Here is a 71,731-nt window from a genome sequence, read left to right as displayed (position 1 = left end):
ACTGTATGTCTGACAGATCGGCTCTTTCCTGATTGTCAGTTATGTTTTATTAATTTGCCTTCGGTATTTCACCATGTAGTGCTGCTCTTATTTAATGTGATCAAGCTGATTATGAAATGTTACTCTGCTGTTTTAATGGTTGTTTCCTGCGTGTAACTGACCCAGTGCTGCCTGATAGAGTCACTGGTTTTATAGACTTATTTATAAAGTGCAAACTAAAAGTCTTCAGAAGTGAAGGTTTTAATGACACATCTAAAGCAACGTCTGAAACTGAAGCGAGCCTGTGAACACTGATCGTGCACGCCACAACCTTTGATCACATGTATAACACGAGCACGCGCATGTGTGTTTAGCATAGTACATGGACAAACATGTTTGAACCTGTGCACATACACACAAACACACACAGACCTCAAACTTTAATAATAATCATTGTTAACTCAGGTCTTATGGTGGTCTCTTTGACTCAGTCTTTGCTCGTACTTTACTGCAGATGTTGTGTTGCATTGTTGTATTGAATCACTCCACGCTCAGACATCTTACACTTCCTGTTTTACTTCAAAACACCTAACCATGGACAGGGGGTTGGAAATTAGCCATGGCTAGAGACCTTGCATGCATTGCATCTACTTTGTATTTTACATATGACGCAATGTGTCATGCATCTGTCCCTGTCAAATAAATGAGTAAAATACCGTCGTATTAATGACACGTGCACACCGGCTGGTTTTGTTCTCACCAGCTATCTGTGCTATCTGCCGTCAGCACACTGCCACGCCCACATTTCTCCGTATAAGGAAATACGTTTGCCTCGACGTGCGTCATGGAGAAAGTGGTGAAGGTGTTTTTATGCACATATTAGTGAAAGTCTTTGCAGTCAGAAACAGCTGATCAGCCTTTGTCACTCTCTTCAAACGTGTCATGTCGGTCTCTGAAGATGAGCTCTCTCCTGAGGGATCCAGCTGCAGGGCTGTGTATCTCAACAGCTGCTCTGAGGTCAGTCACAATCTCTGTAGACCCTGCGTGTCTGTTAAAAGGCTTCCAATTAACACTGACTATATGTTCACAGTTTTATGGCGTTAGAAACCAGAGGGAGTCGCTGATCGTTACACACCAGGTCAATAAAAACGATGAAAACTAAAGCTGTGATATTTCAATACCAACATTCTCATATTGTCCACTGACAGCTGGACTGGGACACTCAGGTTTAAGGCTGAATGTTTGATTGTGACAAGATGAGGATGAAATGAATCAAATAAAGTGCATTTTTAAATATTGTTGTCTATTAAAGTCTTTCTGCATTTAGTTAAAAAGTGCGTTTATATTTTCCTCAGACAGCTGGGCCTTCCTCGTGTGTGTACGTAAGATCTGAGGCAGTTCTACATCTGTTCACAGAGTATGAAAAAATTCAGCTCAAAAAATATTGATCAGTCTCAGATTTGTGCGTAAAACGTTCGTACACAGGGTTTAAGCACAGATTTGTGTGTCTGAACTGTTCAGTCTGATTATGCAACAAATCTACAATGGTTTGCATGATATTCTATGAATTTGTGCCCCGTGAGTGTTGTTACGTCCTCAACATAAAGTTACATAATCAGTGCATAAAGTTAAAGAGGTTACGTTTAGGCAAGTGAAGTTACTGAGGTTAGGTTTAGGAAATGTTCGTGTGCACCCAAAGTCATAAATATTCCATGTATTTTGAAAGGCTGGCATCACATGACCAATGACCCAACACTAGTGAGTGCTTGTAAGGAGGCAGATTGGGGTGGTGGAAGGGTCACAAATACCGCACTTTCACTCGGGACTTTCCCCTGAAGTCACGTGTTCGGATCTGTCTGAACTGTGAGTGAACTTTTCCTAAACCTAACCTCAGTAACTTTACATCAATTACGTAGCTCATCATTCATGAGGTGCTAATTCAGAGGATATCATATGAACAGTTGTATAAGAATACGTCTCCTGGGGAAAGTCCTGTGTTTTGTCACCCATCCTGCCTCCTTAAGGCACCGCCTCCTCCTTTACTCCCGTCAGTATCCGTCACATGATCGCAGCCTTCCAAAATACATATGTTTTACATGATTTACTGGTTCATTATTACATGGGATATGTACGAATTTTGGTGCATCTTGGTTTGTATAAAAACGTACGAGCAGTGCATGAGAACAGGCTGGATTACGACACAGGCACAGTATCAAATAAATTAAGGGCCATTAAAATATATTTTCTATACATGCTTCCTCCTATAAAAGACGAAGTTCTCCACAAACACAACATGACCTTCTAAAGTCACAACCACATCTGTTAACTCTGATTTTTTTCTCCACACTCTTCTGGCTGGATGAAAGCAGATGAGAAAAGGTGAGGTATCTTAGTTTACATGCACCAATCAGAATGTCACAATATCACAGTCACAGTGTGATGATTTTTATCAGGCTGTTTGTTGCAGAGGAAACCTCACAGTTCCTCAAATCTGAGCAAACCCCCACAGTGGAGATGAAACAGATTTATGAAATGTTAATGTTTTATTAATTAATAACTGACAAATGCGTTCTTTAACTTTAATTTTGTTGCTTATTTAATCACTTCTAGTTCATGTGACAGAAAAGTACTAAAACTGTGTTTTGCTTTTTGTTCCTTCTTTCAGACGTTTGATTTTCTTCTGCTGTCTGTTCTCACCTGCACTAAAATCTGTGTTTAGCATGTGTGAATGCTCTGGAGGGATTTTCTAACATCACAACAAAAGCTAATCGAACTCTCATATGAGACTTACACAGGTGTGGTGTAGAAACATGAAGCCTCGATCACACACACACTGAGAACAGTTGTTTCAGTGAAGTAACAAACATCTTCTGTTCTGCATTGAAACTTTTAAAATAAAAAAAACTTGCATATTCATATTTTGTGGATTTTTTCAATGAGGGAGACTCATGCTTTTGTTCATTTTGTTCATCTCAAATCATTTCGTCCTGTCCTGTTTCTCTCCTGTGTGATTACCTGCCCCGCCCTAATGTGTTTCACCTGCGTCTGATTGTCACACCTGTGTCTTGTTATCTTACCCTCCCCAGTGTATATAAGCTGGGTCTCTGGAGCCAGTTCATCTTTGTCTGACGGTCCAGCAGGATTTTCCTCATGTTAGCTTTCTGGTGCCTGTTACTCTCAGACTGTGTTTCGTCTCTGCCTTTGCCTCGCTGTGTCTCTTTATTTTATTTCTTCCCCTCGCTGACTGACGTCTTTCTGATTAAAGACCTGATTACCTCTCACCTGATCTGCCTCTGAGTCGTGAACATGGGTCTGTTCCCTGTGAGCCTGAGAAAGACAAAAGTTTGGGGGAAAACTACGTCAGAGACAAATTATTATTTGATGCAGAGTGTTTTTACATGTCCTACACACGTCTGGAGAATCTTTAAGTTTTCTGGTGCTTTCATTTAAAACAGCCACAAGGTTGTAAAATAAGGAAATATCTCTGCTAAGATGGTTCGGGTCTATCAGCTTGTGTTTCTTCACTTTCAGTGTCCAACTTGGGCTGACATTGATGGGGGAGAACCGACGCCATTGTTGTCTTAGTTACAGCTGTGTTTTGGCTGCTCACGTGACCTCGGGCGGTGAAATCCTGAGGTGCTGCAGCAGTGGGCACTAACAGGAAAATAATGTCCCTGAACATTAAAGCACCTAAATCTATTCTAGTACACTACAATATTACAAATATGACCCAGAAAATGAGCATAACAGGACCTCTGTAATATCACGAGAACATTTATTGACACCCCTGCAGAGTATTGATACTGACTCACAGGAGAGCACATCATGACATATCATATTATTGATTAATTGTCACACCCCTTCAGTGATTAGGGTTAAAGACACTAAGTGAAAATTGAACAAACTGAATATGCTCATTCATTTTTTGGCTTTTTCCCCCTAATTGTTCCCAAAAACAGCTCCTAAAGCAGGAAACTGAAGACATGAATGTGACGTCTGTTCAGAGTATTGTTTGTCGTAGAGACAGTGGCAGGAACAGTTGACTTATTGATAAGTTGTGTCTCAGTCTGGTGTCAGGCTGGTTTACCTCACAGTCTCTCACATGTGATGAGGAAACAAACAATGATGCACAAAGACGTTTACAGTCCCTGAGTTTAGTTCCTGGGACTCTTTGGTCAAACAGGTCATTACGTTATGACTCCAGCTCAGACACACTCCTTTCCCACCAAACACACAGGTTTTTTAATCAACCAGCTAAAAATAGGCAACAGACGGAGACCACTAGGGGGCGTCTGACGGAGCAGACAGTTTTCACACAGGGTCGTAACTATCCTGCAATTTGACCTTTAACATATTTGACCTAGTTTATGATTTAAGATTGTTTATGTCTGCAGGTGGATTATACTGGTCATCATACCACTGAAGCCGAGCAAAGCAACTGTTAACTAGGGCTGACCTTCGAATCCATTTATGGACATTCGAAGCTTCGGAGCTCAGAACGAATTTAATTCGAAGCATTTGACGACGGGGGGGGCGGCGGCGGGGGGGAGGGGGCGGCGGACCGGTGGAACTGGAAAATGCATATTTTACATCAATAAAATCTATTTTATCATTATTTTGAGTCACATTGTTGAAAGAATTTAGTCATCTGTGTTCAAGCAGGATAATAGCAGGTCTCCACTGTGTCCATGTCTGCCAGCTCTGAGTGCGCTCGTTGTCAGTATTGGACTGGTGGGGGTTAGTGTTGCGTTTAAGGCCTCCCTAAAAAAAACGAAAAAAAAAAAGCGCCAAAGCTTCAAATTTTTTTTTTCACAATCAAATCCCGTGCCATCGAATGAAGCTTCGAAGCTTCAAATTTTTTGGGTCAGCCCTTCTGCTAATGTTAGCTTAGCCAGTGACACAGACGAAGTTAAAGCCTAACGCATCACACTGGAAGACACTCTGAAAGTTGTAAGAGAAGTGATTCAAGGTGAGGTTTCCTGCCTGCTGCACTCAGCTGGCTAAAGACGGCGCTAAACTACAAATGAAAACAGACGATCTGGAGAGCAGAGGGTGAAGATCTGACCTACATATTGTTGGAAAGACTTTATTCTCATTGCCAGTAGGACAGAGCTGTGTGCACGGCTCTGCAGCAGACGAGTACGCCTTTCAGTTGTTTTTCAGTAGTGCGTCACATGGCCAACTTGAAAACAGGTTAGTAAACCGCAGAAAGCCGCATGGAGGTCAGTGAAAATGTTAGTTACTTCTTTTTATATTTTTTTTACTTATTCAGTCTGTCTTTGAAACTTGGTTCAGACTAATTTGGATCAATGTTTGAGCTCTACCAGGGCGGAGACAGACGATATTTTATGATAGCGTGTCATCAAATACAAATACAAATTAACTCTGCACAAATGATGTTACGTCCTCAACATAGTTACCTAATGGCCTATGGCTAAGCCCCGCCCTCAAACGTGATGAGCCAATCACAGTGCGTATAGCCATTCCCATACACTGGGACATTCTCTGCCTGGACGTCCATTGAAATGCATTACAGAAAGTCAGTTTGTTCAGTTTTATGAGCTTTTTCTGAGATTTGAAGTTTAAAAATGGTCAAACGGTGTGCATGGGGTACATGCAACTCTGACACAAGGTATCCTGAGAGGCTGGGCGACCAGGTGTATTTTTACACTTTAAACCACATCTCAAGCGAGAAAAGTGTCTCCTTTGGATAAAGTTGTGTGGTAACGTTAGACCACAACATCAACTCAACGTGAATAAGATTAACAATGATGTCTACATCTGTTCTAAGGTAAGTCAACATTGTGTTTGAGGCAACATATTGTCACTTTGCTGGAAAGAAATATAAAGTTATCTTTAACATCTCTAGCTAACGTTAGCTAAAGTTAGCCTAACGTTAGCTCCTAGCTGCGTTGTTCATCATGTCACCTTGTTTGCTGGGAGTTCATTAGCCTATTTTGTTCTAGTTTTGTACTTTGGTGATCGTACATCATTGTTAGCTGTTGTCCAAAGGGCTCTAGTTAAGCTAACGTTAACTTCTGGAGCTTAGCTTCATTAACTTATCTGTAATGGCAGAGATAACAAAGGTTGGCAAACATTATGCTGAATGATTCAGTGTAAATACTGTAGCACCAAACTAACGGAGAGACACTCTTGGTAAAGATGGTAAAAAGGCCGTTATCCTTTTCTCATATTCTGAGCCAAAAACCTTAACTTCAGTGGCACTTTGATGCACCAAAATTTGATTGTTATGTCCCCAAAAATCATCAGTTGCCTCCTGTGAAATGTCGTGTACTGTGACACCTGCCATAGCGCCGCTCACTGAATGATGATATTTTGTCCGAGTGAGTGGAGGGGGGCGTGGCTTAGCCATAGGTCAATTATTATCAAGTCACTGTGGTGAGGTTTAGGAACAGAAACAGGGTGAGGACGTACCTTAAACTGACCCAAAGTTCACTCGGTTCCAAACATGTGTCTCCAGGGGAAAGTCCATATTTTTGTGGCCCATCCACCTCCTCACAAGTCGGCTCCATGGATGTATTAACAGACCTGGTTACTGTGTTGGCAGCAGGGCCTTGTTCATTCCTATGAAAGTTTCTCAGTGGCACATGAATCAAAAAAGCTCTATTTTCATGGATGATCAGCTCTCTTTGGCATCATTTGGCCCATTGAGCAGCCGCAGTAGAGACTTATGGCCGCCGAACACAGCCGAGCGCAGCCAACTTCCACCGGCCGAGCCACGGACTTCCACTTAAGCGCTCTGCTAACTTGAATGGAGATAAAATAATTTCATCTTGAGGATCTTTCAGACTTAACAAATGTTATCGGACCGAATGGATTCAATTGTGATAGTGGAATGAATAATTTCACGAGGGTTGTGACGCTCAAAAAATGAATCCACTGATTCACAGACGTCTCTCTCTCGATGTAGGTCAATGGGTAAAAGTCTTCTGCGGTAACGCTCTTTGGCCACGACAAAAACTGGCCTCAGAGCTCTGTGTACTTCCTGTGGGCCTGGATCGTTTGGGACTGCTTCCTTGTTTACTCCCATCAACAGTTTATGAGACCAGCCTGAGAGGGCAGATGTTAGCAGGTGTTAGCAGGTTCTTGTGTCGTAAAAAGGGGCTAAAGAAACAAAGAAAGTGAAACTGATGAAATGACTTGATGTCTGTCAGAGCCTTCGGTGTACTAACAGCATAAGAACACTCTCCCCACATTTCAGCGCTCATCCTCCTCCTCCTCCCACAAATGACTTCATGAATACTTAACCGCTAATTCACTTGCTTTAGTGTTAAAAGCCTAAAATTTAAAATTCATGCCTGCAGCTCTGGCAGTGTTGACCGTAATCATTTCTTTGTCCATTTTCTGTGTTTTTCAGAAACTACAGTAAATTCACCCATTTACAACGATCAATACAGGAAAAAAAACCCTCCCCTGCAGACGCCTGAACAGCTGCAGCTGGAGGTTAAGTGTTTCCGAGCACACATCGAGGTATGTGTGCTAAAAAAGTGTAAAGCACAGGAGTGATCTATGTCCTTAAGCACCTCAGTGTGCTTTGCTGGCACTCCTGATGAGTTGTCGCTATGATTGGGTGGAAAAACAAGTCTAAGTGATGTGGCCCCGCAGTCACCTGACCGTCACGTCTGCCACTGTTGGCCCCTAGCTGGACCGAGCCTGCGTGGCGTGGCGACGTATTGCGCAGGTATACGGCAGTCAGTAGTTATTCATCATCCATAATGTTAACGATTACAGCATGTCGATAACAAACCCAGGAGTTAAATGAGTTTGTGCACTCAGCTACGCCTGCGCCTTGGCGGTTCAAGGTCACTCCCTGCCGTCCCTGACAGGAGGGATGATTCCCGGGCCGGGCTGCTCGCACACACATCTTGACTCAAGGTCAAGTGTGCCACTATTTAGAACAAATAGATACATAAAACACTCAATCTTGTGGGTTGGTTAAGTATGGGCCAGGACCTTGGGCTGGGATAAAGTTGGCCAGCAGCTCGTATATTTCGTTCTGTACTTGTATTTCAGCTTGACACTCTGTCCCCCCCCCCCCGCTTTAACGTGTTGAGGTCCCTCTTATGTGACTGAACGCAAAAAGTTAGCATTGATTTTTGTCATGTAAGAGCTCACCGGAGTGCAATGTGGACGGATCTGGAGCGTCTCGGGATGACAAACTGTGTTTATCATTCAGCCCGGTGGCCAGCTGAATTTCGACTCTGCAGCCTCCTTTAAGCTGCTCTGTCAAACATACCATGACCAAAGCTGCTATTCACCTATGGATGGGTGAAAAAATAAAAACACAGAGGCCCTTTGTGTTTGAGCAAGAGCAGGACAAGGCTCGGGCGCGTGGCGAGAGGATACACTTGATTTGGAGTCAGTTAGCAGCTCATGCCTATCGTAATAGACAATGGGGCGAGGGCAAGTGTCTCCCTCCCCTCAGCTTTCCTCTCTCCCTCTCCCTGTCTCTTGGCGTGCTTCCCCCAGGAGACACGAGCCGGGGGCTGGGCGCTCTGATGGCCAAGCGTGACATTTAAACCCCTGCCCTCCGGTAGCTTTAGGGGGGCTTTGTGGAGGAGGTGGGGGGGGGCGCAGTGAGGTCCATCTGAGCACAGAGAAAGAAAGAAGGGGGTACGGACAGAGGCTCACCCTATAAACCCCCTAACCCTCTATGCACACGCACCCCCCCCCCCCCCCCCCCCCGCAGAAATCCTCAGTATGTCAGTGCGGTGGGGGCCCCATTGTGCGCGGGCCTGCCGCTGAAGAAAAGGGCCCTTTGGTGGTAAACAATTCAGCTGTCCACTCTGATCACAATGGGGGCACATCCCATTGCTTTGAGCATCTGTTTCGAGTAGGTATTGGTCCCCTCGCCGCTCGGCAGCGCTGACCATACATACCCGGTGAGCGACTAAATCCCTGAATCTGCTGGGCCGCCACCACCTGCTCTCAGCCTCCCCTCCTTTTATCATTCCTCACTCGGATCAATACTGTTGACTCCACTGCAGTGTCTCTCAAAAGACAAGTTGAATAGGCTGGTGTTGGCTGTTTAGGAGGATCGCATGCTTTTTAAATAGTGTGCGGCGCCGAGGCCGACTGTACGAGCTGATTAAGGCATGCATGAGACACAAGATGCTCTTCTGTCATGACACAAGGCAGCGGCAGCAGCAGCGGCAGCAGCGGCAGCAGCAGCAGCAGCAGCTGCTATCTGTGGAGGCCTCATTCCTGCAGCTCCTTCTGTGGCCACTTATCGCCCCCTTGTGGTTGTTCACCATATTTCACCCACTGCTGCAACATACAGGTTCTTGTTGTCTTATTCATACACCAGAGGAAAGTATGGAGATCCTGAAGGTAAAAATATCTCAGTGTGAAGACCTGCTCAAACTCTCACGATTCAAACTGAAATCTGAAACCATTCATTTATATTTTCAGGGTTCCTACAGCCGTTAGATTTAAGCAGGTTCCCACGTTTTCATGTCAAAACTTTCTTCATGACTTTGCAACGGCCCATAATAATAAAAATAAATAAACCCACTTGCTGGACGTTTTTCTATCATATCACATTCAGACTCTATTCAAACATAATTCCTGCTCACTGGCATACGTGAAGAGAGAGAAGGAACATGAGGGGAAAATAAAGAAACGTACGTGATGGTGAACAAATGTCACGTCAACGTAGAACGTTTAGTCGACAGCTACAGGAAATAAATTTGCTGTTATGTGACATCACAGGGGAGATTATCCACCATAAGATGACTGAAACAATTTCTTTATGCACAACACAATTCCATGACTTTTCCAAAAGTTTAAAATATTCTTTTCTAATTCAATGACTTATCCAGGCCTTGGAAATGTGATTGTGAAATTCCATGACGTTTCCAGGTTTTCCATGACCATCTGAACCCTGTTTGAGGCTTTTTGGGACTTTTTAATGCCACTCTGGATGGAATCTAAGACCAGTTTCACAACTGAACAACTAACTGAATAAAACCAACATGAGCCGGTATCAGTTACTCAGTTCTGGGACAAATTTGCTGGAAAGTTCACTCGAACATAAAACTTTTTGTCTCATGACGGAGACAAAGGAGAACAGAACTGGAAATCCCTGCGTAGTGTAAATAGATTCATTTTGTCTACTCAAATTAGATTCAGTGTAGAAAGGTTTCTTTTTCTTTTCTATTTTTTCCCCGAAACATGTCAAGGTAAACTACATCTCCTTAAAAACTCATTGTCTGAAAAAAAAGAAACCTTTCTACACTGGAAATCCCTGCGTTTACTGGTCAGTTATTGGGGCAGTTTTGTATTTCCCAATCTGTATGTGAGATTCCACTGCCTCCAATCTCACTGTGCAGAGTCTGAAAAACTTTTTGCATAAAATAAGCTGAGCCTTGTATGTGTTGAGGCATTTTCAGCCATGCTGCAAAATCTCAGTTAAACAGTCAATATTTGATGAAGTTAAACTTCCCCATGTCGTTCAGAGAACAGTGACAGCTGGCGGACGGTGGATCATCTGCTCTGAGAAACTAAGTAAGAGTTATTGGTTCCACTGTCCTGATCTGTGTGATGTTAATGTGAACTGCATTCAGTAAATTATTTTACAAAATAGAGGTTAGCAGGTATATTGAGATTTCACAATGCAGCATCAGTAAATTAAAACTATATATATATATATATATATATATATATATATATATATATATATATATATATATATATATATATATATATATATATATATAATGTGTGTGTGTGTGTATGTATGTATATATATATATATATATATATATATATATATATATATATATATATATATAATGTGTGTGTGTGTGTGTGTGTGTGTGTATGTATATATATATATATATATATATATATACATACACACACACACACACACACACACATTATATATATATATATATATATATATATATATATATATATATATATACGGGGTTCCCACTGTGATAAAATTCCTGGAAAAGTTATGAAATTAGAAAGACTGTTTTCCAGGCCTCGAATAGTTTGGAATGAACAGAATGTTTCGGATAAGTTTTGAATTTGGTTTAAAATATGTTCATAAAAATTCCCAAATCCCAAAACATCACATTCCTCATGTTACTAATGTAAAATCTAGTGCTGCGTTGTGTAACCGCTGAAACGTCACTAGGATCACATGATACACAGAGCGGAGCTGGCGACACGTCACTGCCAAGGCCCCGCCCCCTTTTTGGGGGAAACAAACGTGCTGTCACAGGAGAGAAACAGGAAAATGCAGACAAACTGATGTGCAGCAGGTTAAACTGAGACGTTCACACTGAGACCTGAGGCTCATAAAATATTGACAGTCCGTGAGGTGAATCAGAGTCCTGCTCCGGGTCGAGTTACCTGTCAGGACCCTGACCTGGTGCAGGACTCTGAGGTGAACGTCTGAATGATACTGATGACAGTTTGCTGCTGAGCGATGGAGATGAGTCAGTTTGAGCAGGAAACAGTCTTTTTTTAAAGAAGAAATAAACACATATAAACCTTTCACCCTCACACGTCAAACTGCGCTGACACCCACAGGACCTTCAGTTTCTATATCCCCCCGCCCCCCCCCCCAAAAAAAAGGGGGCGTGGCCTCTGTGTTTTTTGACGCTCCTATATGTGTCGGTCTGGTATATACGCAGTTAGCTGGCAGCTGTGATGTCTGACGTGTGAGGAAAGTTTGCAGGTGCAGCAGTTTGCTCACACACACATCACAGGTATGTGTGTGTTCGTTATACAGGCCGACCCATTTTAAACTACTTCAACTAAGTTGCAGAAATATGATGAAATATTATGAACATTTTTGAAAATTCGTTGGTAGAATTGTGTTGGAACTAAAATTTAACATTTGATGTCTTGGCATTTTTAAGACTTCTGAAAAACTGATTTGAGACTTTAAACCAGTTGAGGCCTCATTTTCAGATTAATGAGTTCACTGTATTTTCACCCTGTGTTTTTATTCTGCTTTTTGTTTCACTCAAGTTTGCTTATTATTTTCTTCTACTATTATTTTATTTGCATCCTATTTATGTCTTTTTCTTTCTGCTTCTTTTCCATCTTGTTTTGATGCCTTACGTGCAGCACTCTGTGTTGACTTGTTGACAGGTGATGAACAAAGTCTTAACTATCAGCAGAATGTCCGTCAGTAACATCAGTTGTCTTTATTCTATTGATGAATATACTGTAGTGAACATTATAGCATAATATATGTTTTATATTTCTGAATGTAACGCACTAGTTTATACAGTGGGATGTAGCACAGAGCACATACTGTATATTTATATACACTGACAGACTCAGTGCAGTGAAGATATATTTTTATTCCTAATATTTTAAGTACTAGTGTTAAAGTTTGTAGCATAATAAACATTTTCATTTCTATTTTATTACTTTATATTTACATGCTCTTATCCTCACTTCTTATAATTCTCTATTCTTTACATCAGAGCGACTGTAACGAATCACAGTTTCCTCTCAGGGATCGATTGAGTATTTCTGATTCTGATCAAAAGTCAATGTGGTCAATATGCAGAATTATTATATGTCATATTATTTGATCTATTATTGGATCTGCATCATATTTCATGAGCTGATAATATATTTTGTTTGTCACAGTCTGATCTGCAAACCAGCTGCAGCTGCCAAATAAATGAAATGAAATGAAATGAAATGAAATAAAATAAAATGTTCAACATTTCCCTCTGAGCTGCAGAGAAGTATTTAACAGAATAAAAGGGATAAAACTGAGATTAAATACAAAACATAAATATTTATTGTCATACATACATACAGTGTGTTGCTGTGTGTAGGATTAGTTCTCTTGTGCATTTATTTAAAATCTGATCTCACTGAATTCTCTTTTTTAAATCGCCTGAATTTTTTTCCTGTAAAATATTTGAATGACATATTTTCTGGATTTCCTCCAACGCCTCTGCCCTCAGTCTGATTCCAAAGGGTTAACAGTGAGCGGAGAACTCTGCTGGGGAAGCGCTAATCAGCTCGGAAACATTTGCTGCCCTTCTGGCAAGGTCAAAGGGGTCACGGTCCCTGGGCTAGATGTCCACTCCATCCCTCGCTCCTCCCCCTCCTGCTGTAAAGCCCAGCCCCCCCTTGGGGCCTATAGGCCCTGCAGGCACAATCACCGCAGCGCGACTATAGGCTCACACAAGCTGGCTTTAATCTATATGGAGCCCTGGGATGGACTGCGGCTGTCTGTCCATCAGTCTGTCAGTGTGTCTTGCCTTGACCGTACCCAGGCGGCCCTGGACCTGCGCTATCGACTCAGACAGGCCGAACCCAGATTTGTGATTGGTCTGCAGAGGCGTCCGGCGGGCCCCTCCTGCTGTTTGGCCAACTGATTGATCTGTTAACACTGGCCGCTGGACGTGTGTCCCTGAATTTAATTTCAGAATTCATTTCTGGGAGACGTGTGTGTACAGAAATGATGTAGAGTCCCAGGATCCGAGTGAAGGATTGAGGGTGGAGGCGAAATAAAATTGCAATTTAGATTCCTTTGCCTCTCCGACGTCAGATATTTGGAACGTGCTCGATGGGAACGTTGGTCCAACCTTAAAACACGCTCTAATATTTTTTCATTCTCAACAAAGATATGACTCAAAGTGTCCCATATTCAAGTCTTTGTGCCTCCAACTTTCCGCTGTGCGAGGGTTTCACTCCTGTGGGTGCCAGATGAGAGCATTTCTCAGTCGGTGTATTTTCCACTGTACGTTTCTTTCTATTTTCCATGCCATTGGATACATTTTGCCTGTTGGCTGCTATTTATCGCTTCATTTCTGTGATGTAGTGTTGTTGTAATGTCCACAGCACAGACACTGCTTATCTACAATACATGAGCAGACCTGCAGAGGTGCCTTTACCCTCATTGCATTTCATCACTTATCGATACCCAGAGAACCCCCGCTGTCAAAATAATAAAAAGTGTTGAGAAATGCCACAGGAGTGGGGCTGTGAGGTTAGCTAACCCTGATTCATTTCACAGCTCATAAAGCGTGTCAATGCGGCGCTGTGTGGGTTTTGTCCACTGTGGATTTCCCTGTCCATTCTGCTCCACGCCTCTCTGTTATCAGAAATACCCATAAAAAGCACACGGACAATGAAATAAATGTGGTGGCCAAGACAATGCCCGCGTTAGGAAGTGAGGTCTGATTTGATGGAGTCTCTCCCCCTCCGCACCTCCTCACCACCCCCCGGCCTGCTGCAGACACAGCGAGGTGGGGGCTGTTTGGATATGCATCACAAAGGCTTCCTGCAGTATTGATCCGCAGTGGGTTAAGGCAGTCTATCAGCAAATGTCCCTCTCTCTGGGAAAAACAATAGGAGATTAAAAACACACAGCTTGGCGGGCGGGAGGCTGCTGATGGGCCCTTATCTGGGCCCAAAGGTCACCGTGTACAGATATAATCCACTTTCACTTAACAGCTTCATTTAAGGCACCTCACATGCAAATGGTGGCATTTCTGGCTCCGCTCAAAGATGGAGGTTTGTTTTTCAAGAGCCAGGTCGAGTTGAATTCTCTGTCCCCGAGGTTTTCACTGGCAGGAAGCTGTTCAATCTTTAAACTGTGAGAGACGACTGTATTTCCTTTCTCCAAACCGAGGAGCGAGCGCCAGAGTCTGACAGCGTCTTAATGCTGATGGAAGCAGCTGCTGAGCGTTACGACTGTACAGCATCCAGAGCTGCATCTCTGCACTGACCAATCAATTCACTCTATTCCAACACACACACTGTACACAGCAGCACACACATATATCAACACCATCACAGTGAAATGATGGCATGTAAAAACTCATCATCATCACTGACTTTTAAAGGTCCAGTGTGATGAATTCAGGAGGAAACATCTGCAGAAACTGAATATAATATAATCAGTGTGTTTCTTCAGTGTGTAATCAGCTGATATTAAGAATTGTTCTGGTTCCCTCAGAATGAGCAAACTCAAGCCCTGTTTACACAGAGGTGGCCCTATAGTGACGAGGACCAACCAATCACAGCTGACAGATATCTTTCTTTCTTCAGTAAATATCAGTGTGTGAAAAATATGAAGGAGAAGTTGATCATGTTAGTGCAGAGCGTCACATCTGTTCCACAGACAACAGGAAGAAGATCTGCACTCAGGATTTCAGGTAAATAGGCTGTGATACAGTGCCGGTATGGTCGCTTAGCAACCTCAGACGCAACCTGCCGCCACGCTGTTGAAAGCTGGCAAAGAAAAGGCGCAAGAGTAGCGCCCAAGTTTTCACGTTTTCTCATGTTTTCCAGGCGGCTGAAGAAAATCAAAAGAGGCGTGACATGTAACACAACAGCGTCAGCCTCTAGTGTGACATATAACATACGTGTCGGCAGCTCTTTATAAACAATAACAGTGACATCACATGCTAATAACAGTCATTTAGCATCCCTGTCATATGGCGGCTGATCTCGTCCTCTGCTCAGAGGGTAAGGAGCTCCTGGACCTCATTGATGAGTTAGCTGCTAACTACTAACAGCTGCTGCTCTTCTTCTTTTAGTTAGCTGCTGACTGCTAACAGCTGCTGCTCTTCTTCCTTGAGTTAGCTGCTAACTACTAACAGCTGCTGCTCTTCTTTGAGTTAGCCGCTGACTGCTAACAGCTGCTGCTCTTCTTCTTCGAGTTAGCCGCTGACTGCTAACAGCTGCTGTTCTTCTTCCTTGAGTTAGCTGCTACTAACAGCTGCTGCTCTTCTTCTTTGAGTTAGCTGCTAACTACTAACAGCTGCTGTTCTTCTTCTTTGAGTTAGCTGCTGACTGCTAACAGCCGCTGCTCTTCTTCTTTGAGTTAGCTGCTGACTGCTAACAGCTGCTGCTCTTCTTCTTTGAGTTAGATGCTAACTACTAACAGCTGCTGCGCTTCTTCTTTGAGTTAGCTGCTGACTGCTAACAGCCGCTGCTCTTCTTCTTTGAGTCAGCTGCTGACTGCTAACAGCCGCTGCTCTTCTTCGAGTTAGCTGCTGACTGCTAACAGCCGCTGCTCTTCTTCTTTGGGTCAGCTGCTGACTGCTAACAGCCGCTGCTCTTCTTCTTTGAGTTAGCTGCTGACTGCTAACAGCAACTTTTTTTAAATCTCTGGGTCACACACAAAACACGTTGTCAAAATGTCACAGCTGTCTTGCCAACTGTCCTGTTAATACAGTCACTGCTATGTCCCGCAGCGGCTAAAGGCGAGACAACTCTGTCCCTCAATTCTGCAATGGTACCTCAAATACAGCAGAGGGAGGAGGCATAACGACGTGATATTCCCGCCTTGAGAAGACAGTGTAAAAGGGGCTACTGGCTCTACACAGGGCCATTCGTGTTTTTGGATCAGCCACTGTAGTTAGACGTCCCTCTGCAACAAGCAGCGTCGGAAAAACACAGATTTTTAAATGTGAAAGTGTTTTATCAGTGTTTTCACCAGTTTAAATCAGCTGGTGTGTTTGTGTCTGGGAGGAAGAGACTCTGTGGATACTTCAGCTCCTCAACAATGAACACTGAAGGAATTCTGACCAGGAGAAGTTTCAGCTGGTTGTAATCTGTAATCCTCACCACTAGACGCCACTAAATCCTCCTAAATCTTCCACACTGCTGCTTTAAGATGTTATCCTGCAGCAGCGTTGTCAGCGTTCAGCGTTCTCTTGAGTACATTTACACAGGGTTCCTCATCACTGCCAGCTTACAGCTAATAAAATATGACTCACATAAAATGCTGGCACGCATCACAGCGTCCTCATGGCATGACTGCAGTCTCTGCACACGGCTCTTTTTATACCTCCGCCCCTGCTTAGGTGTGTGTACAGTGAGACTCTGACACACACACCATCACACATGTAAAATGTTCTTAAACATACGCTGCTGAGCATCTGTTTGACTCTATCCTCCATGACGTCATCACAAACACATCTGACCTCAGTGCTCACTGACCTGTTATGACAAGGGCGTCATTTAGGGAGCAGGCTGGCAGAAAAATCTATAACCAAATCCTCTGCATTCATTTAACACCAACACCATCCAAGTATAAGGTAATCCTTTCCTTCTGACCTACTCCATCACTGACCATTATTGCCTTTGGTTTTTTGATCAAACACATGCTGAGTTGAGCTGATTTGACTTTATAACCAATAATTGGTGACATCACATGACATTAGATGTATTTTTTTTTTTTGTATTTTATTCAGTAGAACAACAGTAAAATAAAGTCACCTGAAACACTGTTAATTAAAACATTTATTCATCAGTACTCCTGAAAATCCTGTTCACATTTTAAATCTGTGCTGCGTTCAAACAAACTGTGACATCACAACCCCAAACTGGATGCTAAAGAACTCCCTCAGAAAACAGCTGCAGAACTTGTTGTGATCAGAACTGAAATCCAAACCCATCAGTGTGAATCACTGTGTCAGCAGTGAGGTCAGAAGCGTTCTTTGGGCTCGCTGAATTTGGGTCTTTTCTTGGGTGCGGAGGTGGTCGGCGTCTCCTGGCTGTTGGGGATGTCGTACTGAGAGACCTGCACACAGCAGAGGACGCACCCGGCTGGTAAAAAAAAGAGTCGAGCAGAGAATCTACTGACAGACAACATCCCACTCTGAGACCAGAGCGATCAGCGCTGACTCATCTGTGAAACAAACAGGGCTCCTACGCTTTTTCCATTTCAACATCCACCCTGTGTCTTCTGTGGAAATGTTTTTTAAATCTAAAATCATCTTTATCTAACAAACGCTGCGTATTCAGTGATCTGATGTGAAACTGGAGCTCTGAAACACCATGAAGACTGAAGAGCTCCTTATCAAACAGCAGCTGCTTCACCGTTTGATGTTTCTATTGAATAACTTAATTAGGATCAAATCAGAGTTTATAAAAACTGTTTTCTCACCGCTTTGTCCTTCATAGCCGTCGGCTTGTTGTCGGTCAGGTCTGTCTTCTGTTAACACACACACAAAACAGAGACAGTCATAAGAGACGGTCATCTTCCATCTTCTCTATCGTTAGTCATTTCGTTGATGATTTCATCTTTTTAAAAAGCATTTTGTTTTAGTTTACAGGCCACATACAGTCTGATTTCATCACAGGTGGGTCGCACCAGGAAAACCATTGCATAACTAGAGCACTCGGAGAGCGCAGACCTCCGCCAAGCAGCTCTGATTTCCCGCCATTTTATTATTTTATCTACTTTGCTTTATCATCTGCTCCTTGTCCCATTATCAGCCTTTCTTGAAAATTTCATTAATCTGTTCAGAACTTTTAGAGTTATTTTGCAGACAAACAGACCAACGCTGGCGAAAACATAACCTCCTCGGCGGAGGTAATAACCTTAAAATAACAAACACCCCAAATTTCTCCCTTTTTTTGTTTAAAGAAATACATTTTAAAAACACTAATCCACTTATGAAACAGGTGACAAACTGGTGTCTTCAGAAGAATAAATGCAGTTTCATCAACAGTAGTTCTCAGTTGTTCCACATTCACTCAGTCGACTACTCGCTGTAGTTACGTGTGACCTTTTCTACACATCTCTCCTCCTGTGTAATAATCCTAACATCACCACACCAAACTAAAGTGAAAGAAAGAGCTGTGTTCTGGTCGGGGTGGAGAAGCCTCTGAAGCTACTCAATGTTTAACTTGCTCCTGAAAGCTGGCACCTCTTAGCCTTCACAAGTGCGTCACTATCAGGTGTGCAAAGTCATCCAGTGGACCGGATTGGATCCTTTGGCAGGCCAGTTCTGGCCCTCGGGCCGTAGTTTGACACCCCTGATATAAAATAACAGGAGTGAGCTCATATTTAATCATGGAAAACTGAGTTTAGATGCTCAAAAGAGCATTATGGGCACAATTTGGCTGATCTACGCTCAGAGACAGAGATCAGTCAGTGGGCCACGGGCCATTTGGCCCGCAATTTATCCAAGAATGCCCCCAAAAGCCATGTTGCGGGGGCCAAAATTGCCCCCAAGTTTTCAAAACAACTATATGTATTTATATTTTTAACAGTATTACAATCTGACATTAAAGTATAATTTTATTTTCATTAAATTAATTTACCGTCACGTCTACAACTCATTTTCCAGACATAACCAACGAGATTGCACTGATTACGTGAGAGTAATCTGACAGAGAAGGGGATGGGGCTTTGCTGTACCATAAGTATAAATTAACCATTCCTTGGGTGATCTGTGTCGACACAATGACAAATTAATGAAAAATTAAGGTAGAATGAATGTTAAATTTTAAATTAACTTATTTCCAGGATTGCATCTAAGGAATTTATAGTAATTTGGCCTTTTTAACAGTAAAAGTAACTGTAATGTGGTGAAACATTAGTACTGCAATCAGTAGATTAATGGTTAAATCATCCCATTTAAACTGGTTGAATTATAGGAAATCTGAGTGATATTTTGCAACCATAACTTTATGTAACCCATTATGTTTCATTTATAGTGGTTTCTACTGAAGAGTGAAGACACTATCTTAGTTGGTTTTGCTTTTCATGTGCTTATTGTTAGAAAATAATTACAATTTTTTGATGGCCCCCAAACATTTTGAAAATGCCCCCATTTTTTAGACCATGGGGGCCAAAATTGCCCCCAAAATATTTTGTTAATTTCATACCCTGACATCAGTTCTTCTGATGGTTCATTAAAGTCCAGTTCAGACCAGAGATTCACAATGAGATGAAACCATTTCAGAACGTTGCAGAAAGGAGTGTTGACAGTAGGTGTTTGTTTCATCTCGTCTCGTCATGAATCTTCATGTGAACTGGACTTTAAGAAAACACAGAGACCCATCACAGAGAGGAACTAGAATTATCGCCTTGTGGCTGCACACCAACCAGTCGAACTGCAGTTTAATATGACATGTGTGTGAGTGAGGACTTTATTTTAATAAAAAGGTTTAAGTGTATATTTTCCTGTATGAGGAACCTGCTGTCGTCACTTCCAGACTGTTTACACAGATGATGAGTTTTGAGTGGCTGACTGACCGTAGAGGACCTGAGGACCCGCCCACTCCTGGTCCTCTTCAGTCCCACTTCAATGTCGGAGGTCTTCTCCACCAGAGTGTCCATCTGAGAGGGGACAGATGGGCCGTAACACATCCGACCATTAAGTGCACTTGAAGTGGCCTTTGCTTGGTGTTTACATGGAGCTTCAGAAACCCTGAACATCTGGAGTTTCCTTGTAAAGTAACCACAGAGGCTTCGTGTTGACTGTGTCTCTACTTCGATAGATAAAGCACAACTCAGACGTCTCTGCTCCGACTAGATGTTACAAAAAACAACCCTGAATGCAAATCATCGTTTCACACGTTCTTCAAAATGCTCTTGAAAAGAAGGAATGAATCCCTTGAACACAGACACGACTGTTTCCTTTATACTTTCCACTTTGTCTCAACGTGGCTCATTTACTTCTTTGTTTTGATTCTTCACCATCTGACAATAAAGAATCCAACTCATATGAACAAGGTATTTTCAGGTATACATTTTGTAAGTTGAGGTCAGTGAAGGTTAACGTACCTCTGTAGCTTCCTCACAGCTCTCGATCTTCTCGTCGCAGATCATCTGGATCTCTTCAGGTCATGAAAAAATAAAAAGACAGTCGTGTTCATATAATTTCAGAGTCTGTGGGGACTGACTCGCTCTTAAGGCCCTGACACACCAAGCTGACGGTTGGCCGTCGACCAAAGTCGGGTCGTCAGTGAGCATCTGTCGGCCTAGTTTTTGCGGTGTGTCCTGCACTGCTGGCACTTTGGCGTCGGCGGCTTTTCGGCTGATTGAGCATGTTGAATCGGCGGCGGAGCTTGTCGGTGAGAGAGATCACTCTGATTGGCTGTTCAGGTTTTATTTCCTCGCCCCTGTAGCGAGTGAATCTGCCTGTAGTGAAACCGGGGCTAACCGGTGCTTCCTCCTCAGGCTCCACTTCACTCAGCTGCCCCACAGACCCGCTGCTTCTTCACACTTTAACCTGAATAACAAACCGGAGCTAGCTGGGAGCGGCTAGCGGAGCGTTAGCCGCAGCATGACCGGAGGGAAGCACAGCCAGTTAGCCTCCGCTAGTCTCTGAGCTAGCCCCGGCTCTCCGTTTGGATCCAACCGGAGCACCGAGCCCTGGTTTGTTATTCAGGTTAAAGTGGGAAGAAGCAGCGGGTTTATCGGGCAGCTGAGTGAAGTGGAGCCTGCGGAGGAAACACCGGGACCATCTGGATGTAATAGTCCGTGGAGGTGCTGCGGTGCTCGGCTGCACAGATAGGAAACCCCTCGGCTGACAGGATGTACCACTCTCTCACTCCGCTCTCTCTCACGCAGGCGCAGAACGTACGTGCTACTTGGCCGTCGGATGTAGTCCGTGTAGTGTGTTCAAATGCAACTGACACAGGGTGACGTGAGGCGACGTAGACGACACAACAGTTGGGTTTCGTCGCCGCTAGTTCTTTGATGTCAGTTTGGTGTGTTCGCATCTTTAAAGCCAGCCTCTAGTGGACATTAGAGGAACTGCAGTCTGTGGCTTCATGTTTCAGCCTCGAAGGTTATCTGCTTGGATACAACACAAACTACAAAGAACTGTAATAATAAAGCTGACATTTAATTGCATGGTATCTTAATTATTCCAAATATAAAATGGCGACCATGTTTTCAGTTTGGCCTGGCTGTCAGCCTGGCGACCTGTTATTTAAAGTTCATGTTGACCCCTGCAGAGTGAAACACTTAGTTTTGTTTTAATCTCTTAACTAGCCGCTGTTATTTCCTGTAGTTTGGAGACATGACAGAACACAAACACAACATACACAGCTGAGGTGAAATGGAGGATTTACCAGTGTTGTCCAGGTCTGAGTTCTCGTCAGGCCTCGACACGTCGTCAGTCACATGAGTCTAAAGATTAAAACACATCAGGATGACAACAACAAACTGTTTCTGATAACACACACACCGACTCACACATCTGACCTGCAGCCTCCTCTGAATTTGCAGCATTTCGGCATTTCCCAATTCATGTGTCAGTCAAGACGTTGCTCAAACTCTCGCACACTGACGTTATTCTCACGTTATTACATCTTTTACTAAACAAAGTGATGCCCACCATAAAAATGTAAATGCAGAGCACATTTCGTCAAAGTAAAAATGACCTGGTGGAAAAATGGAGGTGAATCTGAAGCTGAATGCACACAATGTCTTATTGGAGAGTTATCACATCTTCATCTGAGTCATCATTGATTGGTCTGTTGTTTGTGTGCTGACCTCTGACATGACGTTCTCCTCCTCAATGTTCACAAGCCACTTCTCAGTCACATGAGAACTCTCCTCCACCTGCAGACATTTAGCAACATACAAAGCTGTCAATCCAAAATCTGCTGACAGCAGTGAACCATGTTCATCAGGGGACAAAGGCCAAAACGCTGTCCATGACAGACAAGCTTTAACAACACCTCACTGCTGTCTTCATTAAGTTTAACATGTGATTTCTGTCGTCTGTCTCGTGCTTCCTTTCATTCACCTGCTCCAGTCGGTGTCTCTCTGTGCCCATGTCCAGCTTCAGACTGTGGAAGGGAGTGAGCACCTCGCCCATGGTGAGCTTGACTGGCTCCCTCTCAAACTCCAGGATGTCGCCATCGGCCTCCTTAAAGCCTGACGGCTGGTAGTCCTGAGGAGTGACTGGAAGACAAACGGACAGACAAAGTGCAAAGCTTTAAATTCATGCTGCACTCACGTAGAGATCCTGATGACTGTGTGTGTTCGTGAGTTACCGTTGTCATAGTAAGCCAGCTTCATGTTGAGGCACACGTTGTCAGGCAGAGGACCCAGGTTCTGCATTAGAGTGTAGAGCTTCCTCACCAGCAGGATGCTCGCCTTCTTTGTGTTGCCACATGACATGGTCGACATGTTGTTGTTGTTGTTGGTGCTGAGGAGGAAAAGAGGCAGGATGAGACATGAAGACACTTTGCCAGGCAACAGGGAGAGAAACTGGGTGGTTATATGAAGGTTTCTGGGATGTTCTGAGGTTAATCAACCACTGTGGATGCTGGATTAAAAAGTGCAGTCACACATTACAGGTGGTCAGGTGGGAGGAGCCTGTTCATGACTGGAGAGACTCAAACTACTCTGCCACCCAGCAGTGCTGCAGCTATAAGTCACTGAATTCAATATCTTCCATGTTCAGGTGTGTAAAGTCCAGTTCAGACAAAATACTCACGACAAGAGGAGTTGAAACAGACACCTACTGTCAACGCTCTGCTCTGTAACATGGTAAAAAGCTACAGGTTCACAGGAAGTGACCACCATGAGACGTGTATCATCTCTAGACGTATCTGGTAAAACATATTGTGATCTGTGATTTTCTCCTCATTGCACAGCTCCAGTATCAAAGTGTTTCACTCATATCTGGATCTGATGTAGTGACAGAAACAGTTGAGTGCTCTCCTACAGTGTGAAAACATTTTTCCAACTACAAAGACGTGTGAATTGAAGCAATTAAAGGCGTTAAGGTGTTTAATTCATGCACTGACTGAGTCAAGACAGAAAATCAAGTTATTTCCTGGTTTGTAAATGTGATGCCAATTTAGAGAAGATTCATAGTTGTACTTTGCTTTTGTTTGTTCTCTGAACTGTTCTGAGGTTTATTCACTGTCTTACCAACTTCTCATAACTGTCAATAAAATAAAACTCACCTTTCAAAGTCCATCTTGGCCCCTTTTGGTGTGTATTTGATCTTGAACTGGTAAAACTCGGTCACTTTCTGAAAGACGAGTCAGGACAGGTGTCATATAATGAGATACGTGATGATCATAAAAACAGTTCGTTATCTGTGCAGCAGCATTGTTAATGAGAGGAAGACGACCTGTATGTTACCTGCGGGTTCTCTGGGTCAGTGTAGAGCTGAAAAAGGGCCAAACAGAAAAAGAAAACATCAGCAGCTCAAATCTCTCAGGCCTTACAGAGAAGACGTCATGGTGCACAACATCAGCTCACACAGTGTGTAAAGTTACAGTTCCTGGTATCCTTATGGTATCCGTGTTCATCACAATAAAACATTCAACATTCACACACAGAAGAAGTCAGAGATTACTCACAGACATGATGACTGCTCGCAGCTGGAGGGGAAAAACAATAATGACTTTGATCACATAAGTTAATTTTAGACACGCGGAATAAATGTGCATTAGGACCTATTCTGCAGGTTTATGTTTGTTTAGGGGCTGTACACATGCCGTGTTTTATGTAGCCTCAAATTCACAGTTTTCAATGTAGACGCTCAGCAGGCACACTCGAACGCCGTCGCAGCTTGCACGCATTCCCAAACACCTATTTTTCAGGGTGCGACCGCTGCGGCCTGAGATAAACAGAGTTCAGCTTCTGGAATACAGAAACGCACACCACATCAGGTGGCGAGGAACAACCAAGCTGACAGATATTTTTCCTTTCTTCCGTAAGTATCAGTCTGTGATGAATATGGAGAAGTTGATCATTTCAGTGCAGAGCTATCAGAGCGTCACATCTGTCCCATGGACAACATTTTTGGCCTTATACACACTTAAAAAACAAGAATATCAGCTCTGCACTCAGGATTTTAGGTCAACAGGCTATGATACGGTGCTGCTTATGGTCACTTAGCAACCTCAGACGCAACCTGCCTCCATGCCCCTGAAAGTCGGCACAGAATAGGCACGAGAGTCGCGCCCAGCAACCGACCTTGTGTTTTCCTACACACAGCATGTGTATGGCCCTTCATACTGTCTAATTTATACTGACGCGATCAGATGTTCATATCAAATCTTCTGACTTGTGGAGAAAGTTGAAAATAACTTACATATTTTTTCTCAATGGCCTCGAAGCATCCCTGCATCCTGGAAGAATTTGAAAAACACACATCCAACTATCTGTGACACACATGCTCCAACATGTCTCCACCTACAGTGGATACTGTTTTCCTGAGAAACACTAATCATTTACGGTGGTCAGCAAGGGTCAAGCTGTTGTTATTTACCACTGAACAATCTGATTGGCCCCAGGACAGCTGCGCTCCTCTTTAAGGATCATCACTTTCTGATCTGTGGGAAGGAAAAAAGGGGAAGTAAAAATCCTCTTTGTAAAAATAGACTCTGACAGCAGTGTGATGTGCAGACAAATAAATGTCCACGTGTGATCTAACCTTCAACATATTTGCTCCCGAAGGCTTTCTCTGGGAAGAGGCCCCGCAGGTAGGTGATGCCAGACACTGCGATGGCCAGAAGCTTCTTTATAACAACCAAGGACTGCTGCTCTGATAGGACCTGATTAGGCAACAGCTGAGTGTCCTGCATGAGGGAAACAGATTAATCACATACTGAGTGCTGCTGACTCATCACACTTAACACAAACACCAGAAAGCAGCCAACAGCTGCATCTGAACCTGTGAGCCCACAACATATTTCACAACATAAAAATACTCATTTCCAATTTCAACGACTGGTGATGTCACATTATCTCTCTGAAGTCTTAGAAAAATAAAACATACACACACAATATTAATATGACAAATGTTACATCAAAGGATTCTTGTCATGTTCATACACCTGAATATTGGTTTGCTTTACAAAATCTGTGTTGTGAGGGATTTTTTTAGAGGTTTTATTGGAATTAGTATTTTGCAAAAGTGAAAATATGTCAGTCCTGTGGTCTCATTTATAAACACTGCGTACACATAAAATGAGGCCTGAAAGAGGCGTATGCCACACATAAAAACAGACTTGACTGGAGAAACTTTGACCCATGCTTGTGAAAATTTTGGAGACGGGAAATCGGCGACGCAGTTGGTGAAGTCTGATTGTAGAGATTGTCGAATATTTTTTTGGCGCACAACATTTTTGTCTTTTGTCCGTATGTAATTTTTAGTTATGGATCCCACACACTATTATAAATGAGACCCCTGATGTTAGGAATCACATCTTACCCCAGGATGCAATCAGAGGACGATAATTACCAGTGAAACATGCTACACAAGCCCATCTGTACACTAGCTGAAGATGAATATTATATTTAGTATATAAAATCTGCAGAATAATAAATTCAAACATTCAAATTAATCGAGCAAAGTCACCTGTGTAGGTTTACATATGGACAGTCTCTACCAAAATTTTAGCAAACTTGTTTGCATTATTTTCATTCTGACAGTTCTGTGCACAAAGTTGGGGATATTGATTCAGTAAGGGACAGTGCATTTTATCTTTAAATATGGAACAATCCCTTATCATGCCTGATCCTTACGGTATTCCTCCTCCAATGAAGAGCAGTGCAAAGCTGCTAAAACTTTACCTCCATCAGAGAGACCTTAACAGGGTTCTGTGTCTGTCAGACGGAATGAAGGGGAAACAGCAAAGTAATAACTAACGCACAGCCGACTAGAGGGCACCTAGACTTTTTTCTTGTCTCATCATGACTTTATTCTCATTAAATTACCAGTTAATTTTCATAATTCTACAATTTTTTCCTCAAAATATTAAAATTTTATTCTGGACTTGTCAGAGGACTCAGATATGTGGGATATGTTGTTGGAGGTTTTGGAACATGGGCAGAAATGTTGCTGAAACACATATGACCTGTTAAAATGTATGCATTAATTAAAATAAATTAATTTATCATTGCTGTGAATAGATGGCACATTTAAAGAGGCTACTTGCCCAAACAAAAGACATTAAAGAGGATTGCAGAGCTCTGCTTACACCTGTGCTGACTCACCTGAGATAACGTTACCTGAGAAAAGTTGATCTACAGGAGAAACACATTTGAAAGCAACACAGAACGCCTGTGAGCCTGACTTATTTATATTCCATTGTATTTCCAACTATCACCTGCTACCTGAATTTTGGTTTCCTTTACATTAAAATTAAGACAATCCCACCATAACCTGGTGCATAAAACTTCACCTGAATGCAAGAAATAAAATGTGACACTCAGTATTTCCTGTGAGAACCTCCAGACCTCCTGCTTAATGTGTCTCCACCAACCTCTTCAGTAAAGCACAGGTATAAAGTAGCATAAAATGTAAATGTAATCATAATGTGCATAATATACTTACAAAAACAAATCTTACTGTTAAAAACAGGGAGAGAATGTGACACAGCACAAACAGACTAAAACTGTATTGTACTTGCCCTGTGGCTAACCAACAAGCTAACTAGCATCACAAAACACTGAATCTACATTATGTTAGTGAGTCAGTGTGAAGAAACTTTACCTGTGAAGTTCTAACTTGTTGCACACAGGCCATCTCAGCGGTGAGAAACACAGAGGCTGTGAAGAACAAAGACGAGATGCTTTAACAAGTTCAGCTAGCTCCTTTAGCATCGTGACATTACTGAACACCGCAGCTAGCTAATTAGCCTGTTAGCTCGGCAGCTAGCAGCTAAAACACTTTGTGCTACTCTCAGGTGAAGCTGACTCTTTGTATTGTCACTACACTGACCTGTCGACAAGGAGCTCGTACTCACGTGGCAACAATAAAACTATATTTCACTGAACAAAAAACAACAATACAGCAGAATCACTTATTTTGAAGATGTGGAGGTTAGCTAGCTAACTGTGTGTTAGCATACAATACACGTTCCCGCTGAGTGTCCTATTAACGGCCAACAGCCAATCAGAGAGCAGAGAGCTCTTCCAATGTGTACTGCTGAAATATAATATAATAATAATAAAGGACTGTTCTTTATTTATCAGAGGAGGAGGAGGGGTGTAACTTATATTTATATAAAGTCAAACTGACCTCGTACATTTGTACTCTGATTGCACAGAGATCTGAGATCAAAGATGTGACTGTAGCTCAGTCTGGGATCTTAAGATTTAGTTTTGTTGTGTTCAGACTGAGCTGGGACACAAAGCTTTAATGAGCTCTGCTCCGCTCTCTTAAAATAATATTTAAAAAGAGTTGAACTACATGAACTGGTCTCTGCCTGATTTTAAAGCTCTCATAAGAACAAGATTGAATGAATCTTGTCATTGTGTGTATGTGTCCTAATATGTCAACATGTCACTGTAGATCTTAAAGATTTTTATTGTGTGTTGTTGTTTGGCTGAAACTTCTTTGTATTCTGTTGTCTCTATTGAGAAAGAGATTGTCAGTCTCGACGGGACTAACCTGGTTAAAATGGGTTAAATAAAAATAAATATCAACCCTCTCCAAAGCCTCAAATATTTTTCCTTGACCCTCCCTAAATGACTGTGGGAAAACGTGACCCTCCTGTCACCATGAATTGGCTATTAGATTTTTTTTTTTTTTTAAACTTTACCCTAAAACTTTTAACCCGTAATGTTTTTGAGTCAAACCTTAGAGTCGTAAAAAGCTCTTGACTCTTGTCATGCAAATGCTTAGTTCATGCAAACAGACACATTTTGGCCAAATTTTAAATGAAAGGTAAAATAAAGTGGTTTTGATGAAATACCACTATTTTAAGCTCAAAATAATAATAATAATGATAATAATGCCAATCCTCATTGTAACAACACAGAGTGCATTAAATTCAAAAACCAGCATGTTGCATTGATAAAATATAAAAAAATGATTTCATATTTATATATTTGCTTACTTTATCATTTCTTTATTGTTCATTTACAGAAATGCAAATTGGTAAATCAGAACAAAAAATAATGACACATTTACATCATATAAAGCCAGAGTTGGGTTTTTTTCATTGAATAACTTAAAGGTCTTCACAGCTTTTTCTGTCCTTAACATTTGATAACATGATGCTGAAGTGTTAAAGTATATTAATAAAGTGCAGGAGAGTTGGTTTAGTTTCTGACCAATTTTTCTTATGAATATTTTCCAGAAATGACGATAAAAAGTTGTGGGGTGTAAAACATGTTATTTCCAGTCTTATCTTGACTCAAATGCAGCATTGTATCCAACATATTTATATCAACATTTATTTCTTTTTTATAAAGTTGTCAACATCAGTCCAGAACACTATGTTGTGTCTACAGCGACAAAATAAGTGAGAGATAGTCACTAGAGATCTCACAGGTCAAACATATTCAGCCTGTTTGTCCAACAGAAGATTAACTGGATAAATTCTGTGTAATATTTTGAGAAACTCTGTTTATATCGATAATTTATCTTTTGTGTTGTGAGGTGCTTTGTGTTGATGCAGTGCGGCCCCCGCATCGCCCCCAGTCTCATTCTGTAACCCTATTGGCTGACGAGCTGTCAATCACAGAGACGACACTGTTGATCGCATCACATTGGCTCTACGCGACCCAAAGCTGCTCGCCTATTGGTTACTGTATATGTCAGTCACAAGTAGGAACCCCCGCCCCCCTCCCTCATTGGTGATGTCACATCTCGTTACGCCATTTTTGTTGGGGAGCAGTCGTGTCCAGAAAAGGAGGATTAGATCCAGCACAGGTACATCTCACGGTACCTCGTACATTCATCTCCTCGAGCTGTCTGACAGACGGGGCACGCGCCTGTCCACCACACTCACACCATGTCAACAGAGAACCTGGACCCGGACACTCAGGTGGACTGCGAGGACGAAAAACAGGTGGGTCAGTGACTGCTGTCTTCATGTTGTTGGCTAACCACCGAGCATGCTAGCTGGAGTGGCTAACCTCAGCTAGCAGGAGTGAAGTGTGTGTGTGTGTGTGTGTGTGTGTGTGTGTGTGTGTTGAGGGGGGACTCGTGAGGAGACCTGTGGAGCTCTGAGGAGCTGCTCGCGCACTGTCGCAGTTGTCCCTCCACACACAGCTCCGTCACCGTGTGTCACTTTGTTTTGTCCCTTGTCGTGTGTCATTGGCTGGCGGGTCCCCAGCAGCTCGGGCCTCATTGGTCTGTCCTGCAGGGTCTCACACTGTGACACCGAGGGCCAAATAAAGACCAAACATGGTGACCTCACTCGGTACACTGTGAACTGGTGACCGTACATGCTCTGTAAACTCTGTCCTGGTCCTTGATGAGCTCCTCCTGACAGTGACAACACCTGCAGTGTGTCAGTGCTTCCGCATCTCAGTCCGGTACCACAACAACGGCCCGGCAGGTAGATCTGCAGCTGGAGCAGCCACGTGACCCGCCCACCACACCTACACGTCAGTCAACAACTAGCCCCCTTTGCCCAGATGCTAATGTAGCCAATAGCTAGCTATACAGTATCATGTTAAAGGAGAGGTGGTTAAGGTCAGGAGGCAGGGGTTAATGGGAAGGCTACATCTAGTTACTTATGCTAATGCTAAGTTAGCAGTTAGCTTACATTAGCTTGGAAGTATTACATTGAAAGAGAAGTGGTTAAGGTAACAGGAAGGCTACATGTCACAGATGTGCTATAACTGCAGCATGGGCAGCCACACGACCCGCCCACTAGCATCTTTACCCGGCCACCATACCGACACGTCAATCAACAATCAGCCCCCTTTGCCCAGATGCTAATGTAGCCAATAGCTAGCTATGAAGTATCATGTTAAAGGAGAGGTGGTTAAGGTCAGGAGGCAGGGGTTAATGGGAAGGCTACATCTAGTTACTTATGCTAATGCTAAGTTAGCATTTAGCTTACATTAGCTTGGAAGTATTACGTTGAAAGAGAGGTGGTTAAGGTCAGGATAGTGTAATGGGGAGGCATCATGTCGTTACTTATAAAGTGAATCATGTCTTTGTGTATTATGAATTAAAGTGGATTTTTGCCACATGTGGTCTCATTTATTCTAGAGATGTACCGATACCACTTTTTCCTTCCAGATACTGATTCTGATCCCTGAACCTTTGGTATCTGCCCATAATAAGTACCGATCTGATAGCAGCGCATAAATAAAAATGGATGGGATATGAATTGTTGTATGTCTCAACTCCTAAAACTGTGTAAAATATTAAGAAATAAATACATAATAGTAGAATGAATGCCATAAAACTTTTTATTATTATTATTATTATTATTATTATTAATATTATTATTATCCAGTGTTGACACAGATCAAGACACAGGTTAAAGTGCAGCCACACAGTTTGGTAAAAAAGACATTTTAAAGGCTACAGTAGAATGCTTTTTAAACTCCGCTCCATTTCCGTTTTGTTTGCCTGTAGCGTACGTATGCGTAATGACGTGAGGCGTTACGTAGTATCCGATTGGTCATAGAGTTCAGATGAGCGTGGCGCTGGTGGGATTGTCTTGTACTAGTGGGGGGGCGAATGTGTCTGCAGCTTTACATGTCTCTCAACAACAGTGATGTGCTCCTTTTTATGTTTTATTTGTTTTGCTAAAGACAGTGTCACATACAGTTCACATACAACACACATACAACACACGAAATACACCTCCAGCAGCACAGAGCCGAGGGGTGCAGGCAGAGGAGGAGGGAAATGAACAAGGTTAACAAGAACTCACAGCACCAACTTCAGTCAAATGATGCCCCAACATCAGTCCTGGGAGGTCACAAAGGTCACATAATAGCACAGTCCTCGTAGCTTTAGAGGTCTTTGAATATTTAATGGCATCCATAAATTCACAGAGTTCCTTTTTTTAAAAAGGGAAGAATGGTTTTAAACCATTGCAATTGTGGATGTGATATTTAGCAAGTTAAACATAAACATTTATCATTAAGTAATCTAGAAGAGGTTTGGGTGAACATTAGACTGTCTGACCTAAACTTCTTTGTCGGAGGATAATTCCAAACGTGAAAAATGACTCAATGTCATGTTTCTATCTCTGAAGGAAAGATTTAGCAGCATATGTGAGCAGCTGAAGCTTGTTGATGTTTGATCAAGCCTCAACCTCTGGGGCTGAAAAATGATGTCGTCAGGGAAGTATCGAAAACTGCTGTTGTGTTAGTGGCAGCTTCAGTTCCTGGACACCAAGATGGCGCCTGGTGCATACACCAAAAAAGTTTTCTAGTTTTCTTTTTGGAATGCAAAAAGCCTGTTTGGTCTCTGTGGCTAATTTCAACATTCATGACAACTGCACAGGGCTGAAGTTTTATAGAACTCACCTGTTTACATTTTATTAAGTCCTAAAGTTACACATAATTAAGGGCGGGGCCTTTTTGAGTGACAGGCTGCGTGCTGATAGTGTCCTCATCAATGTCATAGCCACCCCTCGTTCCTCCACAGCTCCATCCTCTCACCCAAAAATGGTCACTTCTGACTCCAAAAACCAAGATGGTGACGGCCGTAATGCAGAATCTGAGAGTCCACAAACCAGTGTGTCACATCATGGTAGCTATGTCAATTATTTTATTCAGTCTTTGTGTTTAATATTATAAATCACAAAATCTATTGTTTATACAGAAATAAACATGTCATGAACATCGGGTTTTTAAGTTACCAGAGAGGAAAGGTGAGCACCTCCACAGATGAGCAGGCGCTAGGCTGACAGGCCATCTCCAGCATGCCAAGCAACGTCCGAGAAACACTGGTGTTTTAATGTGAAACTGCTTTTTGACGCGTTTTTCCTGGTTTAAATCAGCTGGTCTGTTTGTTTTGGAGAGGAGGAGGCCTCTGAGGGTAATTCAGTAAAAACCTCCTGAACAGTGAACACTGAAGGAATTCTGACCAGGAGAAGTTTATGACAGTTGCAATCTGTAATCCTCACTGCTAGACGCCACTATGAATCTGACACACTGGACCTTTAAGTTGCCGTAATTTTGGCAAACTCAGTCATACTAATTAAATGTTGTTCATGTCAAACTGAAAACAAAATCTGAGTAAAATAAGCGACACAGAGTCAGACCCACCAATCCAAAGTCATGGCATTGCTTCAACCCAGTTTGTAAAGATACAAAATTTATAGTGAAGATTTGTGAATAAAATGATGCACGCGATATTTAAATTCTTCGTTTAAAGAAACAGTCCCGTTGAATAATCTCTGACCCACTGTAGTGTGACACAGCGTCAGTCAGGCACGGGAATATGTCTTGTTCGGCAGTGTGGGGATGTAAAGTCAAACGTTGAAGCTACCTGAGGGGATTTTTACACTTTTGCACAGCCGAACTGTTTAAACTTTTGTAGAGGAGGCAGAACGAATGTGTTGGTAGATTCTGCAGTTTTCCTGCATTGGGCCGAATATAGTAGCTCATAAATTTCTGGTCATGGACCCAAGTGAATCAGCACACTTGGTGCTTGTCCCCCTCCTCCTGAGGGAACGTGTTCATCGGCTTCTGTGTCCTGAGTCACATTTTATCCTTGCCCCAGCAAGCTTTGCAGGCTGAGTGCCCTGTCTTGTCTGCATGGTGGAAGTAGGTCTATGCTGCGTGCTGCCTGCTCAAGGTATATATGCAGGAAGTGCAGAAATGGCCTTTGGAGTTTGTCCCGCTTCTCGTCCTACATGCACTTTACACCTACTGTTCCCTGAGATGGTTCGAGCATGCAGTGAACACACTTGATTGTTGTGGTGCACACAAACAAGGTGTGCCCAGATGGCCCAAATTACTGGCCTCAATAATTGTCAGGGACTTGAATGGCAAGTGTGTGACCAGTTTGGCTAGTGTTAGTCAGTGGCACCAGCACAAATATTTGCTTTGTCTGCATGGATAGCCACCTCAGGCTTCTGTTACCCCACCCTGCTGTTGTCAGAGCTGCAAAGCATTGTTAAGTTTTTGTGTCTTGACCTCAGTTCCCTTTTTTTCTGAAAATAACACGTAACCAGTCAGCGTTGCAGCAATATATCGACTTCAAGATATGCTGTGATGTAAAAGTTGATGGTTATTGCACTGTGTACATTTGCTTATCTACACAGCTGGATGGAGAATCTCCCCTTTAATTTAGTTATTTTCAAAGGGGACCCTCTCTACACAAACATGCATTAACAAAATGATTCAGTTATAGTAATAAAACATTTGTTCAACTAACAGTAACCCTCCTGTTATCATTCCTGTGAGGATCACTCTAACTGATGATAATAAAAATTCTGTGATACTGTGATGAAGTGAAATTACGATATTTTCTGAGACGGTTATCATACTGTTAAAATCTCACACTGTTGCAACCCTACAACAGATGGATTTACAATAACAGAAAACAATCACATGTCAGACGTTGGGATTCACCAGGTAATACGACTTGGTTTTAATGCTTAAAGGGAAATCTCTAAATTTAATTGTAAGCACTGTGAAATATTTTGTTTCTTTGCGGTCATAGTTTAACAAAGTAGACTTGTTAAACAGGACTTGTGTCGACTAAGGAGGGTCAGAGGTCATTCTTCATCTACTGGTTTTAGCTTTAACAGATGCATTCATGATGCTTTTGTGTTCAAACTCCTTTTAAACATGATTCCCAGAGAGGCCTCAGTTGTTCTCCGTGTAAGCTTCTTAAAATCATTTAGACATTATTTGGCGCGGTGTTTGCACCAAGCTTTTCCCTCATCTTAAGTTATTCTCCTCTCAGGCATGATGGTAATATGAGAGGCTGTAACAGAAGAACATTTATGTTATGACTCATACGATCATGAAGGATCTTCAGTGCCCACGAGTCACTGCCTGAGTTTGTAGCCCACTTCACAGCAGAGGTTCATCAGAGCCGTTTTGCGGAGTGGACCTGTTTACTGCAGGAATTTAGGGGTTGGTGTCGTAGCAGCAGCATTTTTGGAATTGCACAGTGACCATAAATAAGTGCCTGTCACATAAACAGCTGTTTCCTGAAGATGCAGCAGTTGACCCTGGGCCCAGTTTTCTGCGAAGGAGGAGTGTTTATGAGTGTTTGTTTTTGTCTCTGCAGGACTCCCAGGAGAAGAATGCGAACCCTGTGAAGGCAGAGGAGGCCAAGCTGAAGGCCAAGTACCCCGGCCTGGGACAGAAGCCCGGCGGCTCAGAATTCCTGATGAAGAGACTACAGAAAGGGGTAGGTGACTGTGGTTTGTTTACCACCCAGTCAGAGGCGAGAACAATGTGGAGACAGCACTGTGCCTCATTAAAAACTAGTTGGTCCAACCAGAGGGCAGCTTTCCTTCTGCAAACCACTGAGTCTCTGCCAGCTCACACATAACCTGCTGCATTTTTTGTAAATGCTAAACAAAACTGAAAAAGTATTTCAGCTGTTTGATCCTGAAGATTTTTATGCCTCCATGCCGGTGATAGCAGCGGCTGAAGACTTTATGTTTTCAGGTTGTCCGTCCCAGTCTCCTGAATGAGATGTCTCAAGAACACCTTGAGGGAACTTTTTCAAATTTGGCCATTCACAACATTCACTTGGACTCAAAGATGAACTGATTAGAATTTGGTGGTTAAAGGTCACAAAGGGTTAGGTGACCTTGTGTCTGTCTCATTCTGTGAACACAAAGAGGCGGATATCATAGGCCCCATTTCCACCAAACCCTTCCAGTCCAGCACCTTTGGAACCAGCAGTAACCCTTCAGACATGGTACCTAGACCCTCGGTCTGTTCAGACAGTCCTCTTCAGGGCTCGACAGTGCAAGCATTTCACTTGCATTTGCGACTAAAAATAGGTGTGTGCAAACTGCAAAAAAAATATTTAGGGGCACATGTGCGCATAAAAAAACAGCCGAAGCAGCCTATATTTTTGTCAATAAAAAAATACGATAATCTAACCACAAATGCTGGAGGAACTCCAGCTGCCTTCCCTCTTCCCTCTTCCCCGTGTGACACGGTTATGGGCGGTTTTCCAAGCCGCTGTCGGCACAATGAATATAAGTCCCACTGTCGGCAGCGTGGAAATAAGTCAAATTGGGGAGGAAGCGGCGGACCTACGGGGAAGCCTGCTCCGTTCTCCCCGCAGTTAGGGACAGTTCTCCACGACCAGGCTGTCGGCTGGGTGGAAATAAGTCAAAGTGTAGCGGAGACGAGGGACCGGGAAAAGCGGCGGACCTCTGGTGAAGCCTGCTCCGTTCTCCCCGCAGTTAGGGACTGTTCTCCACGGTGCCACTGCTGGGCAGGGTGGAAATAAAGCCCTTTTCACACAGAGCGCGCAAAGCGCAGGCCTCCGCCGACGAATCCATTCATTGTGTATGTGCTACCGCGGTGCAAGAGTGCACCGCTCTGCCGCCGAGCTGATGCCGCGGCATCTGTGCGCCGCCAGCCTGCGCTCGAATTGAAATTTTCTAAATTTCACCGCAACGTGCTGTGACGACACCTCGGCGCGTCCAATAGCAGAGAAGAGCCTGAAGTAGACCCGGAAGGGGTCACCATGGAGCTGTAGCTCCTGAACGAGCCTGTACTCCCCCAAATGCTGTCTTGTGCGCCTTGCTCTCCGCTCTGTGTGAAAGAGGCTTAAGTCCTGCAGAGTTTCAGAGGACCTGGAGAATGTTTTAGGATAGTAATAACATTATTTAAGATCATTATATTGCAAAGATAATATATATAAGATAATAACATTAAAGACAAAATTAAATTGCAATACTTTTTCAAAACTTGATGTTTTTACTTTTCTGTACATTTTGTATACAAATTCATTAAATAATTTTGCTTGTAAATGTCTATTTGCATCACGTTTATTACGGAAAACACATTATTTGATCAATTTACATTGTGCCACTAAAGCACATGTGCTCCTTGGGGAAAAAGTTAGCGTCAAGCCCTGCTCTTAAATGTGGGCGGGGTTGTTGTCACTCACTGCTCCGTCCAGCACTCGCTGTATTTCCTCATCAGCGGTGACACAGATGGAAGTCTGCACCTGGTTTATCGTCCACAGAACGAGGCTGCACGCCCACATTTTCACAACAAAATAGAACAGGCTGCAGTGAGAGTCTCTCTCCATGGGATATTTAAAAATAGCAGCTTTGTGCATTTAGTCCTTCTCAGGCAAGCTCAGGGGTTTAGTGTTGCTGTAGCCCACAGGAAGTGAGGATTAGAATATATGACCTTCACATAATCCGCTCCAAATTAATCTATATTTTTAAAGTCATTACTAAAAGTGTGTGTCATATAAAAACTAAAGTGATGGTCAAAGTTGTCACAGTGAAATTTAAGGTGTGCTGATGGATTCACGTCATCAACTCATGCATTGAGTAACATTACAAGTTAACGTTCCACCTTAAAAGTTGCCGGCAGTCGGTCCAGTGAATGAAGTTATTTTTTTCTCTTTCATTTTATAGTTGTAGTTTACTGATGTATGAACAGAGGTTACATAAAACCAGAGTGAGCGTCCTCTACTGACCAATCAGACTGCAGGGTTTCTAGCTCCACCTTTTAGTACCAGATCTGTGTGCTAGGTACTCCAACAGAGCGGGGACCAAACATGGGGACGCTAGTTTGTACTGGGATCACTCAGAAATCACCCTGACAGACCTTTAAGTGCTGTTTGAAAAGCCTGATTCTTTGCATTAATTTTCTGTAAGTTGTATATTTTTCCTTAATATATATATATATAACATGTAACTGACCTCATACAGACACTGTATTGAGATGTTTTGCTGTATAAAATGTGTCTGTGCTCTAAAACATGACCGATGAATGTCACACGTCACTCACAACCAAAGGGACCAAAGGCCTCTATCTCGAGCTGCCATTTTGTCGTCCATCCAACAGTCGTGCAGGGCTGAGTCCACTGAAGCAGAGAGAAAAATAATGTCTCCATCGACTGAACCCCAGCAGACCTGAGAGCCATGCAGCCACTTCGGTGCCGTGTGAAATACAACAGCCTGTCTGACGGATTATTTTTATTTGTAATTTGAACAGCAGGGCAGCGCACACAAAGGCATTGTTCTCTCCCCTCTCCTTGTCTGGAAAAAGTGTTGCTCTCTCCACCTACACAGACTGTATATGTTATAGAGAACTTCCACCTCTGGAGATTGTTGAAAGTCATTCTGGGAAATCACTGACAAGGAGTAGGAGTAGCTGAGGCAAGCTGAGGGGAAAGCCAAAAAGTAAATTGCAGTACTTAATCACAAGATAACTCCCAGATTGAACATCATCAGAGACTGATGATATCAAAAAGTTAGAGAGTATTTTTTTTTTTTTTTTTGGAGACTGAATCTGCACAACACAACAGCAGAGTCTGAACACAACACTCCAGCTGTGATGATTCGTCCTGTCTGGACTTCCTGATCTGATCCAGTCCAAGAGATAGAACTAAATCCACAACATAAATGCTTCCAGGGTGTGACACACACAGAACAGGCCTCACCTACATCATATCAGCTCCAGCTGAACTTTGGAACACATGTTTGCACAGACACCAGAAAGGACTCTGTCCTCCGTGTCTTCTGTTGGGATCACACTAAGAGGCGTTCTCCACAGGCTCAGTATTGACAGGAGGAATGATTACAGGGATCGATACATGTACATGTTAGACCTGCTCGATCAGAGGTCATGGTAACTGAATATTTTCTGTCATCGACCACATTTTAGAATGACAGAAAAAGTTTGTTGTTCTGAGAGATCAGAAAAGGTGATGCACAGTAACTTTTTGGTCGGCTGTGTCGCCACATACCACAGTAACGTGTCACGAGAGCTCAGTGTCCAAAGTTTCTGTGCACGGTCGGTGTCACTGAGCACCTGCTCTCTCCATGCTCTTATAAACAGCGGTGTGTCACTGCTGAGCGCACAGACATGAAGCTTTGTTTTTCTCCAAGCGAGGTAACAGTATTTTCAGCTCATATGATCAGGTTGGAATTTATATACATTTTAAGCATGTGAAGATCCATTGATTCACAGCATCAACTCAGTTAAAGTTTCCAATAGCTACTGACAGTAGCCTTTGAGTGGCACAATGAATTAAAGGTCCAGTGTGCAGGATGTAGGGGATATTGGTTGAAATTAAATATAATATAATAAGTATGTTTTCTGCAGTGTATAATAATCTGAAAAAAGGAATTGTTGCCCTTGTCTACAACCATGTTGCACCGCCATGTTTCTACAGTAGCCCAGAATGGACAAACCAAACACTGACTCTAGATAGAGACATTCAGGTTTTCACCTCGGCCATCATAGTGAGCAGCCTGTCTGCAACGAGCGGTGTCAGGAAACCCCTGATCAGTAACGTGAAACTGCTTCTTTCAGTGTTTTTACTGGTTTAAATCAGCTGGTCTGTTTGTTTCAGAGAGGAGGAGACCTCTGGAGGTAAAACAGCTCCTGAACAATGAACACTGAAAGAATCCTAACTGGGAGTTCACGCTTTGCGCACAGGAGAAGTTTCAGCTGGTTAAAATCTGCAATCCTGACTGCTAGATGCCACTACATCCTGCACACTGCTCCTTTTTAATTATTTATTCTCTGTCTACAGAGACAGAGTGCAACACGTCATACTAAAAACATTAGATATCAGCATGTCAAAGGATTATTTCAGCACCTTGTGTCTAAAAGAGAGGAAAAGTTACACTGACCAACCAAATACTGTCGGCCTGTCTCCGTGTCCTCCTCTTCATACCTTGATTATCTGAGACAAATGATCCCACTGAGCGGCCCCATTTACAGCCATTTGATGGAATGAGCAGGTGAGATCATCATTTAATTTAACAAAGCTCAACACCAGGCATCATGTCACCCTCTTTTCACCCTCTACAGTTTGTCTGATGAAAATATTTACCCGCCAGTGTGGCAGATCACTGTCTGAGCTTTACTCACCAAACAGAAATATCAACCGCATGGGGCGGGTGTTCATTTCAGACCCTGTGTAGATAAAATTATTTTCCTTACTCATGGTGTTTCTGGCGGTCTCAGCCAAGTGTTGGTTGTGCATGTTTGTATTGTGATGACAATGAAAATGTGTCCTTCAGCACGAGGACGTATTTATTTGTTATATGTTGTCTTTGCTTCAGTGAGGTCAGTCGGCGGCTCATCTCGACAGCTGTGAGTGACCTCTTGTTTGTTTTCTCCCGCAGACAAAGTACTTCGACTCAGGCGACTACAACATGGCCAAGGCCAACATGAAGAAGCTTCCTGTGGCTGGACCCGACAAGAACCTGGTGACCGGCGACCACATTCCCACGCCACAGGACCTGCCCCAGAGGAAGTCCTCCTTGGTGACCAGCAAGCTAGCCGGCTAGCCTCCATCACCCCAGAAGTACCCCCCACCCCCTCCCCCCGGGGCTCCCAGCAAACGTCCCTCACCCGTGTCCCCAATATGCCCCCCCCCTCCCCTCTCTTCCTTTTTCATCCCCAGGCACCACTGGCTTTAACATGTCGGGCAGAGTTGTATAAGTTCAAACTCCCATTTGCTTGTATGTGGGCGGGGCGGGGTGGGGGGGACGGAGGTCTAGGTGGCCCGTGAGGTCGCAGCCTTCTCTGCCTTCCCACCACACAAAGCTCTGCCCCCTCTGCGCACTCTGCTCTACCGCCTCCCTTATGTCTTGGTTTTCGGTGTTCCGAGATGCATCACAGTAGGTGTGTCATCAGGCAGGGGTTGGATGGGGTGAGTTAATGCACTTTGTAGTCTGTATAGTACGCTTTGTTCTTTTTTTGCATCCTAAATGACACCAAATTAATGTGTATGAGGGAGTTAGGAACCATGGTCGCAGCGTGCTCTTTGATCTCTATGTTCCCGATGAGTGCTGGTGGCTGGCTTCAGCAGGGGGGAGGCGGGAGACGTATGTGAATAATCGCTTGCGTACCAAATGTGTGCTGGGCAGCTGCCTGGCTTCAGAGTTCTTTAGCATTCACGACACCATATTGGAAAATGGGGGAAATGAATGGAGGCTTCCTTTCATCTCATCCTTCGGCCACCTTTCGTTGAACAAAGCCCTCGAGGTCACCCGCTGCAGAAGCACCTCTTCTTTCCCTCCTTCTCTCTGCTCATGTTGCTTTAACTCCGGACTCCCTCTGCTCCTGTTCTCTCTAAATATGCTGCATGATTGTAACAAAAAACAAATTGAACATGTTTTATTTTTAACGGGAGTGGGGCATCTGCTTAGTGATAGGTCGTATCAAAACAAACACACGGAGCCCTCAAACGTCCACAGTCACACTTCCTTCCTTCCTTTCCCTTTTGCTGTCCCGACAATCCATGCACACACACTCCTGTTAGCGGCCCAGAGCGAGAGCCAGCTGACTATATCCTCGTATTATTTTGAATGGCTGGGAACGTTGCCAATCTGAGTTCAGTCTTAGTTTGGTTGCTGTTGAGTTGCATCAAGACGTGTGTTTACTATGAGCCTAAAAGATTTGTGGGGGTAATGAAGCGCCCGGCATAGAGTATATGCTTTTGTAAATAATACATAAACAAGCACGTAATTCGTGATAAGCTTGGCGCTTTGAAGAGCAGACCAGCTAACATGCCTGAGAGAAATGGTAGTGCTAAATCGACTCACTTGGGATTACATCCTGGGATTTCTGGCTTGGAAACGCTATGCTTTACCAGCTGAGCCAAATGTCACGCCGCAGCGATCAGGCTCAGAGACCGTCGTCTCTCCAATGTGACTGTTAGCTTCTAATCATCTGGCTCACATTGAGATGTGACAAGGCAGACTGCAGCTCAGGCTGGAGTGGGTCACTTTGTGTTTGGATCTCACGGAGGTACGAGAGTGATGTGACCACCGTCCAGACACCTTCCCTGTCATCTCTGAATCACAAATCCAAGCACCATAAAGAGTTTCAGTGTCACACGCAAACACATGTATTTGGACTAGACTGCTATATCTGATCACACAAGTCCCGTTAAAGAGACAGAAATAACCACAGTCGCAGCCTTCGTAGTCGTGTCCTGTAGCGGCACATGTGCTGGGAAAATAGATTTTAGACATTTGGGACAGACTAAAACACTTCTTCATATTCAAGCTGCTTGTTGAGGCTAAAAACAGATGTTGATTTCCTCCATGTTTTAACACTTAGAGAGAATATATATCACAGTCAGACGTAGCTGTTCCCTCCACGTCCTGCCCTCTTTGGAGATTCACATTGTGAAACACTAACTTTAGTAAAAGAATACTTCCACTTGTTTCTCTTAAACCAGAGACACTCAGCTTGCTCTGCCTGGAGGCCACTTCTGCAAAATGACACGTGACCAGGGGCCAGCCAATAAACAAACATTAATAATATTTATCAGTATGTATAATAATGAACTGCCTGTTTTCAACATTCAGGGTTTGCTGTCCTCACTCAGAGGTGAATGTGGTCACTGCAGCCTGGCAGGTCAGCGCTGCCAGGAATAGAGGACATTCAGCGCGTAGCCTGAACCCCTGTAACCTCAGTCAAGGGATCCTCCCTTTTATTTGATAAAAAAAAAAGCTCATACTTGATGTTTTAATGCACCCTGGGACTTTATTTACATTAAAAGGACAAAAACATATCCCAGTGTGAATCACTTTGTGTCGTTGTAAAAGAGAAGATGGTCGCCGGCCCACCTGGAACCTGTCGCGGGCCAGATTTGGCCCACGGGCTGCAAGTTGAGTGTCACTGCCTTAAAGTGCAGCTGCAGCATAGACCTGCTCATGCTCCCAGCGCCCTGTACAACAAAGTGTTTTCCTCCCGGACTGACACACTACAGACTGATCTTTGATCTCAGGGGTGTCAGAGAGTAAACAGCAGGCGACCTGGTAACAACAGGTGTCAGCCCAGCTCCCAAGATTGTCATCGCGGGCTTAAATTGGGACTCTGCATGCCTGCAGGATGTGCTCACTCCAACACTTGGCAAAGCAGATAGAGATTTTATAACACATGGCGAGGGGGTAAAGTGTGAGCGTGCTCTGCGCTCTCATCCCACCTGTTAATGTGGTTCAACCTCAGAAAGAGGTGAACGATGAGATCGACAAATCTGCAGACTTCGAATGCGTGCCGTCCACACATTCAAGAATCTGAGCTGGACGCCGGCGCTCACTGAGAATCAGCCTCCTTGTGTAACACTGCTTCAGGGAACCTTCACTAATGCACACTCCACCATGTAGGCTAGGTGACAGGGTGCATGCACCATCACATCTCAACCTCACTTCTCTTCACTAAGACTTTAAAATGTGTCAAATCAGCAGTGGGCGAAAGAGAACTGACCTGTACGTATGTGCTCGTTGTGGTGTTGTGTGAATGCACTGCTTTTCTCTGTTCCAGCCATCATTGTAAATAGACTTCAACAGGAAGGGATTTTTGTGTTGTTTCCCACCTGCTTTTCACTCTTTCATAGCCTGAGCTATTTTCTGATTCAATGGTTCCTCTCTCCTTTCAGTTTAACACTACTTCTGCTCTATCTTAGTGAAGTGCAGAGGCTATGTGAACCTGTATCATATGAAAATATGTGTAAATGCTGCTGATTCAGTCAAAGACAAATCTAAGAGATGATACCCTGTAAAGAACACCTGTCCTCTCGATTCTACCAGTCTGACTCTCCTGTCCCAGAGTATCTCTGTTTCAGAGTCAAAAAGCTCCTGTGGCTACATCCATCAGTTCACAAACCTCAGTGTAAATTCTACCACAAAATTTTAAAGGTGTATTGTTGAATTTGATCCAACTTTTGGTCTGGCCAGTGCCAGAACAGTCTGGAACGCTCTGTGTCACTTTGGTTGACAGGAGCAGAGTGTTCTGCTTCATATTGTGTTTAAAGAAATGACAGTTTTGTGCTTTAAAAAGTAACGATTGCTAAAAGAAATCAGCCACAGCATGTTCTGTCAAACAGGTGTGGACAGGAGGTCTTGAATGCTACTTGATGTTTGGCTTTGCACAGAGCGGTTCAACAAGAGGAAATAGCAGGGTATGTTTCGAACCCAACACACAGGGTGTCTCTCGTTCAGCTATATAAACACGTGCCAGAATGTATAAAGAAATGACAGGCTGTGTGCTCTGAAGTACTTTTGTGCTGCTTTTACCTGATCTCTCTTTTCTTGTTGTTTTGCAAGTAAAAGTTTTTTTTTTTTCTTGTGTTCTCTAACTGCATCATTAGTATATTTCATCTTGGCCCAAGATAACTGCAGGGAAATCAGAGGCACCCTTGCTTCCAAGAAATAAAAAAATAAGGGTTTACATGATAAAGAGGATGACTGGAGAACACAGGAATGATTTTAAGACTTCAGAGAGTACCAGAGTACTTGGAATGTTTCAGTTGTGTGGGAGTAGGTGAGAGGATTTTTGTCAGTATTTGAAATAAACTTTTACATTAATAAGATGCTCTCGTTGTCTTTTGTTGATGTCAGGTCTCTGCGACTGTTGGCAGCTATGTGCTGAGACGCTCAGTGCTCATGGGCTCTGATGGGAGCTCAAGTGTAAACACATCATGGAGGTGCAGGAAGGAGCACAGCCTCCCTGTCACCACCAGGGGGAAGCACAGCCACTTCTTTACACAGCAGCTCTCTGCAGAGAACAGTGTTCTGGCTTTTTCTAGCATTTCTAACATAACATGGACATTTTTAGTTGTGTAGAGCAGAGCTGCAGGTTGGGAAGTGTCACAGACGGGACGACAAGAACCCTGCTGTTATCAAACTGCAGGAAGTGTGTTGATAACGAGTCTCTGGTGATATCAGAAAGGTTTCATGGGCGAACGTGCAGAACAGGGTGTCTCTCTTATGTGTCAGCAGTATTTATTTTATTCACTGCCCTAAGACATATCTGTACAGTTTACAACCAGGACTGCTTTTCTTAATGAGTCATGGATCAGTGTCAGAGAGAGAGAACAGTTTGCTCTCATCTGTCAAGTGTGAACAGATTAAAGGACATTCCTTATGACACTATACCTGCTACATTACACAACTGCACATAGATAGATAGATAGATAGATAGATAGATAGATACCACCCAATTAAATACATAATTAATAAACCCAGTTTATTTACAGTCCCAGTACCACCCAGTGTTACAACATAAACAGGCACTCCCCAACACGACCTTTCCTTCATCTATATATCTGCCTAAACTATCTTTTTAAAATAGTTTTTCAAATTGATTTCTATTTGTGCTGTTTGAACTCAACACTCAGCCCATTCCACACATCCTCCCCACACACTGATATACACACTCTTAGCTGTATGAACACATTGTCTTTTAAATTACATTCTCTTAAATTATAACCCTGTCACAAGACATGTATATACACAGTGTATAAACATTAGTTCTGAAAGGTGATAGGTAATGTAATAACCAATGTAACTATTTAATTACATTATCAAAGTAACCTAACTCATCACATTTGATTACTTTTCTAACAAATATATATATATATATATATATATGTGTGTGTGTGTGTGTGTGTGTGTGTGTGTGTGTGTGTGTGTGTGTACAGTAAAAGTTAGAACAGGTCTACTGGTTGAAACTGAACTATAAATATAATAATGGATTTAAAGACTTGAGAAACAACTATAATATGATAATTATTACTGTTGTTATCTTTAGGAATGTTTTTGTTGATGTAATTGTTATGATTCATGCGGGGAGTATTTCCGGTAATGCCCCCTCAGTCTACATATTTTTATTTTTGGAGTCATGGAAAAATCCAGAAATAACCCATAAACCAAACTGAACTAACCCATAAACCAAACTGAACTAACCCATAAACCAAACTCAGCCCCGGAGCCTCCTGTTTTATACTTTTAACTCCAAACTCATCGCGATTCTGACTCCTCCATTTTGTTTCTTCTTCTTTTAACTTTAAATTTAAACATTGAACAGTTAGAGAATTTTCACGGAAGTGCTGACGTATGAATAACGTTGATGTGACGTACGTACTGGTTCTTAAATGCCAGTCTGTCCTCGGAGCTTCACTTCCGTTCAGCAGCGGGGCAATGGCGGATAAGTCAAAGCATTAGGAGGAAGCTAGCTCATTGTTTAACACAGGCTAGCAGCTGTTTTTTCATCAAGACTTTATTGTAAGTAGAAAACAAGTAATCGTATTTTTGAAGCCAAGAATTCAAGATGAACATTATTCCGACTAAACGAGGCGCGTTGAACGTGACGACCGGAGTCATGAGCTGTTTTATTCTTCCTCAAAATGGAGCCGTGGAGGGAAACATCAACTACGGCACCAGAGAGTCCTCCCGGCAGATCGCCATGGGCTCATCGAAGGACTCTCACAACGGGAATGTTAGCTGTAATGATACCCCGAAACGGCCCCGGGTCCTCGGGGTGAACTCAAACGGGTATGCGACCAAGAACCTCCGGGACGACAGCGAGGACATCGACAACGGCTCTCTGCCGTGCACACCGGAGCTACAGTCGGACAGCGAGGTGGAGGTGTCCGGCTGCCCGGCGGGGGACGAGGTCCTGGAGAGCGACACCAGGCAGCTGCTGAGCCGCTTCTTCAGAGACTTTAGCCGACTTTCTAAACCTCAGTGGAATGAGAGCAGACAACTAGCGACTATGAAAAGAGTTGTGGAGGACGTTTTGGAAAAGCACAGATATGCGTTCAATGGTAGGCAGAGACGTGTGTGTGTGTGTGTGCGCGCGTCCTCAGCTGCAGACACCATGTTTGCATCTGCCATTTTACTCTGTTAACTTACAGTCAGCCTGCTTTAAGTCATTTTAATGGCTCTAAGTTATAGATTAATATCCAGTAGGAGAGGGAACCAGAAGAAGCTCCACCATACGATATTATCACGACTGTGAGAGTTATGTAACATGCTGAGTATTGCAACAGAAATCACAATTTTGTAATTGCAAATGATGTCAACATCTGTTTTATCTGATGAGAAAGTGATAGACTTGCAGCTATCTGTATGTAGTGGACTGAAAAGGCAATAAACTGTATTATTCTGGCACACTAACAAGAGGTAAATATTTATTTGCTAAATTATTAAAATATATTAAATATGATGCTGATGTCTGTGTGTGGATGCAGTTCTGTGCTGTAGCAGCTACTCCTCAACACAGAAATGCTACCTTTTAAAACAGTGATACTCAACTTGTGGCCTGTGTGGCCCACAACTTGGTGCCATGGGGCCCCACCAACCATTTTCTTATTCATTATAACTTTTGAATTAATTCACACAGATTATTTATTGTACTTTAAATTTGAATGAGGTGCCAGAGTTCATAAGATTCAGAGATTCAGACTGTTTATTTACACATAACTGATCAATGTGTGTTCATGAACAGGCCCCTGGCCCTTCTGGCACTCTGCAGAAGTGGCCCCCAGGCAGAGCAAGTTGAGTGTCTGTGTCTTAAATGCACAGAGAGAAAAGATTTCTTACCGCAGACCTTTGTTTATTTCAGGTATGATCAACAAACTGTCGTTGGACGACAGGAGAGATGACGACAGTTTTGTCAGCGCTGTAGCCAAGAGCCTGTTTGCAGATGGAACAACCAACTGGGGTCGTGTGGCCAGCCTGGTGGCGTTTGGGGCAGTGGTGTGTCAGTACCTGAAGGAGAAGGGCAGGGAGAACTGTGTGGAGCTGGTGGCACAGGAGATCTCCACCTACCTGCTGTCTGACCAGAGGGACTGGCTGGTTAAAAACAACGGCTGGGTGAGTTGACTAATGCCTGAATGACAGGATGTAGAAAAATGTCCTGGTTGCATAACTGCTCCCATTGTGCAACAAAGCCTACGTGTCAACTGAACTTGTATTTTGCCCTTCTGATGGTTTTTCATCTTTTGTTTCCAGGATGGTTTTGTGGAGTTCTTTCGAGTAGCAGACCCAGAGTCCAAAGTAAGGAACACACTCATGGCCTTTGCTGGATTTGCCGGTATCGGGGCGACCCTGGCCCTGTTGATCAGGTGAATTTTTGGAACTCAGAGACTTATTTTCACACTGTGGAAGCTTCTGCTCACGGCAACAATTCCTCCACGTTGAATTTGGACTTTGATGGACTTTACACCAGCTGACGGGGGGGGGGGGGTTCTTTTATGTCTTCTTTGGCTCTCTTCACCCACACCTGCAAACAAGAACAGTTTTTTTTCTGTTGACATGAATGGACAGACTTCACTGACTACAAGACAAACTTCAAACAATTAGGAGTTATTTAATAATAAAGAAATCTATTTTTCTAATAAATATTCTAAGGCAGTCAGTTGAGCTGATTTCTGCTTAATTTTCACCTGATCATGTTTACCTATTTGTTCATGATTATATCACATTTCCCTGGAGGCACTGGTGTTTTGTAAGTGAGCCTAAAGCCAAAGCAGGAAGGGCCAGCTGCAGTTTTCCATGTCATGCAGTCATGAAGCCTATTTCCATAGAGCCCATTCTGAACCTGTGGATGTTTTGTATGGACACTTCACCCCTGTGAGGGGAGGAGGGGGGGGATTTGCATGAGTGTAGCTTCACTTCCTTGTTAGGAAAATTGAGGATCTGCACTGGGAGACGTGAAGCAACCACAGGCTGCACAGCAGTCTGGAAAGTTTGTGTCTGTTCTGAACAAACAAGGACTGTGAGATTGTGCTGGCCGACTGCACAGAAGCTGACAGACGTTCGGGAGCACGCTGGTTCTCTGTGAGAGAATCCAGTGATTAACAGTACAGATCCAGATGTAAGCTACCAAATCTGTAGAGGTGAAACAATAAAAAAAGAAATTTTCACACAATTAAATGTTTTCATACTCATTACTGTGAAGGGAAGTCTGCAGGAGACACTCATACTGGTTGTGTTGTGCTGAAGTGAATCGCTCTAAACTTAGTTTAACACCTCCGCACTCGATAACCTTTGATGTTTATTCACACCACAACCCGAGACACAGCCATGGCTGTCGTTTCCTAGAAATTTGATGAGGCTGCGGCAGCGCCTCCATCACCCTGAACGCTCAGCTGCATCCGCACTTGTGCGAGTTTATCTGCACTTGTGCGAGTTTCAGTGGCGGCGTGTTGATATCTGCAAAGAGCTGGTGCACGACAGCTGAATGCACCAGCTCGACTGTGAAACTGGGGTACAAAAACAGTTCACAACATCCTCACAATTGCATAACACTGTCTCTGCGTCTTTTACCTTCAAACTGATGACTTAGTCAAATATATATTTGGTTAACATGTATAATCAAATATACTTAAACAAATGTGATATATTTGACTGTGTACCTTGATCATGTGCCTGTTTTGGGTTGGTTTTTTTTTTCTGGTGCTTTTCAGTGCCCAAAATTAGCAGCACTTTTCAATTCTACCCACTTATATCTGGACTATAGCTCCACCCTGACCCACTCAGCTGTAGCTTTAAACCTGAACTGAGGAATTTGGGAATATTTTTGCACTTACTGTGATCAAAGCATTGTTTATCACCAGGGTTGGACATTAACTTTTTGTCCACCTGCCACTGTGAATGGTAGATTCCAGAATCTACCAGATCACCATCATTTTCACGGCTGGTGAGTGAAGCACAGCCATCAGCCACTTTCATAATTCATCAGCATTTGGCTGGTGCTAATTTCCAACCCTGTTTAAACCCTAAATTAGTGACGCTCAACTTATGGCCCGGGGGCCAAATCTGTCCTGCAGTAGGGTGCCAGATGCCCCCCAAAACATTTCTGAATTCACAATGACAATAAATTGGTTCACACTATTTTGTATTTTGAATGTAAAGAAGGTGACATGAAAATAGAAAACACCAGGGAGGATCCTCACGGCCACCCAACAGAGGTCTGGGCTCAGCCCCCAGTGTCCTCAGGTCCTTTAAACGCCCCTGTGTACTCTAACCTGTTCAGGGCCGCTGCAGCTGGCCCCTGGCCTCCTCTCATTTTGCAAAGCAGATTAAGACTCCCTGCCCTTTGTCTCAGTGTCCCTATCAAACCTGAGGCGGGGGAATCCTTGGTGATGATGAGTGGCTGTGCCCGTGTTTGTTCAGATCCTCCCGTTGTCTCGGGTTACAGGACAAACACAACACTCAGCCAGGTCTTAGGAGGAACTGGAGTCGAGCATCTCCATGGTGATGATCCACAGCAGACCTCCTCATGTCCTCCTGCAGCTAATGAGCCACCACCCTGGTTACCCGTGCACAGCTCACTGTGAGCATGAGGCCGCTCCACAGTGGGGAATAGAGGCTGAGGCAATTTCACAGAGCAGTTTGCACCATACTCCAGTGGATTGGGGGTGCAGAAAACAGACAGCAGTGCAGTGTCTTGGGGCTGAATATGCAAAGCGTGCTCGGTCTTTGAACAACCTTGATGTTGGTAACTTGCTTATTAGAGCAATACATTATCAAGTGTGTGTGCATACATTGTTTTCTACCTAGACTGTTGAAGCTTTAATGTTTGACTGTATATAATATTTTATCCATCTGAATCAAGCCACCATCTAAACTGCAGTGTCTCTGTACACCACCCAATATTTACTTCACTCTTGGGCCCAACTGATGGACGTCAAACTGAAAATGAAAGTGTTGCAGTTGTAAACAGGGTGTTCACACAGTGGATTTCAGGCGTTCTCATGGTGGTTCTGTCTGCTGTGGTTGGATAATCAGTTATATTTCACAATAAAACAACTGGAGGAGGAAGTCGTCAGAAACATGTTAACTCTTAAGAAAATTACAGTTGATTTCTCCTCCAGTTTGTTTTCTTCCAACTGCAGTTATTTTGCTTCACAGTGTGAATCATCTGTTGTCAAATGTTAAAGTGCAGCTGTAAACTCGTAGAGAGCCTCCAGCAGGTGAACACATTCCTGTCGTGGGATAGTTTTAAGGAGTGGCTCTCAAACTATTGTCTGCACACATACTTTACATTCACATACTGCAGGGAGTATTGATTATACTCAGAGCCAGAGGAGACAGAGTTTTATTCAGGACCGGGTTCAGATAGTTTCTGTGCATGAAGCATTCACTTGAATTCCTGCAGACCTTTTTGGGGGGGTGGGCTTTGTGGTGGCTCCAACACGGAAGTCTGTCTTGACACACCTCTGAGAAGCAAACTTTACAAAACAGCTCACAGTGTTCCATTGCTCGAAGTTTCTTCATGCAGAGGCTTCCCACATGAAGCTGCCCGCTGCAGTTGTATTTGCACTTTGGTAACTTGAGCTTTGAGAAACGGCCTTTTTCAGACAGTCACAGCATTGGTTGACGGCCTCTCCGCTTCCCCGTAGCAACAGCCCGCCCCTTTATTTTAAAAAAAGCAACAGTTTCTGGGAAGTCAGCTGACGCACAAGTTTATCTTTAACAGGAGCGCTCAGCTGCAGAGTTCCTGGTTAGAAGCTGCGAATACTCCGAATTCTGAGCCTGAACTGCAAAGATAGGTCCAGCCTTCGCAGTTTGAAGTGACGCTGTGTGAAAGAACAGAACACACACAGAACATGTACTTAAACTTTACTGAAGTTTCTAGAGCTGCTTCACTGGCAATTAATTAGAGACCTGTCGTCCTTAAAGGTTCACAGAGTCTTTCATTAAGTCCCAGTCTGCAGTCTGAACTCTGCTGTTTGAATATACACGACCTGTTTACACCCTGACAGTGTCTGCTCTGCTCTCTGCACTGACTTTGAGTCAAACATGTCTAAATGTGTCTCTCTGTAAATAAGCATGTAAATCCTGTTTATAGTGCAGTTTTCTCGTCGTCGTGGCGCCCAAACTGTCAGGTTCCCGTTTCCTTCTCTTTTTGTTACTCAGATTCAACCTATTTAGATTTTCTGCACGTCTGCAGCTGCTAACACCAACTCCTCCACTCTCATTCCCAAATTTTGATTCTGCTGTCAGAAAGCCGCCACTTCCTGTGTGCAAGAAGCTTTTTCCCTGGGAAACCCTGTCAGACGAGCTGCGCCACATCCATAACACTTTATGCAAAAAGCGTTCATTTGCATATGTTGTCTCTCGTTTGATAAAAAAAAAACCTGCAAACACTTTGTTCATTGTCATGTCTGCTATTCTGAATTCGGCACAAGCCTTCAGCTCAGTGCTGCTAATGGCTCTAAATGGATGTCGACACTTCGTCCTGTGTGGATGTGAAGCAGAAACATTGTGTTGTAGGGTTAATGTCTGTTCACTCAGTTTGTGTTGACTGATGACACATCAGGACGCCCACTGTTCTGTCAGAGGTCTTATTGAGCTTTGGGCCTTTTTATAAACCAGAGGGTGAAAATCAATCAATCACAAATGACATGATGATGATGATGATGATGTGTGTCGCCGGGAGCTGTTCGTGCAAATGGCTCCATCAGTATGCATATTTAAAAGTTTTACTTTATGAGCTGGTGACTGTGAACAGTGCAGAGAAAACCTGTTATAAGAAGAAGTTTTAAACCAGAGGTCAAAGGTCAGAGTCATTCATCAGCGCTGCAGTCTAAACTCTGAACATTAAGCTCCTGCTGGTGTGTGGATACTTATCACAGATCAGATGTAATCTGCTGGCTGATGTGTCATGTTCTTTACTGAGCTGACTCATCCTGTCTTTTGAAACTTTATTCTTTGACTGATGACCAAAGCACAAACACACAGCTCTTCACCTTTGTTTCTGCAGAGGCTCCACGTACAAACAGGATTACAGATTGATGTGATCATGATTTTAGCAAGTAAGCTGCCAGCTCTGATGGGCTGACACACTCCCTCCAACCTGTCAGTGGAAACACCTCAAAGTGACTGAGTGAAGACTCGTTAGCATCCATCCATCCATGTTCCTCCTCTTATCTGGGGCTGGGTCTCCTCAGCTCCTTCCTCCAGCTCCTCCTGGAGGACCCCAAGGTGTTCCCAGACCAGACGAGATCTATAATCCCTCCAGTGTGTTCTGGGTCTGCCCCGGGGCCTCCTACCAGCTGGACCAGGAGGATCCTGATCAGATGTTGAACCACCTCAACATGAAGGAGCAGCGGCTCTACTCCGAGCTCCCTCCAGATGTCTGACTCCTCCCCCTATCTCTAACCCCCAGATCATATTTCCCTGCACTACACCTTGAAAACGACATAATGGGCCAAGGCAGGCCTGAAGTCAACAGGTCAGAGGTTTTCAGACGTCATTTCACCCTGCTGACAACATGGACGAGGAGAAGCTAATCATGGAGGTGCACCGTCGCACCATGCTGCAGCACAACAGCCACGCCAAACTGCCCATCCATCTCATGCCTCGTTTTACCCTCACTGGGGAACAAGACCCCGAGATACTTGAACTCCACATGGGGCAGTGACTCTCTCCAAACCCAGAGAGCTCAACACACTGCAAATTAAGAAAACATCTTGACCAGTTTGACACAGAGCTGCAAATACAGGACGACCACGGAAACTGTTTCCAGGGGACACTAAAAATGGATGCACCCAGATGGAGCACGCCTGTTGTTGACATGGTTTGGCTTATGAGTTTATTGAAGGATGTTGGAAATGAGCTCAAATTTAGGTTTTATTAACATGATAAAATAATACAAACACAAAACAAAAACAGACGAGATCCTCTGCAACAAATGAGCAACTCAGATAATATTGTTGGTGTGTAAAGAGGGAGTTATTATAGATTAATCACAGATAATTAAAGTTGAATAACAGTGTCTGTGATATTTATCCCGCTGAGCTTAAACACATCGAAGCTTCACGACACAACAAGGACAAAATGATCAGAACAGATGAACCAAAACCATCAAACAGAAAGTCACTTGTGAACCATTCAATGTTTTCATTTTATTTTGTGATCACATGGTGCAGATTTCATTATCTGTGCTTTTTGCAACACGTCCCTGTACTTGGTTGTTTTCTCTTTTCTGAATGCTGCTCATGTGTTGTGACATCAGTAATTAGCTCTGACTGTAAGGATTCATTTGTGTATTTCTCTGTGTGGCAGCTGAGAGGTGGCAGCTATGTGGCGTCTCAGGCAGAAGTTGTTGTACCCGTCTGCTCGCTCTTGGTACACTGTGTACTCTGCAGCAGGTCAATGACCTCGCATTAGGTCACTGGAGGCTTTCCATGTTTTGTTTCACAGAGAGAACAGTTTAGTGACAAAAGCAGCATTATGTCAGTACGGGGGCAGGAGGGGGAGGAGGGGGCGATGTTCCCAGCAGAATTCCCGGCCTGTTACAGACGGGAAGGAAGTCGCAGGACATTTGGTCTAAGAATAAATGCCACTCCTTAGCAGCAGTGTACGCTGGCACATGGTGACTTATCTTATTCCTGATCAAGACTGAACATGCCAGTGGTTTCCTCCTTCCTCCTTCGCTCTGAATGCACTTTGAATTATGACTTCTCTTCACTCTGTGTTTCTTTGTATAAGTGCACAATGAAAACAGTACAAATAATCCATCTATTCACCTACAGATAAAAGCAGTGTGACACATATACTTTATTATCCAAGAGTCCAGAGCAGCCTCACATTAAAAGAAGAGATTAGCCTCCCTGTTCACCTGCAGAGAGTTTCTATCGGCTGTGAAGGTGATTCATGCAGCTGAAGCCCAGCTCAGACCAAAGAAACACAAGACAAGGAAATACTTTCTCAGGTCAACCAAAATGCAGTGTATTCAGCAGGACTAAAATAAAACTGTGAATTTCCACGATTTCTTTATCGGGTGTAAAAGTTCTCCCACAGATCAGAACAAGTGTGCAGAGTGGTTTCAACATGTCTCTCCCAACACGTTAGATACCGCTGTGTGCTCAGTGGCTCATCAGTGTCAGGCCCAGTTCTTCGACATGTTTTATTTCTACATGTTTAATCGGGACTCTGGAGCAGAAATGACCTGAAACCTTCTGGTGACGTTCAACTTCAGGTTCAGCTTCCTGTTGGGTTTCTGACTCCCTGGATCCTCAGGGACTGTGTTGGGAACTGGAGGGTCACCGGCTCAAGTCCAAGTTTGGAGCATGGACTGGTAGATGGGGACGTGCCAGTTCACCTCCTGTGCACTCTCTAGGTGCTCCTGGGCAAGGCATCAACCCCCCAACTGTCTGGGGCGCCTGTTCAAGGCAGGCCCCCCACTCTGACATCTCTCCATTTACTGCATGTATCAGTCCCGTTTGTGCATGTGTGTGTGTGTGTGTGTGTGTGTGTGTGCATGACAACACAGGGAAAAAATGTAATTTCCCTCAGGGATTAATAAAGTATTTCTTCTTCTTCTTCTTCTTCTTCTTCTTCATCATCATCATCATCATCATCATCATCATCATCAATAGGATGTTAAATCAGACCTGACTGAAGTCATGTGGGTCGGGGATATGGCTGAATAAATCTGATGGGGATGACACTGAATCTGTGTTTGGGGTATTTGGACCATGTGAGCATGTGGCTTTTGGGGCCCGTTGGAGTCTGATGTCCATCTTTCCTGGCTGGCAGATCAGACTTGGTTAGAGAATAAAACAATCCTGACTGCAGATCAGTTTCTCTTGAACAAACCTGATTTCCTCGTCATTAGGGTCCAGGCAGCTACACTATTGTAATCCTAGGTATTCTTCTTCTTCTTCTTTCTTCTTCTGAGGAAATCATACTTCCCATGGGTGAAAACTCACCAAACTTTGCACAAAGGTCCAGTCTCATGCCAGATATCCTCAGCTGTAAACTCAAGCCAATAGTCCTGATGGTGGCGCTACAGCAAGCGTCTAAAGTTCAAAACTTTAAAAATTCATAACAAATCAACCATACGTGCTACAACTTCACAACTTTCATCAAACTGTAGCCCCAATACCGAAGAAACCTTTGTACATTTAAACCTATTAAAAATTATGAAGTTCATCACTCTGTTTTTTTTCAAAAACTGTAAAACTTCTTAAACCTATCTCCTCCCACAATTTTTGCTCAATTGACACCAGACTTGCTACAGAGCATCTTCAGACTGTCCTACAGAAACTACGTTTCTCAGATTTTTGATTTATCAAAAATTGAGCCTACAGTGCATCAAAAGTTTGACTGTAAACGGTACTGTAAACATATACATGCAAATTCTTGCTAAATAAATCTTCAATGTTCATGAAAAACATGACAAAATTCTAGAGTCATGGTAGATGATGTGTGGCAAATTTCAGAACTTTATCTCAAAAACTGAATTTTTGACAGCATTTTAAATTTTGCTCTAATGTGAACAATTGGAGTCAATGTAAAAATGGCAATTTTAAACATCAGTTTTTCACTTATGGAGCAAATCAATCATTGTTACAAACAAATTACCAACATCTCCATGCTGTCTAGATGCAATATGTGTATTTTCAGATTTTTGTTTTGATAACTGAATTTTTTTACAGTGGTTTGAAATCTGCTTTTCCATGCATGGACGGCTGCTAAACCTGCACATCTGGCTTAGTCAGTTTGTGAAGCTACACATGAATTGTCACTGACTAATTAGCTCAGTGAGATAGAAATTGATTCTTAGTCTCAGAGGTTGTGAGTTCAAGCCTCAGCTGATGCAAAAGGCAGATTGTGTTGCTAAATTCCTAAATGTCTTCCAATTCTTCTGCTTGTTGCTCAGAATTGCCTAAAAATGCCCGGACCGACCCATCACTGCACAGCAGCTATAATATTAACATTTCATTTCTAACAGTGACTGCAGCCGTGCGTCTCTCCCAGATGATCAGAAGTTTAGTCTACACAGGTTGAACAGAGACTATTGTCATCTGAGAGAAGAGGAGCAGTGGGGAGCAGTGAGGAGCAGTGGGGAGCAGTGAGGAGCAGTGAGGAGCAGTGGGGAGCAGTGGGGAGCAGTGAGGAGCAGTGAGGAGCAGTGGGGAGTGAATATCAGAAAGACTGAAACTTTTCAGGCTGAAGCTCCGTTACATTTTTTCTTTTCCCCTTTTGGTTTAAAATGTGTTTCATGTAACATGTGACATGTGACCCGCTGCATGTCGCCACTTGTGTGACTGTAACCAGGTTATTATGGTGACATTTAACTGGTTCGGATTTCCTGCCATTAATGAGGTTTCTCCTGCAGGTGTAAAAGCAGCGAGTGATTCATTGAGTCTCAAACTGTGATCAGATCAAACACAGCAGCAGACAGCGATGCTCATTCCAGCCTTCAGTGTCCTGTGTTGATGCCTCGTTGTTAGGGAACTATGAGACAATGAAACTGGGTGACAAACATCAGATGTAGGTCACCTATTTTCTTTTTAGTAGCTGAACCCGTTTGAACTGTGGCAGAAGACGGGGCCTCCTGCGTCGAGTTTGCAGAAGCATCGTGACTTCAGTTCCAGGCGTCTCTTTCCGTTGACTCGAGGTATGGGGGTCAAATAGGGACAGGCCTGGGCATGTTTGACCTCGGTGCTCTGAGGTGTGATGTTGTTATGTCTGGATGAACCGTCAGGTGGGCGGGGGGTCAAATGGTCAGTGTCAGTTACAGCCCTTGTTCACCTTTTGTTTGCTGAGCGTCGCTGGTGTTTGTTGACGTCTGTGACCTCAAACACGCCTCTCATCAGTCTGGAGCTCGGCGGTTCAGAGGCCAATGAAGCAGCTGAAGGGGGGCATTGTGTTGGGGAAAAAACAACGGCGCTGCTGATAGTCATCCATCTATGTGGTCATTTGGAGAAGCTCAGCATGTGGCTGCGCGCAGTGCATATGACCAACTATCATTTTGCCATTACAAACTTGGTCATGCATCTTAGATCACATGTTTTTTGCCATGGCAACGGTTGAATGGATGAGTGTGTTGAAATCTTGCTTTTAGCCAGAGGATGAGTGGAGGAGAAGTTCAAGAGATGACCTCATCACCAGCAGGATAATTATACCCCCTCCTCTCCCCTCTGAAGCTGGGATCAGCACTCGCTCAGCAAAAAACTGAGCACACGCTCTGAGTCACGGCGGAGCATCTCCCCGTGCTCAGGATCAAAAATCACTGCTTAAGCAAAACCACCAAATTTTAGGTTGTCAGGCGAATGTTAGAGCTGCAGGGGCACAAACATGATGACTCATGTCCTAATGATGTCTGCCATTGGGACAATGTGACTAATCAGAACAAGGTGGACAGAGTCTGCTCCAGTTTGGGCGGTTAGTTGGTCCTGCCAGCTGAACGTGGCTCACCTTTTCCTACAACACACCATCATGTGGTAAGTTGCTGCAGCAGCCAGCTGTGGTCAGTGATTTAGTGTCTGATAAGCCTTCAGATTCAAGGATCTGTTCTTCAGGGTGGATCAGACTTCGTTGTCTCAGCAGTACCTGAAGCTTCAGGTCCCCACACACTCAGCCTCCTGCGGGGTCATAAAGTAGAGCTCTCTCTAGTCTGATAAAGGCTGAATTATAGTTGATTGTGAGAGTGAGAGTGGTCTACACTGTTGCGAGCGTTTATCCCAGGTCCTCAGGAACGCTGCTCAGGGATTTAAAAATATGTGACATCATCACAATGTTTAGTCTGTGAGCTGAGTGGGAACTTGTGGGCGAGGCCAGTGTGAGAAACACCATACATTTAGTGGGCCGCATACCGAGGAAGTAAACCTGGAAGCTAGTAGCTCTTTTTAAACAGGAATTGTGCAAATTAGCAGGAAAGCCCAATCAGTGTTTTTTCAGCATTGGCAGTATAGAAACAAAATCGGGGAGTGCAGCAAAATGCCGCCTACCTACTTTTGTTTATACAGAATGTGCCTTTTTCGGGGCAATGGGGAGCGTGAGCAAGTAACAAAACGTGTAGCTCAGCGTGTGACGTAAACAGTGACGTGGGAGGGAAGCCGCGGCTGGTCAGTCCTTCGACGATTCTCTCGTAAGTCGGCCCGTTCTTCACCGTCCCCGTCATCTGACGGTTAATGGCCTCTTCGTTTGCGAGGACAAGGAGGGCGCGCAATTCCTTGTCTCCCCAGTTGCTCATCTTTACAGTGTCTGTCAGGTTTGTGTTTCCCTCTTGCTACTAGCATCCTTCACTGGACTGAGTAGATGTCATCTTGGCATCCGGTTTCTAGTTATTATCATAAATACGTAAGTGTGTGGTTGTCTGTGTCACTCTGCAATTAAAACTCCAAAACACTAGTTGGCAGTAAGGTTTCTATGTCACTGTGTTGAGTTTCTGTGATTCAGAACATCAAAAGAGCTACAGTACAAACACAAGTATGAAATTCAGCTCCATTATAACTCACAAGTTATAACGTTTTCCCCACAAATACAACATGCTAACATTATTAGCATAAGTCTATGACATTTTACATTGTATAAATTAGCCTAGCATCTCGGGAAGTTTTCTTCCGCTCATATGAAGCCAGGATAAATCTCACACAGGAATTAAAACATCATTGTGTGGGGAATGTATTGTCTTCACAGTTTATTGTTTCTGTGTTATCTGTGAACTAAATCAATGTTTTGTTTCCACTGAGGGAAATGGTTTCAGCTGGATGTTGGGTACTTGTCTACGCAGAGCCTGCCTTGTAGGTACAGCGTTGATTTGACACTGAGGTATGAATCCTGCTCAGGTCATTCAGCCTTGACTGCAGGAGCTTTTTCTTGTCGCCTTTTTAGTATGAAATGAATTCTGGTTCTGACCCAGAAACAGATCTGATGGTTTGTTTAATGTGCTGCACGACTGAAACTGTCGGTCAAGTGACTCAGTGTTTTCATATGATCCAGGAACCCTGTAGCAGTGGTTTGAGACGATGCGGGCGGCGGCGTATGTCGACACTTTGGGCGGCTACTGCAGCATAGATAGCATCAGAGTCTGCTTTTCTTAACCCAACCACATTCTCTTGTTGCCTAAACTTAAGGAAGTCACCTAAAGACAAGGCTTTATACCACCATTGTAGGTTTATTGTGAAATGGACTGTATACGTGTAACGAGCAGAAACTGTACATTTCCTGTGAAATTGGAAGTTTATTTTGAAAAGACACAACACATGTAACAAGTGTAAATTAACCGACTGTCGCTGAATGTCCCAACTGGTGCAGGAGGGACCCTTGATGTGACGGGTCACTGACCAAACGTCAGTGTTCAATGAGCCAGCATGAGAATGTGTTGGTTTTGAATACAAGCCACAGAGTCTCAGGAGTGGCTGTGTTGCAGCGACATTTCTCGACTTTAACAGAAACGGGGAAAAACCCAAGAGATGTGAGAATGCAGCTCAGCGGCCTCCACATGGCTACTCCATGATATTTAGGTCAAGCCTCAAACCAGAATGAGCTTTTCATTTCGCTCTTCGTCTCAGAGCTCGCTGACGCCTGGTCGTAAAAAGTGTTTGTTGAGCTTCATCACATTTTAGTGGGTTGAAAGATTAACCTGATCTCGTTAACCTGAGTGGGACTGATCACTGTCACATGCTGAAAACATTCTCACATCCTGTGATTGGTCCAAAGATAGATGGTGTTGATATTCCATCACAGCAGAAACAGCCAACAACACATGACAGCCTTTGATCAGTGGCGTGATCACACCTACGATTGTTCTCTTTGATCCAAACCACAGCTGAAAAGATGAAGTTTTTCCACCCGTTTCCAAACGTGTTTTTCACACTTACTAACCACAAGGTCGAATGTCTTCATAAACAATCGGTTATAAAGTTTTTATTGTTATCAGATGCATTCCATGAGATCACGTCGTCCGCCATCGTTGCGTCCTGACAGAACGAGAGAAGTGTCTCAGCCTGCCTGTGTCTGTTTCTGCTTCTCTTCACACAGTTTGTCTGCTTGTGTTCAGACCACATTATTCAAATCTGACAGCAATGCAAATTCTAACTTTTATATCTGGGCTTCATCACAGCTTCATTTCAATGTGGAGTCAGTTTGAAACTGTTTCCTCCTGGTTGAGTCTCTTTGGCTCTCACCAGCCCTCCGATGTCAAACCAAGGTCAGAGGCTTCGGAGTGAGACGACAGATGACGAAGAGAGAGGAGGAATCTGACATGAAGAGAGATTTTCTTTAACTGCAACCAGCAGCTCTGTTGCTCGCTCTGTACATATCCCACGTATTTCTAAAGGCTGTGATCATGTGACCGACGCATTGACAGCAGTAAACATGGAGGCAGTCCCAAGCGCTTGTAAGGAGGCAGGTTGGGCCGGTGGATGGGTTACAAATAACTGAGTATTGCCCAGGACTTTCCCCTGGAGTCACCAGCGGCTGGTTTTAAAGCACGTCACCTGTTTCAACAGCCAATCAGCTTGTAGTGAAGTCTGCTGGTCAAGTCAAAATGACCACAGATGGCATGTTGGCTTGCTGCGGCAGGTGCTCCATCTCATTGTGGTCACTTCCTGTGAACCGGCAGCTTTTTACAACGTTACGGAGCGTTGACAGTAGGTGTTTGTTTCAACTCGTCTCGTCCTGAATCTTTGGTCTGAACTGAATGAGCTGTTTATATCTACACAGGGAGCAGGTCCTCGTCTACAGAGATCACCATGTTGTATCATCATGTTTCTACAGTAGCCCAGAAGGGACAAACCAAACACTGACTTTAGATAGAGACATTTGCGTTTTTTGCATTTTCACATGAGCCAGCAGCCCTTCGCAAAAAGAGCATCATAAAAACACTGATGTCTTGAAGGAAAACGTTCCTGGTGTAAATCAGCTGGTGTTCACGCCAGCCAGAGCCCCCCGCAGTCTGTGGATGAAGGTATGAAGCCAGTTCTCCTGCTCGCCATAACCATAACAACACCAACAACCCAGGATTTCTTGCAAATCGAGCATGCGCAGACGTTACTGAATATTCCGGAACAGGGCATTTTCCGATTAAGGCGTATACATGTCACAATATTCTGGTTAAAACAGGCATATGCCAGGGGTCTTACTTAGAATATTCTCCAACCGGAATATGACCTTAATCGGGTTATGCACGTCTTTACATGACTCGTGCGCAACCGGAATATTGAGGATATTCTGAATAATACAGGAATATGGTGTGCATGTAAACGTACTCAATGAGCAGTAAATGAATTCTAACCAGGAGAAGTTTCAGCTGTTCCAGAAATATTTCATCCTCCCTGCTCGACATCACTAACAGTGTGTCTCACATCTCATCCTTCTGCACCAAACACTTCATATTTTGAGCATGTTCACACTGTGTAGTCCAGGAAAACGCAGTGAGTGTGCAGTGACGGACACTTCTCACCCTCAACAGTCGCCATCTTTGTGACAAACTTCTCAACTTTTGACATGTCGGCTGGAGACAACAAGGAGCCTGACCTGGCTGCAGTGAACACTGCTGCGTTATACAGATGGAAGTTCTACATGTTTTTTGCACCAAGCACCAAAACTGTTGTCAAACAAAAGGCGTCAGTGATGTTTGTTGGGTCTGTGATGATTTGGCACCACGAGCAATAATACGAGTGCTAACGTTAGCCTGCTAGCTCACTTACCCCTGGCTATGGTGGCACATTTTAATCAGCACTGACGTGGCGTAGGTTTGGTTTATGTGCTGGTGGAGGTAGCGGTCAAATGTTGATAATGATAACGCTCCACCGTCTGTTTCCAATGTGCTGTTTAAAAAAGAGAGGACAAAGAAGAAGAAGCGGTTTAAAAGCTGTCGTCACTTCCGCTAAGTGCAAAACGCAGTGCGCAATTTGAGACATCACGGCCCTGTTGAAATGAGTGCACCAAGCAAGAAGCACATAGTGTTCATGGTGTTCTACACTGACGCGGACTGACATAAGTATGCGATTTGAGAAACACTCTGACTGTGACACACCGGACCTTTAACTTCATCCCGTCGTGTTTTGGTGGCAAAAGTAAAACTAAATAAATCCACAGAATCCCTGCTGATATTCCCTGAGAAGAAACTGAAATTGCTGAGTGGAGATTGTGACTTTCCCTCGTTTAATTACATTCAAGATAAAAGTGTCATGTATTACAGCTGGTGGTGACACATTTACAGGGTGAAGTTCAGATCTTTTCAACTGTGACACATTTTATGGACGAGAAGATTATAAATCCTCCAAAGTTTAAAATGAGTTGACGTTTCACTCTGAATGTGAAACAGTTTTTAGGTACTTTCTAAAACACGTTTTATATCCAAGAAAACTTTTCTGAGCATTAACAGTCATGTCAGTCAGCTGGGAGCTCCCCAGGTGACCCACAGGCAGCTGGAGGAGGTGAGGTGAGGCTCAGCAACATGTCACTGAACTGATCCCAGCTCGGTGTTGAGCTGTGAGACACAATGTGAGGTGATGTCCTGCCTATGATAAATGTTTTCTGATGAGCAGATGAACTGATCTCAGTGCGTGCTTCCCCTGCTGCACGCCGCAGAGCGCACCTACACACACACACACACACACACACACACACACACACACACACACATAAAATAATGATAATTAGGGGCTTTTCTATAAGCTTTGCTATTGTTTTGTCTCTCAAGGCCTTTCTGTGAATTTGGGTCAGGGCTGAAATCTTTGATCCTCCCCCATGGATGACGATGGGGGGATTACAGCAGAGACAAAATAAGCGCTCAGCTGATAAGTGAGGAGACAAAGAGGCCTGCCAGCCTCAGCCTGTCGCCTTCACATGAGCTCAAAGAAGCTGTTCAGTGTAAAGTGTTGTTCATCAGTCGGCACACAGACACAAAGAAAAGGTTGTTCACTCTGTTAAAGGAAAGATGATCCACTCAAATCTGCCGTGAATGCTCATCACAAGGGTTTTTCAGAATGATCATAAATATTTGTGATATTTTGAACCGTTGGTTTAATCCAGTGTTTTACTCCGTTAATCCTGCTGTTGTTAGAATTCAATCATCAGTAAAGAGGTTTAACAGCTCAACACATGTGGCCAGAAACAAGAAGAAGCTCCTCAGAGAACATCTGAAAGAATAAGGCTGCGGGTCGTCCTTATGAATCTGATGGAAAGAACCACACCAACAATGAACACATGGACCGACAGGAATCAGCTGTAGTCAGAGTCTGATGTGTTTCACCTCTCTGTGCTGTGCAGCTCCATGTTTGCTCAGAATCTATCAAGAACATTCACTCTGTGCTGACATGTTCCCTCATTACCATAAAAACACACTTGAATTTATTTTGCCTTAGCTGCACACACACACACACACACACACACACTGTCCTGCTGACACACATTCTTACTGAACACTCCTAGGATTTTTTTGGGATCGTCATACCCTGAAGTTCCTGATTTCACAGTCTTTTTTGTCTAAAAAATTGCTGATCGATGTATGTTTCCATGTTTACAGACGTTTTCACGAGGCGTTATGTTTTTGGGTTGTTCATCTGTCCGTTTACCATTCACACGATATCTCAGGAATGTTTTGAGTGAGTTTGGCACAAATGTCCTCTCAGACTCAGACAGCAATGAACTGATTAGATTTTGGTGGTCAAAGGTCACTGTGACCTCACAAAATATGTTTATGGCCATAGCTCAAGAATTCGTATGCTAATTATGACCTTTTATATCCAAAAGGTCAAAGGTCAGCTTGACTGTGACATCATCATGTTTTAACGTCATATCTCAGGAACAGAAGGGGAGACGTTTGGTCAGATACTGAATTGGTGACTCTAATCTTGAAACTGTGCTGATTGTATAGATCTTCTGTGTGTGAAGCATCCGTGTTTTCACTGACATGGATGCAGACTGTCAGAGACACTGGACTGGTGGGCGGAGTCATACAACCACAGGGTGGACTGGTGGGCGGAGTCATACAACCACAGGGTGGACTGGTGGGCGGAGTCATACAACCACAGGGTGGACTGGTGGGCGGAGCCATACGGCCACTGTATTCTAGTTTTACAGTAAAATTGTCGGGGAAACCGGCCTAAAAATTACAGAAATACTTGGTGCTGTCTCAGATTTGGAGCCTTTTATATGAGCATTTAGTGTTTCCCCATGGAGGTGGAGGGGCTGACAGCTTACCAACAATCAGCTGTTGCTGCTGCTCGGCGCAGCGCTGAAGGATGGTCACTGTGAGCCGCTCTCTCTCTGCCCAGTTAGCACGAGACAACACAGCAGCAGCAGCAGCAGCAGCTAACATCTGACAGCGAGCCATGAACAGCAACAAACTCACACCAACACTGAAACAGCTCGACTTCATTAAACCAATTCATCCTCACTGCGACCTCGACACATGTCCACGTTTAGTCATGGACTTTCCACGTCAACATATGACGTCATTAGGGGTGTAATGAGAACAGTTAGTCCTGTCGCTGTGTGTGAGTGTATTGATCCGCTCACAGACAGCGACAGGACTAACTGTTCCCATTGTATATATATATTAGGTGGCTTCCTATCCACCTTATTTTCAAACATGGAAGTAAATAGTGATCAACTTCCGTTTTTTTGTGCGTGACTTCCGGTCAGCTGCTTTCCCTCATGCTTTCCCTTACCGGAGCTAACGGTGCAAGCTAATTTTTTTTCAGTTTTCAATTGTTTATGTTAGTCAATCAGTTAGTTAGTTAGTTAGTTAGTCTGTGTATTTTGTATAACGTTAGATAACTGTGCCCACGTTTCTGTTATAACGGAAATTTATTCCCTCTAAACGCAAATAAATCGCACGTCAGTCATAAACTATGAACCAAAAAAGCACAATCTATCCCGAGTGAGACAAACTGCTTGATCCCCGTCTCCAGTGTACCAGCAGAGAACCTGCAGAACCGAATCAGTGAAAAAACACACCGGGCTACACAGCCTCTCTACCTGAGCAGCTGAAGCTGTGGCTCACACCCTCGACACACACACACACAGACGGTGCTTCTGCATGCCAGCCACACGTGTGCGCACCTGTGAGAAATAAATATGTGAGGTGTACGCTGCTTTTCTATCTTTTTTTCCCTTTTCTTTCTTTCTTTCTGTCAGCGACATACACTCCTAACACAGGACGGGTTGTTTTAATTGACTGAGTTGATCATTAAGCCATAGTGATGCGCGGATCGGCTCTGATAGCACCTGAATCAGCATGTACGCATCAACCATCCAGCCGTTACAACATGATTGAGCTAGCAAAGCAGTTTTGTGTTGCTATGTGTGGTATTTATTCAGTTTTGGGAAATCACGATGTCTAGAAAGCATCAGTGGCTGCAGCTGACAGGGACAGCTAACGTTAACACTAGCAGCAAAGCTAACATCAGGATCGTCATCCGTTAAAAGCCTCCCGTTGTCGGATACGACATGAAACTACTCCAGTTAGCTCAATCATGTTGTAACTAAGACATCCGCTGGAGAAAATATTTTTTTCACGGGCCACTTTGTGAGTTTAGTCATCCGTTAAAAGCCTCCCGTTGTCGGATACGACATGAAACTACTCCAGTTAGCTCAATCACGTTGTAACTAAGACATCCGCTGGAGAAAATATTTTTTTCACGGGCCACTTTGTGAGTTTAGTCATCCGTTAAAAGCCTCCCGTTGTCGGATACGACATGAAACTACTCCAGTTAGCTCAATCATGTTGTAACTAAGACATCCGCTGGAGAAAATATTTTTTTCACGGGCCACTTTGTGAGTTTAGTGAGTTATTACAGACACGGCTAACGGCTAACAGCTAACGGTTAGCCCAGCTAATCTACGATAACCATGTTATTAATTACACACAGAGAAAATACTAATGTTTGTTCAGTCATTGTGTTTATAGACTTTACAAACATCAGATTAGTCTAAACGGTGATATAGTGACGTGAAAAATATGATATATACATATATATAGCTAAACTCAGCAAGGTAAACAACAAGGCGATTCCCATTTACACAGTGGTAAGAGTGCTGGACCGGAAGTGTTGCACAAAAAAACGGAAGCTGGCTGCGTTCTGTTTTGCCTCCGTGTTTCCGTGAAAAATAAGGTGGATATGTTCTCTACACTGTGTTGCTGCTGAGGTCTGATTTCCTGTGCTGCTGTAGCTGTTTGAATAACCATCACCTGGCGTCTCTCAGTGCTGCATCATCAGGTTGTTCCAACGTATCAATGTTCTGTTTGACTTGTATGAAACAGTTAATGATTCGTGTTGCTGTTGATGATGAAAAGTGTTGGACAGATCGATGGATTAGACATTAAGAGGCAGTTATGAAACTTCCCTTCACTGTGTGATGACTTGTTTTCTCTGTGTGAACTGAATCAACTGTTCACACACACACACACACTGGTCCCAGGTGCATTTATATTTGCATTAGTACACATGAGGTGTGAAGCGAGTGTTGCGCCCTGCCCCGCGGCCAAACTTGTGCTATCAACAGGAAACCGCTGGCTTCAATCTGATGTGGGAATTTTTCTCTACATGAGGAGGAAGCTTATCAGAGCTGTAAATCAGATCAATGGGGCAAAGTGTGGGATCAGAGTCCCTGAGAAATGACTGTGTGGGCGGACGGATCATCACGTCGACTGTCTGTAAAGCAATTAGGATCAATATCAGTTAACTAATTAGATCATTGACATGCTTCTGACATTACTGTGCGGTTCCTTCTCTGCTGAAGGGAAACAAATCTAAGGAATGAACACGAGCACCTTCACAGCCACACAGAGGTGTCACTCACCTGTTGCACAGCTGTTGGTTTATTTATGAAAGTTCATGCAGATTTTGCAGTGGACTTCAACGTCACACAAACACAACAGCAGCTGAATGTCAGTGTTGCTTTTCTCAGAGGCACCTGAACACTTTTATGAATAATAATAACAAATCCCTGCAGAGACGTGGAGCAGCACACGGCTGTCTGTGTCCAGCAGCGTGAAATGTGCAGACACACAGCGTGTTTGCTTCGGGCCTTACAGTGTGTCATCTGATCGCAGTCGGTTTGTGTTTTTCTGTGTGCTGAGGTGTGTTTACTCTCTTTGGTCAGAATGAAGGAAACCTTTCAGACTCATGTCCTCAGAGACACATCACACGTGTGTCTTCATCTGCTGACCAGAGGACTGTTTACTCATTGTCTTCTGTTCTACACATTGAGTTGCACTAACTTAATGTTCCCAGAGTGCACCTCTTCCCGTCTGAGGAACTAGGAAGTCAGTAAATATAAAATAAATTTTGTACGCTAACGTAATGTGTGGAATGAGTTTCCTCATGTTGTCACCACTATGAACAGATAGCGTCTACCGCAGTGAAACAGGAACACAGAGGGAACTGTTGTGAACTCAGACAAACTGAGTTTTAAACTTGTTTTGTGGTTTAATGAGTTTTTATTCACCAACTTATACGCTGGCTTCAATTTGTGCCTCTATTAAATAAATATGTTCTGAACCACCAGACGGCTCGAGCCCCTCCGTGTGGAGTTTGCATGTTCTCCCCGTGTCAGTGTGGGTTTCCTCCGGGTGCTCCAGCTTCCTCCCACAGTTCAAAGACATGCAGGTTAATTGGTGACTGGCTGGCGAGGCTGCCGTCTCAACAGAGACAGAAAAGCTCTTTGTTCTTTTTAGGAGCAAATCAGCTGGCAGACTTTGGATGTTGCTGGTGAGTGTTGTGCTGCAAACAACACAACATGTTCATCTTTTTCCTGGGATTGTTGTTGTTTGGTGTTCTTATTAGAATCACAGCAGACAACGCTGCTCAGAAAATAAACTCCTCCATAACACCGACGCAGGAAACTGACATTTACTGCTGAGTGTAAGTGGTGAGTATTTACTGGTTAAAGTGCGTGATGGAAATGGGCTATAAACATCAGTCTCCTACTCTTGACCACACGTGAGAGGAGTAAACACTCCTGTTCACCAACGCTCAAGGACACAGGAAGTGAAGATCACACTCCTGTCAGCAGTGATGTCACTGAGCTCGGCTATTTAAACATTTTATGAGCAGGAGCAAATGTTGACACCCAAAGGCCGGAACTGTTCAGCAACCTGACACCCAGCTGTGGGATTGTGGGAAATGATGCATGAATAGAATCTTGAGCACACAGAGCTGCTTTTAACTGTGTGTTGCTGCTGTATTTAGTTGTACTGAAGTTAACACATCGCCTGCTGCTGCAGTCGATCAGATCTAATGTATGTGTGTGTGTGTGTGTGTGTGCGTGTGCGTGTGCGTGTGTGTGTGTGTGTGTGTCTGTTTCCCATCAGAACACTGTTTGTCCTCTGACCTCAGTCAGCAGATTCCTCTGATAAATCTCTGATAAACAAACTGCTGCTCTGATCCTGAATGTGCTGCACGCTGCATTTCCCGTTTCTCTAAACTGACATCAAACTTCCATCTCAGCCCCCCCCCCCCCCCCCCCACCGCAGAGGCGCTGATCAGCCGATCAATCAGAGACAGAGCTGATCAGTCACATGCTGTGTGAGATAATGGGAAGTGAAACAATCAGGAAGAGTTCCTGTTAACTTTGTATTTCTGGACTTCATTCCTGTCACTTCTGGTAAAAGATGACGATGTACTCACCAAAACAGCTGCTGTTGTCTGTGAAGTCTGTGACGTCATCAAGAAGAAGTCGGACTGGAAACAAACGTTCTGACGATCAGACCAGTTAAAACAAGAATTTGTCCAAATTATTTGAAGCAATTTATTTTGATGTAAAAGTGAAAATTAGCTCATTGACGTTCAGGTGATAACCCTCACTGCTCAGGAGCTCTGTGGCAGGTCAGACAGGTCTCAACATTTTTTTGGCATGTGCATCCAATGACCGGCCGCCATCTTGGAACACAGTATCCATTTATCTGAATACATCCATGTCAAGTGTCCACCGACCAAATAGCCAACAAGTTTACCAGCCACTCCAAAGAAAAACAAAGATTCTTTTAACCCGTAACAGTATTCAGTGTTTTTACCTGTGGTCTCATTTCTAACACCTGCGTATGCACAATAAAGGGCCGAAATGTGCGCATGCCACCTTCTAAGCAAAAATTAGGAATGATAAAGAAAAACTTGACGAGAGAATGTGCATGAATTTAGGGAAACTTTTAGCAAAACTTGGAGACAGGTGAAATTGGCGACACGGGTACAACAGCTCTGTGCTTTGTGACCTCCAACTCACTCACGAGCACCCCCATTACCACGCCGTTACCACGCCATTACCACGCCGTTACCACGCCAGGAATGTTAGTTTTCTTGGTTTTCCTCCCTGTGGTTGCTGTGATTTACGGTAAAGAACCACTGATCAGCTGCCGCATGTCTGCGCGACAGCATTAATGATGTGCTTTATGACCATGTAAGGTTGATTGTGGGCGCGTAGAGGGCGGGACATGAGGCTGCTCCACGTGCAAAAATTCCAAGTTGATTTGGGATTTATAAACAGAAAACTGCACGTTGGCAGGTGTACGCACGGTTTTATAAATCAGCAGTTTTTTGCCGTATGTACATTTCCTCATTTGTACGTATACAAACATTTAGTGTGGATTCTCTGCAGAGTTTTATAACTGAAGCCTGTGCTGTGTGTGTTTCTGAGAGGAAGAGACCTCTGAGGATAATTCAGCTCCTCAACAATCAACACTGAAGGAATTCTGACCAGGAGAAGTTTCAGATGGTTGTAATCTGTAATCTGTAATCCTCACTGACAGACACTAAATCTCCCTCAATCTGACACACTGGACCTTTAAAGCTGAAATAAAGTTGTTTATATGTTTCTGGCTCTGTGCCGTGAAGCAGTGATGCTCCTTTGTGCCGTGAAGCAAAGTAACGTGAAGAAAACGTTTCAGTTTAGTCGGTCTGGAGGTTTTTTTAAATTGTTTGTTCAGTAACTTGAAAATATCTTGAATATCTTTTATGAACTCATCTCACAGATTCATGCAGGTAGTAGTGTTGAGAGTAGTCGTCACAGACTTGTTGACATCAGCTCATTTTACTCTGCAGATATTATAAACGCAGGCTGATGTAGAGTCACATATGTTCACAACAGGTTCAAAGATCTGCTCCGACCAAGCAAACGTCCAGCTGACGTGTCACAGAGAACAGACCTGCTTTGATATTCTGGCTTTGGATCGATTCTCAGTTGATTTAAAAAGAAAACAGAAATGAAAAGGAGTCGTCACCTCCCCCACATCCACTTGTTTCTTCACAGCGAGCCCCCCGAGCCTCCAACCAAACATCTGAGCCAGACAGTTCGACCTGAGGAAATAAGTGTGGACTGAAACTGTATCTGTGGTGAAACATGAGAGGCGTGAGACAGACGGGAAGGAGCGTTCCTGAGAGAACAGTCCCGTGTGACGACATGGTGAAACAAGCACTGATTAATAATAGATTCAAGTGTCCGTTCTCAGGACGATGACGGCACGTGGTCGAGGACACCCAGTCAAGGTCGAGGAGACACTGCACTTAATATCCCCAAACATCTCTGTCTTTATTTACAACCTGAACATACACATCCGCTTCCAGAGATTGATCCTGTGTCCTGTTTCCTCGCTGTGTGTCTTTATTCTTCACAGAACATTTTAATGACAGTGTGTCTGTTGGTTCAGGCAGATTTTGTTCTTGTTCAAGAACAGACAGTAAATATTTAGGAGCGCTTCAAAGCTCGAGGCAGGGAAACACATCAACCTACATTTCGGTGACTGAGAGAAACATCGAAAGATTAGGTTTACTATATTTAAATGGATTTGCGTATTTAAATTGAAACAAAAAGGTACAGCATGTATTGAGCGTAGACAAACTGAACTTTGGTCATGTTGGAGGAGCGTGATCAGACGAAAATAGGTTATTTGATGAAATACAGACGCTGATCCATCAGTCTGGAAACATACTCAGAAAATCCATCAGCCATGTTCAGTGGGCGTCGTCCAAAAAGTTTTGTTTGCAATTTTTTTACCTCTAAGTAATAAGTGTTATAACTAAAGTAAAAATGGCTGAAAGACTGAACTTTGTATAAAAGAATAAACAGCTGAAGCTTTCTGAGGCCCCGCCGTTACTAACTGGATCATTCGTTACTTTAAAGACTGTCAGCTGCCTGTAGTTTGAAAACAGCCTCTCTGATAGATGACAGTGTGGAAAATGGATGATGTTTTAAATATGACTAAAGGTGTCCCACAGGGTCCAGTGTTAGGTCAAGTAATGTTTTCAGTTTACATGAATGATTTTGTCCCCACTTCTAAATCCTTTAAATTTGATCTTTATGCACATGACACAGTTTTCCTGCAACATCTGAACAATCAGCTGCTGAATGCCTGCAATCATCTTTTATTCACCCCAACTTCAACCATGTAATCATACGTTAGTGTTGAACTCAGACAAATCCAAATGGATGCTCCTCACGAGGCTGCTCACACTGAATCTCTCAATATTTATTCAGTAAATGGCTCATCTTAAAATGACTGTGTGTGTGTGTGTGTGTGTGTGTGTGTGTGTGTTCCACGTTTTTCTCCTCACTGACTTGGTCAATCCATGTGAAATGTGGCACAGTGGTAGAGGGTCATGGGAGGATGCCAATGAAGCAATATTACATCAATTGGCCA

General features: G+C 43.5%; 3 protein-coding genes across 6 annotated transcripts; 2 read left to right on the top strand and 1 right to left on the bottom strand.

Moving 5' to 3' along the window:
• Positions 1-17,226: 17,226 nt before the first annotated feature.
• On the bottom strand, positions 17,227-47,080 carry hormad1 (HORMA domain containing 1). 4 transcript variants are annotated; one of them, XM_078171253.1, is made up of 16 exons: positions 46,942-47,080; positions 27,213-27,268; positions 25,149-25,293; positions 24,984-25,047; positions 24,807-24,843; positions 24,070-24,090; positions 23,849-23,875; positions 23,668-23,735; positions 22,747-22,901; positions 22,497-22,654; positions 22,241-22,309; positions 21,817-21,874; positions 20,522-20,574; positions 19,991-20,074; positions 17,891-17,938; positions 17,227-17,524 (listed from the first exon to the last, which is right to left on the bottom strand). In XM_078171253.1, the coding sequence occupies exons 2-16, from the start codon at positions 27,243-27,245 to the stop codon at positions 17,429-17,431; spliced, it is 1,116 nt and encodes a 371-aa protein (XP_078027379.1). In that variant the 5' UTR covers positions 27,246-27,268; positions 46,942-47,080; the 3' UTR covers positions 17,227-17,428. The 4 variants fall into 4 exon arrangements, with proteins under 4 accessions (XP_078027379.1, XP_033497271.1, XP_033497272.1 ...); XM_033641380.1 differs by lacking the exon at positions 46,942-47,080 and adding an exon at positions 27,441-27,589; XM_033641381.2 differs by lacking the exon at positions 46,942-47,080 and adding an exon at positions 27,466-27,554.
• ensab (endosulfine alpha b) lies at positions 29,311-43,928 on the top strand. Its single transcript, XM_033640677.2, has 3 exons — positions 29,311-29,517; positions 34,668-34,790; positions 39,727-43,928. Exons 1-3 carry the CDS (start codon positions 29,461-29,463, stop codon positions 39,889-39,891), a joined length of 345 nt encoding a protein of 114 aa, XP_033496568.1. The 5' UTR covers positions 29,311-29,460; the 3' UTR covers positions 39,892-43,928.
• Positions 45,506-48,271, top strand: mcl1b (MCL1 apoptosis regulator, BCL2 family member b). The gene is made up of 3 exons (XM_033641017.2): positions 45,506-46,163; positions 46,964-47,214; positions 47,353-48,271. Exons 1-3 carry the CDS (start codon positions 45,668-45,670, stop codon positions 47,467-47,469), a joined length of 864 nt encoding a protein of 287 aa, XP_033496908.1. The 5' UTR covers positions 45,506-45,667; the 3' UTR covers positions 47,470-48,271.
• The last annotated feature ends 23,460 nt before the right edge of the window (positions 48,272-71,731 follow it).

This window comes from Epinephelus lanceolatus, chromosome 10, assembly GCF_041903045.1.
Source record: "Epinephelus lanceolatus isolate andai-2023 chromosome 10, ASM4190304v1, whole genome shotgun sequence".
NCBI classification, from domain to species: Eukaryota; Metazoa; Chordata; class Actinopteri; order Perciformes; family Serranidae; genus Epinephelus; species Epinephelus lanceolatus.
This window is presented reverse-complemented; position numbering and strand designations above follow the sequence as displayed.

What these genes read in the sequence shown, in the direction of transcription:
- hormad1 (XM_078171253.1), bottom strand. Translation starts at nt 27,245, where the DNA reads ATGGCCTGTGTGCAACAAGTTAGAACTTCACAG. An exon ending in GCCAAGATGGACTTTGAAAG is followed by an intron (nt 22,902 to 23,667) that starts GTGAGTTTTATT and finishes TTTCCTCCTCAG; the next exon opens with CACCAACAACAACAACAACA. An exon ending in CGGCTATGAAGGACAAAGCG is followed by an intron (nt 17,525 to 17,890) that starts GTGAGAAAACAG and finishes TGCTGTGTGCAG; the next exon opens with GTCTCTCAGTACGACATCCC.
- ensab (XM_033640677.2), top strand. Translation starts at nt 29,461, where the DNA reads ATGTCAACAGAGAACCTGGACCCGGACACTCAGGTGGACTGCGAGGAC. An exon ending in ACTGCGAGGACGAAAAACAG is followed by an intron (nt 29,518 to 34,667) that starts GTGGGTCAGTGA and finishes TTGTCTCTGCAG; the next exon opens with GACTCCCAGGAGAAGAATGC. An exon ending in TGAAGAGACTACAGAAAGGG is followed by an intron (nt 34,791 to 39,726) that starts GTAGGTGACTGT and finishes TTTCTCCCGCAG; the next exon opens with ACAAAGTACTTCGACTCAGG.
- mcl1b (XM_033641017.2), top strand. Translation starts at nt 45,668, where the DNA reads ATGAACATTATTCCGACTAAACGAGGCGCGTTGAACGTGACGACCGGA. An exon ending in GCACAGATATGCGTTCAATG is followed by an intron (nt 46,164 to 46,963) that starts GTAGGCAGAGAC and finishes TGTTTATTTCAG; the next exon opens with GTATGATCAACAAACTGTCG. An exon ending in TGGTTAAAAACAACGGCTGG is followed by an intron (nt 47,215 to 47,352) that starts GTGAGTTGACTA and finishes TTTTGTTTCCAG; the next exon opens with GATGGTTTTGTGGAGTTCTT.